Genomic DNA, 72089 nt, shown 5'->3' on the forward strand with positions numbered 1-72089 from the left:
TAGTCTTTTTGAATATGCATGGGTACATTTCATCCAGACCTGCTGTCTTATCCTCTTTCAGTTTTGCTACTTTATCAATTATTTGCTCCCTTTCTATCCCAACATTATTAATATTCTTTGTAAGCTCATCCTCTAGTGAAGAGCCTATCTTGTTATCTTCTTTAGTAGAAACTGAGACTAAGTAGCTATTCAATACTTCTGCCACTTCTCTGTCATTACCTGTGAGTTTATCTTGCTCATCCTTTCTTGGCCCTATCCCTACTTTAATTTTCCTTTTTTTATTTATGTGTTTATAGAACACTTTATTACTTCTTTTTATATTCCTTGATAATTGATTTTTCACTTCTCTTTGCCTTCCTGATGATTTTATTTAACTTCTCTCCTAAGTGCTTCATATTTTCTTTTGTGCTCCTCTCCTTTAGCATCTAAGCACTTGCTATGACTTTTTCTTTAGATTCAACTTTTCCTTTAGTTCTTTATTTGTCCATGGTACCCCATAATTAGTTTGCTTGTTTTTGGGCTTTTAGTGGAATACATTTTCCTTTAACTCTTAAAGATTTCCAACTGCTTTTCAAGATTTTCTCCCAGTTTACCTTCTTTACCTCCATCATCATTTCCTCATAATTTGCTCTTTTTCAATCTGTCACCTTATCTTTAGCTTACTTATGACTCTCTCAATCCTAACCTTGAATCTGACTATGTTGTGATTGCTACTAAGATGCTCTCCTACTCTTACTTCTCCTATCTGTTCTGGTTCATGCCCCATTACAAGATCCAGCAGTGATTCTTTCCTTGTTCGATTTCTTAAGTACCGAATGAGAAAGGAAGTCCTGTATTCTCTGTAATAACTTGATTCGCTTTTCTCCTTTCGCTACATTGCCAATAACCTATGGATATATTGAATTGTTATCTAGTTTGGGGCTTGTGAGGTCAAAGGCTTGCTATGTACAGTACGCACCTCAAAGCACTGGAGAAATACCACCAATGCTGCCTCCGCAAGATCCTGAAAATGCATTGGCGGGATAGGCGCAGCAACGTCAGTGTTCTCAGCATCAAAGCATTGACCACGCTCAATCAGTTCGAGTGAATGGGCCACATCGTCCACATGCCCAATAATAGACTGCAAAACAAGCACTCTACTCAGAGCTCCGACACAGCAAACGAGCCCAGGTGGGCAGAGAAAACGCTTCAAGGCACCCTCAAAGTCTCCCTGAAAAAGTGCAACATTCCCACCGACAACTGGGAATCTATGGCCCAAGACCACTCAAAATGGAGGAAAAGCATCCGGGAAGGCGCCAAACACCTCGAGTCTCTTCGCCGGGAGCACGCGGAAGCCAAGCGCAAAGAGCGGAAGGAACGCACGACAACCCAAGCACCCCACCCACCCGTCCCTTCAACCACCGTCTGCCCCACCTGTAACAGAGACTGTAGGTCCCGCATTGGACTCATCAGTCACCTTTTAGTGTGGAAACAAGTCATCCGCTACTCCGAGGAACTGCATAGAAAAAAAGAAAAATGTTGGTTATTGGCAATGTAGTGAAAGGGCTGGTGATTCCATTTCATTTGCGCTTTTGTAAATTTTTCATTTTTTTTAGGCTTCAAGATAAATTAAAACGCCTTATTGGAATGACTGCTAAGGATCTTAAATTCTTTTCATTAACACAGGTCACCATAAAAGATCCCATGGCACTATTTCGAAGAAGAGCAGGGTAGTCATCCCCGGTGCCCTGGCCAATATTTATCCCTCAATCAACATCACTGAAAACACAGATTATCTGGTCATTATCACATTGCTGTTTGTGGGAGCTTGCCTTGCGCAAATTGGCTGCTGCTTTTCCTACATTACAACAACAGTGATTGCACTTCAAAAAAAAGTATTAATTTGCTGTAAAGCACCTTGGGGCGTCCGGTGGCCATGAAAGGCGCTCTATAAATGCAGGTCTTTCATTCACAGGGTATAGAATATTATCTGTAGATAATTTAACACCTGTACAAGATCCCGCTCTCTTTCGTTGCTTTTAATAGTGATAATTTGAAAACAAATTACATTGCATATTATGTATGGATAATGAAAATATTAGTGCTCCAATGTTAATGTTCTATCTAACCAAGGATGTGATGTGCAGCCTTTGCTGTGTCGAATGGATCTGTTTTACCTTCGGAGATGTCAAACCAGCTAAAGTTCACACGGTGGCGCTGTTGTTCTTTCGACAAACCTGAGCATTCACTGGTTAATAAAGACAAATTGTGTGTGCTGACTGCGATGTGGGTGGCATTTCCCCTGAACGCTATATTCCAAATGTTGCATTACTTTTCTACCGCTTGACGTTAAAACAATTATCACTTCGGCGCATGGAGCATTTCATCTGTCCAATATACGGCAAATTCCTTTCGAATTGAATACATGAGCATTATAATTGCACTACAAATTACACGCGCACAAACACTATCATAATAATACTGCTGTTTTCGGAAAGAGTTTGAAACCTTTATAAATTATAATCCCCATTTTATGCCTGGGGCTCCTATTATTGGCTAATGCCGCGGTTGTTTGGGCCTGTTCATATGCACAGTGACAGATAGTGTATGCATTTTATACACACAGACTGAAACGTGAATACAGTATGTTTCAGGCTCCTATTTCTGTACAATGGGTAATGATTGAGGTGGCCTAATTCTAGACTCACAGGGACAAGTGATCTAAACAAATGCAAGCTACATGCAAAACAACTGGGGAAATTCAAAACGTGGCCTTAAATGCATGTTTGCCAAAATTCATTTCAGAGAATTGTGTCCTTGGTTCAATTATATCAGGGGTAACATTTTAAATATAAAACTGTAAAAGCCTGGATTGAAATTCTGACATTTGCCGCCGATATGGGAGAAACATCACGTCGCATTTCCTTTCTTACAACAATAACGTATTTATATAGCACCTTGAAGAACATAAGAACATAAGAATTAGGAGCAGAAGCAGGCCATTCGGCCCTTCGAGCCTGCTCCAACATTCAATAAGATCATGGCTGATCTTCTACCTCAACTCCACTTTCCTGCACTCTCCTCATATCCCTCGATTCCCTTAATATCCAAAAATCTATCAATCTCTGTCTTGACCTAGTAAAACGTCCCAAGATACTTCACTGGAATATTATAAGACAAAAAATGTGACCACACTGAGTCACACAAGGAGAAATTAGGGCAGATGACCAAAAGCTTGGTCAAAAAGGTAGGTTTTAATGAGCGCCTTAAAGGAGGAAAGAGAGGAAGAGAGATGAAGAGGTTTAGGCAGGAAATTACAGAGCTTGGGGCCCAGGCAACAGAAGGCACGGCCACCAATGCTTGAACAATTATAATCAGGGATGCTCAAGAGGGCAGAATTAGAGGAGCGCAGACATCTGGGTGGGGTGGGTGATTGTAGAGCTGGAGGAGATTGCAGAGATAGAGAGTGGCGCGAGGCCATGAAACACAATTGAACACATGTAGGAGAAAGAGCTGTTACTTAAGGAATCGAATTTCACAAACCATAGTTAGAAAGGTGCTGGCCTGTCTGCTACAAGTGATCCTATCGGAACACAACAGTTTAAACCGGCCCTAACGGGGCAGTGAGTCTGTAAATATACACTGACACATCAATGCCCAAATATTTCAGTGAACAATCGCAGTAACGACTACTGCTGTGACACTCGGAGCCATGTATATATATTAATGGCTGGATTCTGGCTACTTTCGCGTAGGCTCACAATTGCCCAGTTTCTGGGAGATAACTTGATAATGCCACTGCTAAACTAGGCAGGTCAAATTCCCCTTGTAACGGAAACACCAGTAATCCAGAAGAGCGAGAGAGAAATAAAACAGCTAGTCAGCAAATATTTCGGCTGTTCAGAGGTAGCATGGGGACACTAATACTCCCAGTGATCAGCCGTAACAGCATTAGCCAGTCTTGGTGTTAGATTTTGTTCAACATTTGTAAGGTAGGGCTGAAAGAAATGTCTGGTCTGTCAGTCCCCATTGCATCTGACCAACGCCTGGGTAAACACCAGTTTAAAATCACTGCCATTACCTGCTTACTGAGCTGCGCGCGTTCCCGGGAATCAGAAGTGAATTGCCTGGATAATCGACTGTTAACGTACTAACATTTTTTTAATCCATATTTTAAACTAATATGTTTTACTTTAAAATCCTTTAAAATTGTAAGCACCCCACCAGATTGGTTATTGCTTTTTTTTAGGCCAGCTGGCCATCATGTTGTTTCTTAAGTAACCGGTAATATTTTTTTAACTTGAATGAATGGGTTAATGGAACTAGGTAGACTCAGAACGGACTAATCCAGCCGCTGATACTGGTCTAATTCACAGTTAAAATTATGTCATTTGTTTCCATCAGAGGTTTATAGACACACCCTGACGTGCGGGCTTGGAACACTGACCGGCCAATATTACACCGCCGCAGTCACCGAGGAACAAGCCGCGGTTTCATGTGATTCGGGCGAATACTTCCAATGATGAGATAATAAGCAATGACGATCATGGGTATCCCACTTTATCGCGCACACCTGAAGGAGCCCATGCTAGCTTTAAAATTTCGACATCAGCATCTGAATCATTTTTAAATTCAACATATGTAATCTCTTCCCTGAATGATATGGCCATGGGTGAACAGGGTAACTGCCCTGGGAGTGTATCTCCGGCAACCGATCCGCAACACTTGTCGCTCGGTGTTTCCTCACAGTATTGGAATGTGTTGCTTCGTTTTTTACATGTCATTATTGTGTCCGGGATCCTCAGCCAGATTTACTGCATGCAGTCGCTCTCTCACACTTGCGTATTTTTAAAAAAACGATTAAATACACGATAAAAAAAATATTATTAAATAATCCGGAGCGGGGTCTGGACGATAGATGTTCGCTGTCTTTCGTCATCATCATAGGCAGTCCCTGGGAGTCGAGGATGGCTTGCTTCCACACTGGAAATGAGTTCTCAGATGACTGAAGAGTCCAATGTGGGACCTACAGTCTCTGTCACAGGTGGGGTTGTCTTTATCGAACAGTTGACCGCATAATCTTAAACATGATTTTCTCCATTAACCGGTGTGTTTGGCGGCGGGGGGGGGGGGGGGGGGGCGCTAATTGCACCATTACACTTAATGACAGCAGTTTGTGTTAAGTTTCTAATCTATAACCGAAGCGTGTTTGTTTATTTCACAGCGCTGGAGTTGAGTGTGTATAAGTTTCGTTGTGGAATGATTAAAGACAAATCATTGTCGAGGTACAAATACAGGCTGATGGTTATGTTGTTTTCCTGTGTAGTTATTGAAATCTCAATCTATCCATAATCTCTGATCAAGTTTAATAAATCTTGGCGAATCGATTTTTACAAATAATATTCTCGAGCTGTGGGCCTCTCTGGCAAGGCCGACATTTATTGCCCATCCCTAGTTATCTTCTTCGTTCTGCAGGTACTCTTCGCAGCGGTTTAATACCAGTAAGTGGCTTGCTAGGCCGTTTCAGAAGGCAGTTCAGGGTCTGCCACTTTGGTGTGTGACTGGCGGGTGACGAAGCAGCTTTCCTTCCCTGGAGAACATTTAGTGAACTAGCTAAGTCTTCGGATAATCGGACAGCTCGGTCACTTTTACTGATACCAGATGTTTGTTTCCAGATTTCTTTTAAGATTCGCGTTCTCTGTGTAACCAGTCCAGTAACATAGCCACTATATTACCGTACCCTTCACATTGTTGTTAGAATTCCGCCCTACTATAAAATATTATTGAATGCACTCAAAGCCATCACTTTTAAATTGCAGATAACCTGGAATGACTCATCAGATATGTCCGTACGCTAGCGAACGAACATTCGCTATATATATATACATATAGAAGTTGCTATATACGTTCATATCAGTCGATGGATTACATAAAAGGGTTGATCGCCTTTCACATTGAGCGGGGAGTAGGATTCTCCTTATGATATCGGCTGGGTCATGTGTAATATATGAGGAGATGAGGAGAAAGCGTGTAGGGAAACCAATGTAACAAGAAAATAAGCAAAGATTTTAAAAAGTCAATTGGATGACAAATCCACAGCGCAAACTGATAAGGGATAACATGAAAAATACATGAACACTCTGGAGAGTTTCAACTGTACGGAGCAGTTTTCAAATATTTCAATATTAATCATCTAGTTGGGAGAAAACTCCAGCAATTTGCTGCGTTTGGTACTAAAACGTTTCTTCGCTCGTCGCCAGATTGTAGGTGGTGCAATTACCAAACAGGCTGACCAGGGGGCGATGTGACAGAACCCAGCCGCACCAGCTCTGTGGCTGGAAGCTAACCCTGTGCGTGTAGACTGGGGACTGCTCGAGCGCTGTCCCCGTCCCGGCCAGCATACATACATCATCTAAATAAACTGCTTTACCAGTGCGGCAGAGATATGTTTTCTGAAGCGACTTAAGAATGTAAACGGAATCGTAGGACTTTGCCAAAAAAAAGAATGAAAACATTATTTGAGAAATGACCACCTCACATTTAAAGGAAAGTTAGCAAACCTGATTCTCAGCAAGTTGTCACTTTAGGATGGAGCGCGGCCGATTTCTCCATCCGCCGATGTTGGCATGGGATGGGTACTGAATTAGACTCGAGGGGTTTATAGATATCAAAGCTGGAAATTAAAATCCACGTCACGTTAATAAATATACAAAATATCTTTATTAGCTAGGGAATTTTGTATGGTAAATATTCATGCGCAATCTCAGATACAAGTTCCCAAATTAGACACTTATCATCTTGTGGAATAATTAAAATAAACTAAAAGCCGAATAATTTAACATTCTAACCTCGTTTATAAGTGTTTTTGGACTATCCATGTAACCTAAGACTCCCAGTGACTATAATTCACCCAATCGAGGTTTTTAGGGAGTTGGGTTATTTGCAGGATTCCAGTTCTGGCCTTGGAGAACATTTGATGTCAGTTAATGTGCGTCAGTGCGCACCGCAGATCCGGTACTGGGTAAATATTTAAATCCAGTCACTGCAGGCCGTAAAGATGTGTAAAAAAACAATTCTCTATCTTTCTGTACTTTAATCAATTTAATTTATTTCTCCTGATCTGCATTTATATTAGATTTTAAAATACAAAATCCCTGTAATGCTCGGTGACTTTCAGTGGCGACTGTTTCATATTTACTTTCAAGTATAAAGGAAACATGTTTAGGAGCAGCTATCTGAATATTTCGGAGTTCCCCACGTTTTGCTCCCGATCAAAGGAGATTGTATGTAGAACCACACAGGGTTTTCAGTGTAGCATCGGATCCGCAGTACACATTGCCCTGGTTTAAAACTCAAAGGCTGAATTGCACTTCGCCACACATAATGACCACGGATGTGTGTTGGATCCCTGTGTTGCTGGTTGTGAATGCTCATTGAAGTAGGGGAAGGGGTGAAAGTGGCGCGTTTAATGCTTGTTGATAACGAGTATATTATACTGGCGAGGATGGGAGTCGAAGGGAGGAGAGTCTGAAGGGCTCCCGACCTTCTATTGAAGAGGACACGTATCTGGTGCTAAATTTATCCAGACCCGTGCCCTTTCTGCTTGGGGGGTCACTGTCAAAGGGCTCGTCTCAGTCTTGGACTCTCTCCACCTGACCCTCTTCTATTTTCTAAAACAACCAACAACGTGCTTCTCAGCAACATGTTTATGGAGTTGTTGAGTTTATAGAAATTGCGAATTTGATCCTGCAAACTATAATCAGCAATGAAACAGATGCAATGTTTTCAAACGCCCAAATCCGGCGTTGTCTTTTCGCTATTTCATTGAATAACAGTCGTGCGCATTAACTCGGGGGCTGTAACACTATCTGGACTGCTAGCTGTAATTCTGTCTAAACTCTGCAGTTTATTGTCAATTGAGATGCATTCCAGGTGCCAATAATGGCAAAACATTCATCTTTAAGACAAAAATTAAATCAGATTCCCTCAAATTGTCAAGACTCGGTACTAACGATTTGGCAGTACAATTTTAAGTAACTGGACACTTTAGAAAAATCAATGCCGACCCTAACACTATCTGACACTGAGCGGCTATTTCCGCTCTGCACAAAATATTGCCTCAAAATCAGTCAACTGTGCTAGCCCATACTTGAATGAGACCATCCAGAATATATATTTTTAATTGGTGTTGCTGCTCAGTCCGTTATAGAATTTGTCTATTGCAAATGTGGCGTGTATAATGACAAGGCCTTAGAGTGTGCAAACAGATGCGGGCAATTCGAATGGTAAACAGAGTCACTATGAAAATCCCATTAAATGTAAAACAACCTTTGTTTCATTGTGATGATGTTAACTATAAGAAAAGTGTAATAAGCAGCATTCCGAATTATATTTTTATTGAAATTAGTTTTAACATCAAAATGTTTTGACAAAGAATCATAAAGTATACATTTTTCAAGTGCAATTATATTCAAATGTATTTATTTATAAAAGCATAATGTGCGTGTATACATGTGCCTTGTTATAGTTTATGGCAAAAAATCCGTATATTCCTCGCAAAAATCTTTCGAATCAGTATCAGTAATACTGTCATGGTATCAAGTCTGATGTTTCGATCTCAAAATTTATACATAAATACAGTACGCTAATGCTCATCACTAAACATCCTGCTCTTTAATACTGATATAGGAACTGAATGCTGTTAAAATAATTAGACTCTTGACATACGCACCACCTCTTCCTTCTTAACTAACAGGAAGACTCAACCGGACAGTTAAACCATTCCTTGTTTTGATCGAAAGAACTGTTGTTAATCGGCAACAGCGTTGAAGATCTAGAAATACTGGTAGGTCCCCAGCGGCTTATCTCTGTTGATGAGCATGGGTCGGTGTGAAACTTCCAACTCGACCGTGCCCAGTTCTGGCTTGGGTTTAATATTAATAAGAATAATCACAAAAAATTAAATATGCACCAGACCAGAGCTGATTTAAAGAGTGTGCGCGATTTCACATTACACAAGGCTTGATGTCCTGGCACACGCTCTGGTGATGGTGATGATAGTATGATCCACTGGCCGAGGGGTGGAAAGATGAAATCCCGTTGAAATTGAGCACAAAATCCTTTCTGTCACACACGGGCGAGGAGTGAGTCTGATAGCGAGGTAGCCCCACTGAAATGAGAAAGAGCGTGTTATCATCTATTATAATTGAATGGATAATTTACAAAGGCTCGTTATTATTTGGATTTCAATCATTGTTTCATGATAAATAAAAAGTTAAATATATAATGACTCTTTTTCCGCCATGATCATATCCCTATCTACCTCAACTCTTTACGTGTTAATTGAATATGTGTCCTGCTGTTTAGCTCAGGGTAAAAATCAAGATTCTCGGGAACAATGACTTCTTTTGTGGGACACGGTCGCCTGTGTAAGGGGTTACATCTGTAGATTACCAGATGTTAAATCCACATGTGTTTGCGGACTCGGTAAAGTCTGCCCCACTGTTAAATATACAGGCGGTGAGAGCATCCCCTTTCCAGTTTAAAAAGAAATAAAACTCGGCCTTGTCCATTAGTTGGGAGACCTTCTCTGCCAAGTGTAGAATACCAAGTTTCCTATTTGAACCTACAGTTGTTACATTCGTTAACCCCCCCCCCCCCCACCCCCCCCCCCCATTGCCATCACCAACGCTAATCTCTTCTCAATTCACAATCTGGTAAAGTCTAGCTGAGGTAAATATCTCAAAATTTTATTGATTAAATGCATCTTGCTGGATTTGATGTTTTGCTCCAATACCTTAAATCCCAATAAACGCTTTTTATTTTTGTAATTGTTTCGAGTACCAGATGCACAGGGAGTTATGATGAATATATCTTATGCTTTGTTTACAATGAGATTGCGACTAACTCGTTTTAAATGTGCAGCTGCCTTCTACATATTGTATGCTGAAGATAAACACAGGATACCAGATATTTCACCTAGTGTGGAAAAAACTGACCAACATTGTCGATTCTACCTGAAAGCATTGTGTTGTGCTAAATCATAACCTTCTCCTAGAACTGAATGAGACTTTTCTCCGAAACAAGTTATGAAATCGCACACCTCACATCAAACATCGATATTTTTCATACGAGATTTGTATATTTTCTCAGCCAGTAGGTATATAAGCAACTGGCACAGGAACGGAAACCCAGCTATTTTCTGTTTGAACCAGATATTCGGTTTCAAGATGATACCTAGTTTCCATGACATCTTAAAATAATAATTCAGGTTGTCATTAATTAATGAGTCACCGATAATGCGTATTATGTCACAGACTGTACTAGAGCAGAGTGTCTTGATGTTCCGTGTTTGAGAAAAGTTGTCAATATTAATTATAATATTTTGGCAGCCATCATTTGAAAAACGTGCTAAAATATAGTATGGTGACACACGCGGTTATAATGGATATTATATGAACTTCAGGATGTACAGTTGAACCAAAGGATTCAAAATTATCAGCACAGGCTCCCTGTGCCTTTTATTGGTGCGGTCTACCGTTTATTTTCCGGCATGCCGCTTTGCGCTTTGCCTGCTATCATTTTAATTGCGACTCTGAAATCAAAAGGTATAAACAAAAACGCTGCGCAACATTTTGCCGCGACCCGAGAATGTGTGCGGTTGTTACAGATGCCTTTTTGTTGGGCAGTCGCCGACCAGCGGTTCCCAGAACGCTGAACAGCATCAGATCTCATCTGGGTTAAGTCAAGCTAAAATCCTCTTCAGTGTGGTCCGGCCGCGACTGTCTTTGTTTAGTTAACCTCAACGACCCACATTTTCAGTGACTGTTTGGAGAGTTCTGCCTCAAGTCTCCACGGTTCCTACACATCTTGTAGACATTGGCGTTTTTTTTTTCTATTTCACGTTTCAGCAAAAAATTTAAAGGCGGGTTGGGGGGTTGGGGGATAAAATGATACGTGATAACCTTTGATAAGGGACGTTCAAATCAGTGTTACAAACTAAAAAAAAATAAAAGTAAATACAACTGATGTAACCTTGCTGATATACGGGGTTGTAGCCTGTTTTAGATTTAAGCTATAATTCTATCAACATAGACTGATTTTATGAACAGCAATAAGATGTACATTTTCTAAGAGGGACACGACATTCGCCTTCCAACGCTACATTTGTAATGAAACAATCAAATATATTTTAAATTCTTTAAAAAGAAAATTGCAGTAACGTTGTATAAAATCAGATATGTTTTAATGATAATAATATGGAGGTCTGATGAAGGATTACGCCACTACCTTAACCTATCCTCGGGTGCACTTACAACAGTTATTGGTATTATTTTAATTCTATTATAGGTAGTCGCGTTTACATATTGTCTCCTTAATGTCCTTGAATACTTCAAAATCTGCTGTGAAATAACTATTTGCACGATTGTTATGCATCTCTCCTTCAACATATGCTGTCCTGTTTCCATTCGTCCCCTCTTCGTATTTTAATAAGAACCCCCTTCTATTAATTGCACGATAGCATTTTGACCGTTTGCTGTTCAGAAATCAGACTGTAATATCTTAAAGGGCTAATAAGTTTCTGATAGAAAAAATAGAGAAATTAACATATGCGATGAAGTTCTTCGGCTGCATTATCACTCTGTTGTTCTAAGGCTAATTTCACCAGTCCAAAAATCAAGTGTATTTGTTAGCTTGTAATAGGACACAATTCTGTTGTATTTACTTTTTTTCGGTGCTCTCTGCCAGATACGCTAATATATTTTATTCTACTTCAGGAATTCAACTTTCAACAAAGTATTAAGTTTAAAAAAAGACTATCCAAGGTCTGGTGTCTGTCATGTATCTATTACGTGATACGTTGAATGCATGAAACAAAACAAGATACTCTACGCTTTTTAAACACGGGCAAAGACTCGCAAGTTACTGTACCTGTAATTTCTCCGGGGTCCCTTGTATTTTGGTGCAGGTAGGTCTGCTCCAGCGAGTAGGATGACATGCTGGAGTGAAGGCTGGAAGGAACCGAGTTGATGGGGCCCAGGCTCTGCTGCTTAATGTACGGGGATCCTCCTGAGGATGACCAAGGTGCCGCTGAGGCTGAGTAGGGAGAATGGCATTCCAATGCACTGGCCATCGCAGGAGAGGACGGTACCGGGCTGCTGCTGCTGTCGGGGCCGTACTCGCCACCTGAAGACACGGGGCAGCTGGCCATGTAAGTCGAGCCAGGGTTGGGGGACATGTGGGGGACGTGGTGGCCACTGCTGAGTCCATCGTAGCTCCCTGATATAGAGTTGCTCATCATGCTGAGGCTATTCTCCAGGTTGTACCCGTTGGCATGGCACGACAGTGAAGACGTAGGGCCCTGGAAGTCGAAGGTTTGGGGGATTATAGAGGGGCCAAATCCTAAGCCATTCATCATCCTATACATGGGTTTGAGGGTCTGGCATTTCCGACGGAACCCTCTGGGTCTGCGGCGAAACGAGCCTTCCTCAAACATGAATTCACTGGCCGGGTCTATAGTCCAGTAATGTCCCTTGCCAGGTCTGCCCAGCCCTTTGGGCAACTTGATGAAGCACTCATTGAGGGAAAGGTTGTGGCGCACCGAGTTCTTCCATCCCTGGTAAGACCCTCGGAAAAATGGGAACCTGGTCTGAAGGAACTGATAGATCTCGCTCAGAGTCAGCCTCTTGGTCGGAGAGCTCTGGATGGCCATGACAATCAGCGCGATGTAGGAATAAGGAGGTTTCTCGGGCCGCCGCAGCCCACCGTTAGTCTTCTTGGCTTTGGCCAAGGCCGAGGTCTCCATGGCCGGGGACTGTTGACTGATCAAGGCCGATTTTAGCACTCCAGGAACCGGACTGGATCTTATAGACGCCGGAGGGTCCAGATGCTGTTGCGAGGTCTCAGTCGTCATCTCTTCTAAAGGAAAATAAAACTCTGAAATCCGGAGAGAAGGGGGTGGGGGGAGAAAAAGTTTTTTTTTCCTAATAATGATCCCTGTAGACGCTACGCCCTATTTAACTTAACTGGACCGCAGGACATTTATTCCATTGGAAATACGTCAAAACACAAGAGTCCTATTCAATCGCCTTTAGACAGTCGGTTCATTTCTACAAGTCTCGCTCCTCACGCTCGGTCGGCTCCAGATATGGACGATTCAGTTTCAGATTCGCCTGATTTTCGAGGTATGCGTGCATGCTCCACACAGGCCTTTCCTTTGAGGTGGGGACTAGCTCATCTGCCGACGTTCGCTTATGTTCCCCTCTAGGAAATCCAAAAAAAAAAGTTCGCTCTGATTCCTGGCAGCAGTTCAGTGGCCCCGAGATCGCTGCTCCGTTCTCCACCTGGTGGCCATCCCAACGCAAAGCCCTTTAAGAAGAGGACGCGCAGAGAGGTCCCACTACTTCTCTCTCTCTCTCTTCCCGCAATGCTTATGCGGCCAAAGAAAACGTGGCCACCTATCACTGAGTAAATCTCGTCTCTCAGCCCCCCTCCACACGGATGAAACCAGAATTCAGGCTCCCTCCTTTTTCCATTCAGCACGCTCCAACCATCATCGGGAGCGAAGGTATTTTTTTAATGTGATGCACCAGATTCTCGCCACCAATCATTTAATCCACGCAATTAGTTCATTAATCAATCTAATTTAAACATTCCAATCACGGCCGCCACATGTTAGAGAGAAGCAGAGTGCATTCCTTTTTATTGGCTGCACGTCCGGGCTATCAAAATATATCCAAAAATGCCATTTGACGTATTCCAGACTTTCAAAAAAAAATTGCGAATTTTCCTTTAAAAATAAGCTGCAACATCTTTTGTCTTAGCCTACATTGGGATCACTAATAGAGTAGAGATATTCTGTTGTCCCCGACCCAATTATATTTATTTCCTATTATTTCACGTATTTGGTCACATTTCAGTTTTTATTTATTAATTCACCACCTCCCTGCACCAGTGTCTCTGCTGACGGCTCAAGGTTGGCGCAGTGGGTTGGAAATTCGCCTCGAGTTGCCTTGAAACTGGAAAGTCCACACTATTTACAGACTTGTTAAAACAAATCTGGTAGCGTCACTGTCATGAATGTAATGTAACTTTTAAAAGAAAGCACTTGCAAAAAAACATATGAACATCGCGAGTGTTTGGCTTTAATATTTATGTTACCCACCTTCTAACAATAATCACATTACACCATTGTGTGGGCAAATACTGAATGTAATTGCAGTTGCTCTTCGGAAGCTGGTTTGTAGAAGTACCTGTATAGTACCTGATATACTAGACACTTGTCTGAGAAAGGCGCAATAAAATAGATTTTCATTCATTCCCAAACATTTCCTCAGATACTCACATATATTGACAAAGCATAGCCACAGATGCACACACAGATGCACATGCATACATACTGCCACACTTACACAAAGCACTTACACATACTTACACATTCACAAAGCACCCTAACTGACGTACATGCATTCAAACACACCAACACTGACACAATCATATGCACACTGACATAACCTTTGCACATAAATTCACACAACTTGGAAACTATTCAAATTCACAATGCATTCTCAGGAACTAGGTACAATTTGATAGTCGAAATGTATTTCTTGATTGATTTAAATTTTAAATCTTTATTCAATGTGTTGCTTTAAACGCATAGCCGTTTTGCCATAAACCCCGTATATCAGTACCAGTTGTTTTTTTAAAGGAGAAGGACTAAAATTTAAAAACGAGGTGAAAGTATATTTACAAACATGTATGTCTGTATTCCATGCAAGTTACAACCATTCTTGTACATTTTACTATATTACTGTTTGAATGAAAAGTATGTAACGTTCTGAATCGAAGCTATTGGAAAAGTGCTACTGTTGCACCATTACTTATTGGAAAGGCTTATTTTCTAAAATGATACTATGAACATTAGATAATTAAACTAAATAAGATTAATTCACAATACTTAGTCTTAAAGAACTTGTTTTTATTTATCACCATATCACATCTCTCGCAAAAAGCCCCAAAAAGAACTTAAAATGTTGCATTAAAAACGCTTGGCTTCATTTAAACAGGAGATTAAAGGAATGGATGAAAGCAAGGAGTGATGAAATTAAAGAAAACGAATAGGTGAAAGGACGAAGAGATAAGGAGCGAGAGCGGGATTGAGAAAGGTGGTTACAGAGAGAGAGGGGGGTGGAATTGTGGTAGGTTGTATTGGATGAGTCCTGTGTGTATGAGGTATTGTTCTGAATAACTAGCTTTGACGTGAGTGGAAGCAGGCCCTTTCCATCAAACCTTGCCTGTACCACACACAGAGAGTCGGTGTCAGCTTACTGCTCCAGTCCTGCAGGCAGCTTTCTCCCTGAGCGCTACAATAATTAGACAAAGAAAAGCAAAATTAACTTAGCAGGCGTCGACAGCTTCCCCTCGAGCCCAGCCAGCATTTACAGGGATTTACACAAAATGACTCGATTGTGTCTGAGCTCAATCAACAAAACCCGCAAAAGAAGAAATAACACACCTTCCAGACTTTATATTCTGCTAAATGAGACTTGATTAATTACACAGATGAAGCGACAACAACCCGCTGTGTCTCTGCGGTCAATATTAGAATGCATCACAATAAATGTTGTCTCTGCATTTTGGGCAACGATGTACGTTATTAGTAATAGTTCGGATGTCTGTGGAAATGTAAACGCGCATTAAATTTTCCTTTCCAGTTTTTTTTTGATAGATGTCGGTATATTTGACGTATGGGGGAGTTAAAGTGGATTCGTTTTCCTTTTGTAATTCGTTACAACGTTACCCGCACTATTACCCTAAATTTCGAAACATTTCAGATTTCACGTTTTTGACAATGTGCTCATTTAAGGCCAAGCGCGTAACCCCATTGTTTACTTTCCCTTAATTCTTCCTTATTTGTTCGGATTCTGAAGACTCATTAGAAAGAAAATAATCGGCGGATTGGCCTGTAAATTGACCAGCAACTCGCGTCTGAATATCAAAAAATCTTAAACTTTGTAGCCAGCTGTCATCATTCACAGCATTAAGCGGAATAGACAGAATAGCTTTGTTTTGCTTAACTAGAGATTAATGATGCACGATTATGTGTAAACTGCGTTGGTTTGATATGAGTGTTTTATTTAACTTTTGGTGGAGGCTCAGCTCATTGTTTTACAAAGAAAGTACATTTTCCACACACCATACTTCAAATATCTCCAACAAGGTGTCAGAAAAATAACCCATCTTCCCCATTGAATTGTGTAACTTTTATTTTAATGCGCTTGAAGTTATATATTTGCATCCTATATTTAAATAGTCTTCACGTTTTAAAGTCGAGGCCTTTGTCCAAATTAAACGAAGGGTCGAGTAATTTTGTTTGTAATCGTCGAGTATGCGTTTTGTGTTTCCTTTCGTTGGTATTGTTACAATTCAGCTTGAGTGGAACCCCAAACTGTTGAGATCAGATTCCGACCAGCACAAGTTAGACAAAACATCAACACGGACGTTTGCAAGCCGTATTGTCTGGGAAGAATTGCACTGGAATTATTTTGAATGCAAACAATAACGTCAATCTTCTGGTGCTTATATAAGAAATGCTTATACTAAGAAATCACATAACTCGACAAACACTGGATTGCATTTTACCCTTAATTGTGCATCTAATTAATTTATTTGATTGAAATTGCCTGGAACAGCAGATTTGATTGTAGAGAGAGCAGGCACTGCGGCTGGTGTAATGGCAAGAAATCATTGCAAAAAATCCTGATAAGCCCCAGGGGCTGGCGAGGAAAGTGTCTGTGCCCATCTAATATCTCTTACAACTAGCTGGGCAGTAGTTCACAGATGCCAGGCTTCAAATCTCCACCCCTTCTAACACTTTCGCGATTTCCCGACACATGTGGCTTTACTGTTGTGTCTGTCACTAGTATGTTTGTGTTTAGAGATTGTAAGTAGGTCGAGTAAAGCAAAAACATCTGAAATGTCCCGCACAAAGACTCCGTGGCGTTTCTGGGTGTCACGTGGGATATTGTTTTCTTTTTTTTAATAAACAGTTGGCGATGAGTCGTGCCCCTTTTATATGAAAAGTGCACAGATTAATTACTCCACGGAGGAATTCTCTTTCTAGTTAGACGCTGATGGCTTTCTTTCTGTGACAGACAAAATCGAGGTCATATTAAGCGCAATGATATGTCTCATTTCTGAACCCATTGAGAGCTGGCGGTGAATGCTATCAATCACATTCAAAGAGCAGCGGACAGCCCCGAGTTCATGTCTGCTCCATCCATCAATGGATGGGTCCGCCGAACACTATCGCCTATCTGGCCACTCTCATCCTTTCGCCCCTCTCTTGCTCTTTCTAGTGAAATAGGAAAGGATTTGACAACATCGTTTTGTTTCAATTGTCCCGTGCTATTATCTCGATTACAACAAAAAAAAACGAGTTTGCTAGCTAACCTGTGCCGCCTCTCTAATCTGTTTTACATTCTCAAGTGCGTTCATTTCCCTGGTTGGTGATGGTGTGCTCGCGCTGACAGACTACCAGGAAATCCTTGCACTGTCTCACCACAAGGCTTTTATGCATCTCCAGTTTAAATGTAACCCTGTCACGGATCGCCGTCCAAACAAAATAGAAAAACAAAATTAAGGCGAAAAATCCTTCAGCGCACCAGAAGCTCCAATGGACACTTACCCTTAACAACTCGCATGCATTTATTCGTTGGAAGTCCCAAAGGCCATTTCTTCAGTCGTCTTTCAATGCATTTTTCACGCAGGTTAATTCGATTGGGGGAACCATTGATTTCATGTCCTCCCTGCTGGGTGCGAACTCGGTCATAAATAAAACGGCTTGCCACAACAAATATGCTACCGTATGGAAAGAGCATTTTTTTAAACGTGACTGTGATGCCATCTTTTCTCAAAGACATCAAACAGTAATCTTCCAATGCTTGAATTCTGAAATAAGTATAGAAAATACTGGACATGAACAACAAGTCATAAGGACATAAAACAGAAGGAGGCCTTCTGGCCCCTCGAGCCTGCTCCGCCATTCAATAAGATCATGGCTGATCTGCCAATCAGTGCCTGAAAGTAGAAAATGACTATTAGTTTTGAAGCAACGGCTCCCATCCAGCCAACTCTCTTTCAGACGCTGACTGACCTGTTGTGTCTTTCGATCGCGTTTTGTCTGTCTTGTAGGACACAGTTTAGGACAAAATATATTTTAAAATAGTCATCTGAAAGCGAAATCCAAGTAAACCCTCAATGGACCCAAAAGTAGCCTCAAATCAATTCAGGTCATTATTTCAACTACTTGCCCCACCCCGCCCGATGCTCACAGTCCTCTCCCAAGCATTTTCCTGACTTCGAGTTCATTTTTATGTTGCGAACTGTTTACGCGCTTTTCAGGATTCAAAGCGGACCACCGAGAAACTGCGAGGAAAAGCGAATTCGCTCCCGGGTCTCTGTACCGCTCAGCTTTCCTGTATGGAAATTGAGACTTGTGTTTTCGAGTTATACCGAAAAGGGTAGAGTCTGACTGAGCCCAGTGTTGTGTTTAAACAGCCTTTAGTATTTATTATTTTTTCTACTTCCTCCAGGATTATATATATTTTTGACAACACAAGGGGAAGAGGTCAGAGCGGAAAAGCTCAGTCGAAAATGAAGTTTAAACTCCCAGTTCGTAGATAGTGTAACACCAATCTAGATGATACACTTCGGATTAATAATTTCAAGCAGCACAGGGCACGAAAAGCTAGAAGAAGAAAGCTTGCTGTCTGTACTAACTGGTAGTTGGTGTAAATAATTTGTAAAAGAGAAGCGTAGTGGCGGTTTCAGCTTCACTGGTGCTGGAGTGCTGATGAGGGGGATTAGAACGCGAAAGGCTTTTTCAGGTATGTGCATTCCTAAATGCAGTGATTCACTGGCAAGGCTGTCTTTGTCGAGGAGCCCCTGGTCAATCCCGCTGACGCTGATTATTCTTGTCTCATATAAAGGAAGTAGGTGGAGCCCAAGTTAAACCATTTTTTCTGATATTTCATCCTTGTATAAAAACAAATAATACGCGTTTTTATTGCTAACAAAACTAAATTAAGAAATGATATTGTGTTCAGCGGTCTTAAATACATCAGTAAATACATAAATCCTAATACACCTGTGCAAGTGTGTTTTTCTTTCTCTGACAACTATTCTATTGGGTTCCAGCCGAGTGGTTCTTTAAAATAACGCTTAAATGTTACAATTACTTTGCTTCTTTTGCACCCTAGGTGTGCATAAATATAGGCAAATCTAATTGTTATGTAATGGGTAAATTAAGCCCATGTTGCATAAACACAAATGCCGTTACAGCTGCCTTCGTTGCTATATTTGTTATCTCCCAATCCACAATTTGTAACGTGTTACTAATCATAGGCCAGTTTTAATTTATTTGTGCATTTGTACGCCAACATCGGCTAGACTTTCTATAAAAAAAACGAATAACAGTGTAATAGTCCGTTCAGAACATTGTGTTTGATGTATTTTTTCATAGTAAGTACAGGTATACGGCGAATGTATCCCTTCGGTGTGTGGCTTCAGGTGATTTCAATTTGCAGATACAAAATCTAACGGCAATGAAAGTGGGACACAATAGATTTTATTCACCTTATTTATATCGATATACTATTTAACCACACCAGACTGGCTAATTTGGTCTCTAGAATCAGAATGCCATCTGTAATAAGATCTAGAATGAATAAATTAATCGAGCTTTGAAATAGCTGAAAAATAAACTGTAATTTATTTATACTAAAATCTCCAGGGATCGACATATTTGTATATGGTTTTGCTTCAGGTTCGTTTTAAAGGAATAAATATTTGAGTTTGAAGTGCCTCGCCATTTGACTGAATAATATCTGTGTTTACAACAGTAAAATATTCGGAATAACATCTTTATTGCACCGCGTTTATTCACTAAACGTGTCACTGACGGTGGAACAAAAAAGGACTATTAAAGGTTCACTGCCCCCCACCCCCCTCCTCTATCTCCAAAAGACTTCCACTCCACACACTTCTCTGATCCGTTTTCCCTCTCCTCACACTCTCTATTCTTGTGATTTTGCTGAATAAAATGGAACATCCTTCGACAATTGGATTGAAGCTGCCTCCCCAACTCGTTGACAGCGGTCGGTAACAGAGCAGCACTTCAGCTCCCTCACTCCGAGCTGGTTCCAAACCCGGGTCCCAGAGGTGAAAGGGGAGTATACTAACCACGGGGATAGACAACGGGCTGTTGCTCTCGACTACTGTTCTGATGAGTTAAATAGTTTTTTTTTCAATCTCCAATTGCCTGCAACTAATACATGTTTAATGAACTTCGCGGTTCAACGGGCGAATGTTTTTGTGAGGGGAATTACTGATGCACAGATCGGTTTTAAAATCTCCAGAATCGATCCACGGGCCAAAAGATAACTGTGCACTCCCCAGAACTATTACGGACAAGTACCTCAAAAAACCAATTCACCTACTCTGTAGGAGGCAGAGCTGCCATTTAAGTTAATTTCAAAATAACTGGTGCACTGGAGCGGATAAAATAAAATATTTATTATTTGGTTTATATTCGGCATTTCCCCTCTGATTTAACATTTTCAACTAAAATATGCTTTTAGTTTAGTACCGCGGAAATAAAATGGTTTCGAGAACAGGTTAATAGACGTTACCCGGAACAAAGATGTGGTATTCTCCCCAACCATGGCATTCCTCCTTTTTTCAGTACATTAAATATCTCTATCCTCAAAAAAGTAACATTGCACAATAAATGAAACGGCCCACTTTCTGTTATACTTGTCCCCGAATCAATGACAGTTTTCTATTTAATTTTGCGTTGGTACATGGTTTATATATAGAAAACTGCAAGACACAATATAAATTGCGTGACAGCAAGGTGACCCATTCTAAACTTCCCTAAAATGTCTGCGTTGACAGATTATTCCAAAACATTTATCACTCGAGCAGATAAATTCTTCCTAATATCTGTTTGAAAATTATTTTCCAGCAAATTTAAATGTATGTATGTTGGTCTTACATTTCTGGTTTAATTTTGAATAATAATCTGGATTTATCCTATTTAATATATAGACATCAACGCATTACCCCTCAAGCTCTCTAGATTTTTAAATATTTCCTGGTAATTCAGCTGCTTTGCATTTGGAATAAGTGGTTCCGCTTCTCTGACCCTCTCCACTGTTTTGCACATATTTGTGGTATTTTGACCAATACTTCGCGTGTTCTGCCCAGCACAATTGTGCTGCCCTCAGAAAACCCCTGGCGCCTTGCACTTTATTCATTGACGTATCGCTGTTTTGCTGGAGTCATTGCGACTTGGACCCAGATGCCATTAGAGAACAGTGTGTAGATCCAGAATCATCTCTCACGGATTAACTGTTCTCTATGAACAAAGTATTAGCAGGCACCAGTTATTTGTGCTAAAACAAATATGCTCACCTATCGCCTTTTAACTCTCACATTTATGTGGCTCATGGGTCATTCAAATACATAAAATAGGCTTCTGCTATTGATTTTAGAACATGATCGGGTGTGTGCACCCCTATTTTACCCCCCCCCCCACTTCAGTGCTTCCACTATTGTTATAACTTGTCTGCTCTTCGATTAAAAATGCTCCCACGATCTGCACGTATTCGCTACACACAGCTGCAAGGGGACGTAAGCTGCAGGCGCGAAGTCACCGCTAGGCGGCGCTCCTCTTGCTTATTGACCCTGAGCTTGCATGGGTGCATTGACTACACGGTGTTTATCCGCATGTATATAATTCTGCGTATATAATATAATTTGTTTCCGACAGTCTCCTCCAGCCTTACGATATTCCAGAGTGAAAATAGACCCATGTCCCATGAGAACCGGATTGAATGTCTGACCATCTACCTGCCCATCCATCCAACATCTGGCGCCTATATCCCTTGTTGCACGTTTCATTATTACAGTGAAAATGTCCTTTAGATCAAAATGGATATGTACTAAGATATAAAACTGTAATATTTCCATGCAATTCGTGAATCGTTACACAAGAGCCGAATTACGATCATATTGGTTCGACTCTGCTCTATTCTAGAACTGGTACTAAATTCTTTCTCTACAAATAGTAATACAAAAAGAGAACGTGGCTTTTTAAACAAGAATTCTTCGACTCAAAATTTTAGGCAAAGCCAGATTAAATTTACCAATCAATGTGCTTGTGGGGAGGCAGTGTGCACAAATTCTAGAGCACCTTGAATTCACAGTTCGCTCCTCTTACCCCAGCGATATATTTGTTAATAACACTTATACAGATCTGATACATTTCGTGCGAACCATAGCTTTGATTCTGTGTAAATTTTCTGCCACATAAGAACATAAGAATTAGGAACAGGAGTAGGCCATCTAGCCCCTCGAGCCTGCTCCGCCATGCAACAAGATCATGGCTGATCTGGCCGTGGACTCAGCTCCACGTATCCTACATCACAACAGTGACTACACTTTTCAAACAAGCACATCATTGGCTGTAAAGCTCGTTGGGAAGTCCTCAGACCGTGAAAGGCGCTATATAAATGAAAATCTTTCTTCCCCATTGTATGTTACCGTGTCCAGTAAAGGCGTAAAACAATTGAGAGATAAACACGCTGGACAAGAGTGCAAATAATCTGATTGTATCGTTCTTATTGGTTATGCCTAGTACGCCAGTAAAATATCATATTTTCAACCTGTTTAATAATTTACGGGGAATACAATTTTTTACTTATAAATACCTATAAATATTTCCCCGACATCGGAACCAATATTTGATTACAATCCAGCGTTAGGTTTTTCAGTGTGAACTGACTGGTACAACAAGGGGAAAGGTATTTGATGAGCCACAGTTTATTGTATAAATCCCTCCATGGCCTCTCCCCTCTCCATCTCTGTAACCTCCTCATAGCACCCCTCCCCCCAGATGTCTGCACTCCTCTCATCCTGCCCTCCTGAACATCCCTGATTATAATCAAAACCACTGGTGGCCGTGCCTTCTGTTGCCTAGATCCCAAGTTCTGGAACTCCCTCTCTAAACCTCTCCACCTCTCTTTCCTCCTTCAAGACGCTCTTTAAAACCTACCTCTTTGACCAAGCTTTTGGTCACCTGCGCTAATTTCTACTTATGCGGCTCGTTGTCAAATTTGTTATCTGGTAATACTCCTGTCAAGTGCCTTGGGCCGTTTCACTATGTTAAAGGCACTATATAAATACAAATTGTTATAGAAAGAAAGACTTGCATTTATATAGCACATTTCAAACTACAGGGCTTTACAGACAATGACGTTTTTTTTTGAAGTGCAGTTACTGTTGTAAAGTAGGAAGCACAGCAGCCAATTTGCGCACAGCAAGCTCCCACAAAAATGTGATAATGACCAGATAATCTATTTTTTGTGATGTTGATTGAAGGATAAATTTTGACCAGGACACCAGGGATAACTTCCCTGTTCTTCTTCGAAATAGTGCCATGGGATATTTTATATCCACCTGGAGGCCTGAGAGGTAGTTCGGGTAAGGCACTATTTAAATACAAGCCCTTCCTTTTGTGAAATCAATGCGGGCAGTGTGTGTGTTCTAATTGTTCAGTGCTGATGAGTGGTGGACTTGTTCACACTCACTGTGAATGCAATCTGCAACTAAATGCACCCCTGGATAAGAAAGTAGCCCATGATGGTTACTTGAGCAACTGATGAACTTCATGGGACACAGAGGACCTGTTAGCCGACCTGTGACTAATTCTAATATGGGTTCATCAATAGCGGGTGTGTACTTTGTGCAAGGTTCCGAGTGGTCACTTGTGCAGCCATAAGTGATGTATAACCTTGCTACTGAAATATAGCACACTCCGCCGCTCCAGTTACATGTTTCTGCCATTTACATGGTGGTGACATTCAGAAGTACAAAAAGGTCTAGGTCGATCATAACCGCTTGGTTTTCTATTATTGACAAATTATATTTCATTGACTGTAAAGCGCTTTGGGTCGTGAAAGGCGCTATACAAATACAAGTCTTTCTTTCTAAAGTGCCCATTGCAAAATCATGTGCACCTGCCCCTGTTGGGGATCATTCAAATCTGTGCAAAGGCTGCTTAATTAATTCGTCCTTCTTAGTAAATATGATTCCAACTTACCATTCTACTATAGGTAAAATTTCTACAGGAGTTGCAGTGCTACATATTTGTGTTGGGGTGAGGCTATAAATAACATGAAAGGTGGCTGACTCTCCACTTTCCGAATTGGTAGCAGCGCGGGTATGACCTTTGATTCCCAGACGTTCTCCAGCTCAACGTGGGTCTCTCGCTGACACAGCCCCAAGCCCAGCCCCGCGGGCACCCAGCCCAGCGATCAGAGCGGCTAGGGCTCGTTTCAAGTTTTGCTGTGTGTGCTTTCCGATCGCGTCTGTAATCGCGGCGCAGTGTGAGAAAGGACGCTTCGAAAATCCCAGAACAAAAACAGTTACCTTGCCCGCGCGCTGACCCGCCGCTCCCCCTTCTACAACAATGACTGCAGTAAGAATCAGGGGCTTTCTCTCTCACTGGGGCCAGAGCCAGACACACACTTCAAACGGCCGTTTTGATTGTGATATTTTTTATTTCCAAAAAAGAACCCGCACGGGAAACTAGCCTGGGAAGACCACCTCTTTGTTCTGGCCGCTGCCCTTTAGGAATCTGGTTTGAATATCTTTGCTCTGTTAAAGGATTGTTCATTTTCTTTCCTGCGCAACACGATCATGTGCAAAAAGAATCGCAACAAATTCCAGAACTACAATGTAAAAAGATGCATCATCTCCAAAAATAGCCGTGGGGATTTGTTTTTGTGGGGGTGGATTGGGGAGATTAATTTCCCCATTGCAAAAATCCCAGTGCAGATTTTATTAAATGTATGTCAGCTGTGGCTCAGTTGGTGACACCTTCCCCTCTGAGTCAGAGGTTGTGGGTTCAAATCCCACTCCAGGAATTTGAACACAAAAAATCTAGGCTGACACTTCAGTGCAGTTCTGAGAGAGCACTGCACTGTCTGAGGTGCTGTCTTTCGGATGAGATGTTAAACCGAAGCCCTATCTGCTCTCTGAAGTGCATGCAAAATATCCCACGGCACTATTTTGAAGTGCAAGGGAGTTTATCCCCGATGTCCTGGCCAATATTTATCCCGCAATCAACATAATTAAAAAAAGATTATCTGGTCATTATCACATTGCTGTTTGTGGGAGCTTGCTGTGTGCAAATTAGCTGCCGCGTTTCCCACATTACAACAGTGACTACACTTCAAAAGTACTTAATTGGCTGTAAAACGCTTTGAGACGTCCAATGTTCGTGAAAGGCGCTATATAAATATAAGTCTTTCTTTTCTTTCTATCTGAGGGAGATTGCCAATAAATGCAAAATTAGGAACTGTCTTGTCTTCGGACCCCAACTCAATTAGGAATGTAACATCAGCTGCCCAAATTCATTCCACATTCACCCCCTTACATCCAGCAGACGAGAACAGATTTCCACCCTATCAGTCTGGGCTGCATTTGAACGCAGTAGAGGTGAAAGGTCAGTGTTTAACTCACTGCGTCACCTAGTTCCTTATAATGTTTTGCAATAGCATCAAACATATCTTTTATCTTCTTTCATTGTTTTAACACTATACAAAAAGTCACATGAGAAAAGGCCACTGAGCCCTTCAAGGACCATCCCGTGAATACACGAGGGTAATTTTTATCAGATCTTTGTTTGATGCGAGCACGGAGTGAAGAATCAGGTAGGGAGGCCAGTGCATTGACTTGTGGCGCTGGCCACTTTCCAGGTGGTGATGACTGCGCCGATTCTCTGATCTGCACTTACTGCTGTGAACCTCACCTCACAAAGTTTATCCCATTAACTCTACCATCATAGCATCAATGACATTTTGAATAACCCCAGCGTTTGTGCCTCTATCACTTCGTTTGGCAGATTTTCCAAACATTCATTATCCTTTGTTGTTGTTGCCAATTTAAGTGTATCTAAGGGTTAAGTCATGGCAGGAGAGCTCGGTCGGGTGTTATGCTCCTCCTGTACCATGTGGGAACTCAGGGACACTTCCGGTGTCCCTGACGACTATGTGTGCGGGAAGTGTATCCGCCTCAAGCTCCTGACGGTCCACGTTGCGGAATTGGAGCTGAGGGTGGATTCACTCTGGACCATCCACGATGCTGAGAATGACGTGAGTATCACGTGTAGTGAGTTGGTCTTACCGCAGGAGAATGGTCCACAGCCAGATAGGGAATGGAAGACCAGCAGGAAGAGTAGTGCAAGGAAGGTAGTGCAGGGGTCCCCTGTGGTCATCCCCCTGCAAAACAGATACACCGCTTTGAATACTGTTGGGGGGGATGACTCATCAGGGGAGGACAGCAGCAGCCAAGTTCATGGCACCGTGGCTGGCTCTGCTGCACAGGAGGGCAGGAAAAAGAGTGGGAGCGTGATAGTGATAGGGGATTCAATGGTGAGGGGAATAGATAGGCGTTTCTGCGGCCGCAACCGAGACTCCAGGATGGTATGTTGCCTCCCTGGTGCAAGGGTCAAGGATGTCTCGGAGTGGGTGCAGGACATTCTGAAATGGGAGGGAGAACAGCCAGTTGTCATGGTGCACATTGATACCAACGACATAGGTAAAAAAAGGGATGAGGTCCTACGAAACGAATTTAAGGAGCTAGGAGCTAAATTAAAAAGTAGGACCTCAAAAGTAGTAATCTCGGGATTGCTACCAGTGCCACATGATAGTCAGAGTGGGAATCGCAGGATAGCGCAGATGAATACGTGGCTTGAGCAGTGGTGCAGCAGGAAGGGATTCAAATTCCTGGGGCATTGGAACCGGTTCTGGGGGAGGTGGGACCAGTACAAACCGGACGGTCTGCACCTGGGCAGGACCGGAACCAATGTCCTAGGGGGAGTGTTTGCTAGTGCTGTTGGGGAGGAGTTAAACTAATATGGCAGGGGGATGGGAACCAATGCAGGGAGACAGAGGGAGACAAAAAGGAGGCAAAAGCAAAAGACAGAAAGGAGATGAGGAAAAGTGGAGGGCAGAGAAACCCAAGGCAAAGAACAAAAAGGGCCACTGTACAGCAAAATTCTAAAAGGACAAAGGGTGTTAAAAAAAAACAAGCCTGAAGGCTTTGTGTCTTAATGCAAGTAGTATCCGCAATAAGGTGGATGAATTAACTGTGCAAATAGATGTTAACAAATATGATATGATATGCACATCTCATTGTGCGAGGCCCCTTGGGGAAGAGTGACCATAATATGGTGGAATTCTGCATTAGGATGTAGAATGAAATAGTTAATTCAGAGACCATGGTCCAGAACTTAAAGAAGGGTAACTTTGAAGGTATGAGGTGTGAATTGGCTAGGATAGATTGGCAAATGATACTTAAGGGGTTGGCTGTGGATGGGCAATGGCAGACATTTAGAGACCGCATGGATGAATTACAACAATTGTACATTCCTGTCTGGCGTAAAAATAAAAAAGGGAAGGTGGTTCAACCGTGGCTATCTAGGGAAATCAGGGATAGTATTAAAGCCAAGGAAGTGGCATACAAATTGGCCAGAAATAGCAGCGAACCCGGGGACTGAGAGAAATTTAGAACTCAGCAGAGGAGGACAAAGGGTTTGATTAGGGCAGGGAAAATGGAGTACGAGAAGAAGCTTGCAGGGAACATTAAGGCGGATTGCAAAAGTTTCGATAGGTATGTAAAGAGAAAAAGGTTAGTAAAGACAAATGTAGGTCCCCTGCAGTCAGAATCAGGGGAAGTCATAACGGGGAACAAAGAAATGGCAGACCAATTGAACAAGTACTTTGGTTCGGTATTCACTAAGGAGGACACAAACAACCTTCCGGATATAAAAGGGGTCAGAGGGTCTAGTAAGGAGGAGGAACTGAGGGAAATCTTTATTAGTCGGGAAATTGTGTTGGGGAAATTGATGGGATTGAAGGCCGATAAATCCCCAGGGCCTGATGGACTGCATCCCAGAGTACTTAAGGGGGTGGCCTTGGAGATAGCGGATGCATTGACAGTCATTTTCCAACATTTCATTGACTCTGGATCAGTTCCTATTGAGTGGAGGGTAGCCAATGTAACCCCACTTTTTAAAAAAGGAGGGAGAGAGAAAACAGGGAATTATAGACCGGTCAGCCTGACCTCAGTAGTGGGTAAAATGATGGAATCAATTATTAAGGATGTCATAGCAGCCCATTTGGAAAATGGTGACATGATAGGTCCAAGTCAGCATGGATTTGTGAAAGGAAAATCATGCTTGACAAATCTTCTGGAATTTTTTGAGGATGTTTCCAGTAAAGTGGACAAAGGAGAACCAGTTGATGTGGTATATTTGGACTTTCAGAAGGCTTTCGACAAGGTCCCACACAAGAGATTAATGTGCAAAGTTAAAGCACATGGGATTGGGGGTAGTGTGCTGATGTGGATTGAGAACTGGTTGGCAGTCAGGAAGCAAAGAGTAGGAGTAAATGGGGACTTTTCAGAATGGCAGGCAGTGACTAGTGGGGTACCGCAAGGTTCTGTGCTGGGGCCCCAGCTGTTTACATTGTACATTAATGATTTAGACGAGGGGATTAAATGTAATATCTCCAAATTTGCGGATGACACTAAGTTGGGTGGCAGTGTGAGCTGCGAGGAGGATGCTATGAGGCTGCAGAGTGACTTGGATAGGTTAGGTGAGTGGGCAAATGAATGGCAGATGAAGTATAATGTGGATAAATGTGAGGTTATCCACTTTGGTGGTAAAAACAGAGAGACAGACTATTATCTGAATGGTGACAGATTAGGAAAAGGGAAGGTGCAACGAGACCTGGGTGTCATGGTACATCAGTCATTGAAGGTTGGCATGCAGGTACAGCAGGCGGTTAAGAAAGCAAATGGCATGTTGGCCTTCATAGCGAGGGGATTTGAGTACAGGGGCAGGGAGGTGTTGCTACAGTTGTACAGGGCCTTGGTGAGGCCACACCTGGAGTATTGTGTACAGTTTTGGTCTGCTAACTTGAGGAAGGACATTCTTGCTATTGAGGGAGTACAGCGAAGATTCACCAGACTGATTCCCGGGATGGTGGGACTGACCTATCAAGAAAGACTGGATCAACTGGGCTTGTATTCACTGGAGTTCAGAAGAATGAGAGGGGACCTCATAGAAACGTTTAAAATTCTGACGGGTTTAGACAGGTTAGATGCAGGAAGAATGTTCCCAATGTTGGGGAAGTCCAGAACCAGGGGTCACAGTCTAAGGATAAGGGGTAAGCCATTTAGGACCGAGATGAGGAGAAACTTCTTCACCCAGAGAGTGGTGAACCTGTGGAATTCTCTACCACAGAAAGTTGTTGAGGCCAATTCACTAAATATATTCAAAAAGGAGTTAGATGAAGTCCTTACTACTCGGGGGATCAAGGGGTATGGCGAGAAAGCAGGAATGGGGTACTGAAGTTTCATGTTCAGCCATGAACTCATTGAATGGCAGTGCAGGCTGGAGGGGCTGAATGGCCTGCTCCTGCACCTATTTTCTATGCTTCTATGTTTCTATGTTTTAAGGGAGGTTTTTCCTGAAAAATTTTCTAGATTCACTTCTGACTCATTTCTATTTCTGTCGTCTGGTCTTACCATTGTGGTAAATTTCGAAGTGATAATCTAGGTTTACCTTTAGGATACTTTGCAGCTGACAGCAGCTGTCAGTGTAGACGCCTACTCCCTGTGTGTTCGGGGTTGTTGCTATGTAATAACACTTTGAAAGATGAATGATTGAGACACCATTCCTGAAAGGTTTATAGAGGAAATAATTTGTAGCCAATTACTGCGACCATGTGTGGCCAATGTAGAATGAAACACAATAAGCAGTGGCTGGTGAAGCAAAAGGACTCATACTGATGGTCATAAAGTTAGCCTTGACTTTATGCTCCTTTTAAAAATGCTGCTGTTGGACAACGTGAAGATTAGGATAGCATGTCTGATCACTGTGAGGAAATTTTAACATTGGACTAAGAGCTGTTGGGTATAAAAAATAGCAATGATTTCCATCTGTTCTGACTGATTCAGTTTCTCGAATGCATATCTCAATGGACAGTTCATGTGAAGGCAGCACTGTGCATTTTCCAAGGCAATGAGCAAATTATGTTCTGTTAATCAACTCTTGATTATCACTTGATTAATATGTACTGAGCACATCATAATCATAATTCTGATCCTTGCAATGCAGATATGTTCATACATCAATGACACAATAGTGTCCATTAGGGCAAGTGCTGGTGGCAAAAAACTCATCCAAATTCAAACAACACCATCCCAATGAATCCCCCTGCATATGTTCATCGTTGAATGAGTTTAAGGCTATAATTTCATCTTGGATTCAGATGCTAGTTATAAATCACCGCAGGTTTGCTTTCAAAGGTTAATGCAGTATCTGAACTGCCCCAGTGGCTACAGCTTGACTGCATTTACCAATCTGAGATTGTTAACTCCAGTATCGATTTATACCAGCAATGAATCCAACAGCCAGGAGAGAATTGAGCACACATGCACTTACAGGCTTGTGCAAATCATTGGTCTGCTGGTAAATTTAAAATGTATTGTCATAGGGGTGGGGAGAGGGACGAGTGTCTCCTTTCTGAAAGATATTTAAATTAGCTCTGGGTCAGTTTGAGTACCTAGGAGAGCCACTTGACTTGTGAGTGCTAGTCAAACTCAGTTTCACATTGGACTGGAATTATACTTCCTGTGGTGCCAAGCCTGAGAAGTGTCAGACTACCTCCCTGAGGGAGTCTCATACAACTGCATTCCAGACACTTGCTGGGACTATAATCTGGAGTTATGTTGTCACAACGGTATCGTTGCAAAGCAAAAACCACTTCACAGCAAAGCTAAAGTGGCAGAGTAACTACATCACAAGAGTGGTTGCAGGTCAGCTCTCAATCGTGAAGAAATGTATTTCCATTATATTGTATTCCTCACACAGATGAGACTGCACACAGGGAAGTTAAAGTAACAGTGACCTCAGTCTTTATTAAGACACTCCAGAGTGAGGAACAGGCCTTTGGGGCCGGCTTATATACAGTGCTCCCAAGGGATGCTGGGATCCCTTGGGACTTCAGGGGATGCATTCCCTGGTGGCGGTACATGGGAGTGCATGCTTTACAGATACACAACATCACTCCCCCCCCCCCCGCCCCCTGCCAAAGTCAAAGTGAAAACTATTTACAAGGTGAGGCGGTCGGGAGCCTTTCTTTCCCTGGTGGACTGCCTTGGTACAAATGTCTGTTTTGGTGTGTTGGCTGTGCCCTCGCTGGGCTGGCATGTTGTTGGCCCTGCAGGGCTGCTAGGTGAGCCTGGCCTTGCTGGGCTGTTGGGTGTGATGGGTTCAATTTTCTGGTCCGGGGTGGTGTCGTTGATCCTTTGGGTGTGTGTTGTGGGCTTGAAAAAGGTGGTGTCTGTTGTGGGTTGTTCAGAGCAGTCTGTGAACAGCAGCCTCGTTTGGTCCAGGTGCTTTCTGCAAATTTGTCCATTGTCGAGTTTGACTACAAACACCCTACTTCCTTCTTTAGCTATCACCGTGCCCGCGATCCACTTGGGAACATGTCCATAGTTTAGCACATACAGGGTCATTCGGATCAATTTCCCGTGACACAGTGGCGCGACCATCGTTTACATTTTGTTGCTGCTGCCTGCTCTCTACCTGATCATGCAGGTTGGGGTGAACCAACGAGAGTCTGGTTTTAAGTGTCCTTTTCATGAATAGCTCAGCTGGGGGCATCCCTGTGAGTGAGTGGGGTCTCGTGCGGTAGCTGAGCAGTACTCGGGACAGGCGGGTTTGGAGTGAGCCTTCTGTGACTCATTTAAGGCTCTGTTTGATTGTTTGTACTGCCCACTCTGCCTGCCGATTCGAGGCTGGTTTAAACGGGGCCGAGTTGACATGTTTGATCTCATTGCGGGTCATGAATTGTTGAAATTCAGCACTGGTGAAACATGGCCCGTTGTTACTGATCAGTATGTCAGGCAGACCGTGGGTGGCAAACATGGCCCTCAGGCTTTCAATGGTGGTGGTGGCAGTGCTTCCCGACATTATTTCACATTCAATCCATTTTGAAAAAGCATCCACCACCACCAGGAACATTTTACCGAGAAACGGGCCCGCATAGTCGACATGGATCCTCGACCATGGTCTGGAGGGCCAGGACCAGAAACTTAGTGGTGCCTCTCTGGGCGCGTTGCTCTAATGAGCACATACGCTGCATTGTCGTACACAGGACTCTAAGTCAGAGTCGATACCGGGCCACCACACGTGGGATCTGGCTATCGCTTTCATCATTACTATACCCGGGTGTGTGCTGTGGAGAGCCGAGATGAACGTCTCCTTGCCCTTTTTGGGTAGCACTACGCGGTTACCCCACAACAGGCATTCTGCCTGAATGGACATCTCGTCCTTTCGCTGCTGGAACGGCTTGATTAGCTCTTGCATTTCAATGGGGAAGCTGGCCCAGCTCCCATGCAGTCCACAGTTTTTCATTAGGGACAGCAGAGGATCTTGGCTGGTCCAAGTCCTAATCTGGCGGGCTATGACAGGTGATTTATCATTTTCAAATGCTTCCATGCCCATCAACAAGTCTGCGGGCTGCGCCACCATCAACAAGTTTGCAGGCTGCGCCATTTCCACTCCCGTGGTGGGCAATGGTAGCCGACTGAGAGCATCGGCACAGTTCTCGGTGCCTGGCCTGTGGCAGATGGTATAGTTATACGCTGATAGCGCGAGTGCCCACCTTTGTATACAGGCTGAGGCATGAGTGTTTATTCCCTTTTTTTCAGCGAACAGGGATATGAGGGGCTTGTGATCGGTTTCCAGCTCAAATTTGAGGCCAAACAAGTACTGATGCATTTTCTTTACCCCGAACACACGCTAATGCCTCTTTCTCAATCATGCTGTCGGCCCTCTTGGCTTCAGACAAGCTCCTGGAGGCATATGCGACAGGTTGCAACGTCCCCGCAACGTTAGCTTGTTGTAATACACACCCGACTCTGTACGACGATGCATCATATGCTAGCATAAATCTTTTACACGGGTTATACAATACAAGCAGCTTGTTGGAGCATAAAATGTTTCTGGCTTTCTCAAAAGCAATTACTTGTTTTTTTTCCCATACCCAGTTCTCACCTTTACGCAATAACACATGTAGGGGCTCGAAGAGGGTGCTTAATCCCGGTAGGAAGTTACCAAAATAGTTGAGGAGTCCCAGGAACGACCGCAGCTCCATGACGTACTGGGCCTGGGCACATTCCTGATAGCCTGCCTTGGCGTCTGTGGGCCGAATGCCATCCGCCGCGATCTTTCTCCCCAAAAACTCCACTTCTGTTGCCATGAAGACGCATTTCGACCTCTTCAGCCGCATCCCTATGTGATCCAGTCACTGGAGGCTCTCCTCCAGGTTTTGTAGGTGCTTGACGGTGTCCTGACCCGTGACCAATATGTCGTCCTGAAAAACCACCGTGCGTGGTATCGACTTGAGTAAGCTCTCCATGTTTCTCTGGAAGATCGCTGCAGCCAACCGAATTCCAAACGAGCATCTGTTGTAGATGAACAGTCCCTTGTGCGTGTTGATGCAGGTGAGGCCCTTCGAAGACTCCTCCAGCTCCTGCATCATGTAGGCCCAAGTCAGGTCGAGCTTGGTGACTGTCTTGCCTCCTGCCAGTGTCGCAAATAGGTTGTCTGCCTTAGGTAGCGGGTATTGGTCCTGTAGCGAGAAACGACTAATCGTTACTTTATACGCGCCGCAAATCCTGACCGTGCCATCACCTTTGAGTACTGGAACAATCGGGCAGGCCCACTCGCTGAATCCTACTGGGGAGATGATGCCCTCGCGTTGCAGCCTGTCCAGCTCGATTTCCACTTTCTCTCCCTCATCATGTGAGGTACTGCTCGCGCCTTGTGGTGGATGGGTCGTGCCTCTGGGACCAAGTGGATCCGCACCTTCGCTTCGGAAAAGTTTCCAATGCCTGGCTCAAAAAGGGAATGAAATTTGTTAAGAACCTGGGTACATGAGGCCTCGTTGACATGTGATAGCGCTCGGATGTCATCCCAGTTCCAATGGATTTTGCCCAGCCAGCTCCTTCCAAGCAGTGTGGGGCGATTGCCCGGGACAATCCAGAGTGGCAATTCATGCACCGTGCTCTCGTAGATGACCTTGACCATGACGCTGCCCAGGACAGTGATAAGCTCTTTGGTGTACGTTCTCAGTTTCGTGTGGATGGGACTCAGGGTTGGTCTGAGTGCCTTGTTGCACCACAGTCTCTCAAACATTTTTTTCCTCATGATGGATTGGCTAGCGCCAGTGTCCAGTTCCACGGCTACGGGTAAGCTATTCAATTTTACATTTAGCATAATAGGTGGACATTTCATCGAAAATGTGTGCACCCCGTGTACTTCAGCATCTGCCTCCTCTCTCTGAGGCTCGAAATTGCTTTGATCCACCATGGACTGATCTTCCTCAGCCACGTGTTGGTTAGTAGGTTTGTTGGAGGTGCCCCATTGTTCCACAGCTCTTGCAAACATACCCTTTGAAGCGGCATGAATAGGCTGAATGGAAGCCTCCACAACGCCAACAAGGTGTGAATTGTCTTGCATTCATCCTTTGTTGCGGATTCTGAGTCATCTGGGTCACCTGAGGCCTGCTGGCAGTTTCAGACTCGTGAGTTCTGCCCTGTACATTTCTGTTTGCAAACACCGTTCCAGTTAATTTATGAACATTACTTGCACTTGTGTGCTGAGAGATTTGTTTGGTGTTATCACTGGTGGACACAAATGCCTGTGCTTTCTCAATGGACTTACTGAGGGTCGGTGTCTCTACAGTCAAAAGTTTTCATAGGATGGTATCATGGCCAATGCCCAGTACAATAAAGTCTCTGAGCATTTGCCCCAGGTAGCCATCAAACTCACATTGTCCTGCAAGTCGCCTTAGCTCAGTGACATAGCTCGCCACTTCCTGACCTTCAGATCGCTGGCACGTGTAGAACCGATACCTCGCCATCAGCACGCTCTCCCTCGGGTTAAGATGCGCACGAACCAGTGTGCACAGCTCCTCATCCGACTTATCCATGGGTTTCACCGGAGCCAGAAGATTCTTCATGAGGCTGTAGGTCGGTGTCCCGCAGACCGTGAGGAGGACCGCTCTCCTTTTTGCAGTGCTTCCTTCTCCAGCTAGCTTGTTGGTACAAAGTAATGGTCTAGCCATTCGACATAGGCTTCCCAGTCCTCACCCTCCGAGAACTTCTCCAGGATGCCCACAGTTTGCTGCATCTTTGCATTGGATTCGTATACTCGTCGCCACTTATTGTGCTCCTAACACAGATGAGATTGCACACAGGGAGGTTAAAATAACAGTGACCTCAGTCTTTATTATGACACTCCAGAGTGAGAAACAGGCCTTAGGGGCCGGCTTATATACAGTGCTCCCAAGGGATTTGCTCCCAAGGGATGCTGGGATCCCTTGGGACTTCAGGGGATGCGCTCCCTGGTGGCGGAACATGGGAGTGTATGCTTTACAGATACACAACACATTGCTTGGCTCCTGTCTGGCTAGAAACGTAACTGCCCTGTTTAGGTGAGAACTCTGCAGGTTGGTAACAACTGCAGCTTCTCCAGAACGTAACTTCAGTTATGTTGATAGCCTGGAGAAGCTGGGGTTGTTCTCCTTGGAGCAGAGAAGATTGAGAGGAGATTTGATAGAGGTGTTCAAAATCATGAGGAGTATGGACAGGGTAGATAGAAACTGTGACAGAGAAACTGTTCCCATTGGCAGAAGGGTCACAAACCAGAGGACACAGATTTAAGGTGATTGGCAAAAGATCCAAAAGGTGACACAAGAAAAAACTTTTTTACGCAGCGAGTTGTTAAGATCTGGAATGCACTGCCGGTAAGGGTGTTACCAATGGGAAGCTGTTTAACCTACGTCGCCTCCAGGCCAGATCTCAGATCACCCCAACCTCTGTTGTTGAGCTGCAGTACACGAACGACGCCTGTGTCTGCACATATTCTGAGGCTGAACTCCAGGATATAGTGAATGTATTCACTGAGGCATATGGAAGCATGGGCCTTATGCTTAACATCCATTAGACAAAGATCTTCCACCAGCCTGTCCCCGCAGCACAGCACTGCCCTCCAATCATCAAGATTCACGGCGCAGCTCTTGACAACGTGGACCATTTCCCATATCTTGGGAGCCTCTTATCAACAAAGGCAGACATTGATGCAGAGATTCAACATCACCTCCAGTGCACCAGTGCAGCCTTCGGTCGTCTGAGGAAAAGAATGTTTGAAGACCAGGCCCTCAAATTTACCACCAAGCTCATGGTCTACAGGGCTGTAGTAATACCCGCCCTCCTGTATGGACCTGAGTCATGGACGATGTATAGAAGGCACCTCAATTCACTGGAGATATATCACCAACAATGTCTCCGCAAGATCCTGCAAATCCCCTGGGCAGACAGGTGCACTAACATCAGTGTCCTTGTCCAGACTAACATCCCCAGTATCGAAGCACTGACCATACTTGATCAGCTTTGCTGGGCAAGCCAGATAGTTTGCATGCCAGATACGAGACTCCCTAAGCAAATGCTTTATGCGGAGCTCCTTCATGGTAAACGAGCCAAAGGTGGGCAGCAGAAACGTTACAAGGACACCCTCAAAGCCTCCCTGGTAAAGTGTGACATCACCACTGACACCTGGGAGACCCTGGCCGAAGACAGCCCGAGGTGGAGAAAGTGCATCTGGGAGGGCGTTGAGCTCTTCGAGCCTCAACGCAAAGAACGTGAAGAGGTCAAGCGCAGGCAGCGGAAGGAACGCGCAGCAAACCAATCCCACCGACCCCTTCCCTTGACGAATGTCTGTCCAACCTGTAACAGGGTTTGTGACTCTCATATTGGACTGTTCAGCCATCAGAGAACTCACTTTGGGAGTGGAAGCAAGTCTTCCTCGATTCCGAGGGACTGCCTATGATGACGATGATGTTGGAGGCAGACTCAATTTTATCTTTCAAAAGGGAGTTGGATAAGTATCTGAAGGAAAAAAAATTGCAGGGCTACGGGGAAAGGGGAGGGAAGTTGGACTAGCTGAGAGCCGGCATGGGCTCACCTGGCTGAAAGGTTTTCTTCCATGCTGTAACCATTCTATGATTCTATGATTCAGGCACCTGGATACCTGCATGGGCAGAACTCTCTTCCAACAGTTAGAAATGTAAATGTTTTAGAGAGTGGGAAGGGCAGAATTCCTGCTCACAGCATTTAAATTAAGGTCAGTTAGCTTGACACAAAGTGTCTGAGCATTTCATCAACAAAGATTTATTTGTTCACTCCACTTTGCTCCAGAGGTAAGTTAGGCCCTGCCTCTGGATTTATATGGCACATTTAGAGTTGGGGTGAAGTAGCAATTGTTTCACGCCAACATTAAATTGGCAAAGTAAAAGCACCCTTAGATTACCAGCTTGTAATCACTTGCAGGTATTTGTCCATCTCAGAATTCAATCTAATTTCATACTCCATTTTAGCCATTAAGTAATCTAAGTGAACAGTATTTGCATTAATTCTATCCAGACTTTCAGAATGATAATTGGCTATTTTACAAAGCATTTGGTGTAACTGACCCACTGATGCTACTCTTCGTAAGTCGTCGGGTTTATTGAGAGGTCAACATTTAATGGCTTGAATTACTTTACAGAAATGCAGCTAAACTGCTAACTTGGGACTGGATATGATATATACTAAGTGTTGGGGGTTACACACAGAGGTATGATAGCTATGCATTGTGCTGGTAAGAAACATTCATTGCCAGCCAGGTGCATAAGGTGTGGTAATGTCATCCAAATCTCTACCTGTAGGTTGCAGTATTGCTTTACCTAAACAAAATAGGTTTCACTCTTAAAGGCACAGTACCCCTTTTGCTCGTTTTAATTATCTTTGTTCAAAGACTTACATTTAAATGATTATTTTACGCTTGTCAGGCTAAATCTCTGCTCATCAACATGAACCAATATATCTTTTTTTGGTTTGAATTAGAATTATGTGAGTCATGCCAAATGTTGTTTAATGTGCTTTGGGTTTTGTTATTGAGCAAATGAAGAATGAGTTCACAAACTATGTTAAAACTCCTTTTTCAAACCATGTGTTATTTATATTAAAGGAGATGCCGGTCAGGTTTTGCTTTATAATTTTCTAGCACAGTTCCTTTTACACACTTGAACATCAATGGGTTGGTTGAATTTCCTTGGGCCTTTTCCTGATTCTCCACCGTAACTTCGGTAGCAGATCTGCAGAAATGGCAGAGAAATGACATAAACGCTGTTTACGCCTTTTCTCTGGGGAGTCCACGGATCTTCTGCTGAAGTCAGGCCAGATGATCGGGAGAATCCCCATAGAAATTCAACTCCCGTGTTCATAACATCATTTTAGTCAATTGTTAAACTAGCTGAAAATAACAACAACATTTACTTCTTAATTTCTTTCAGTTCATTGTCGTAGACTTTTCCAAAACCTTTTGAGTGAATCTAGGACTGCACTTCTGAACAAGCTATGATCAGATGGCCCACTTCAAAATGATCTTCGTGGCGTTTCTCCTTTCTTGTCAAATAACTCTATCGTGCTGTAGTTGATGCGTATCATGCAGCCTTACGGGCCAGATAATTTGGGCTAGAAATTCGTCTTTTTGTTAATAGTGGTATATTTTTGATATTTTTTGCCAAAAATATCACTAATTGCACCGCCATTTTTTAAAGGCCTAAGTTTCATTAGAAAATGCAGCCAACTTTAGTCCGAGACCGATTACCGCCGTTTGGGAGGAGGGAAAACATAAAAAAAATTTGCAAAAAAACAGAAAATGAAAAATCTCAAAACATTCACGACACTTTTCCAGCAAATTGCTGAAAAATAATTAAAAAATAAAAACTTTAACTTACCTTTCTTGCAGGTCTTCATACTTACCGTTGTTTCTGGGGCTGCAACGCAGGCTTTTCTCGGGCGTTTTTTTCTCACCCAGAATCATCATCATCATCATAGGCAGTCCCTCGGAATCGAGGAAGACTTGCTTCCACTCTTAAAATGAGTCCTTAGGTGGCTGAACAGTCCAATATAAGAGCCACAGACCCTGCCACAGGTGGGACAGACAGTCGTTGAGGGTAAGGGAAGGTGGGACAAGTTTGCTGCGCGTTCCTTCCGCTGCCTGCGCTTGTTTTCTGCAAGCACTCGGCGATGAGACTCGAGGCGCTCAGTGCCCTCCCAGATACACTTCCTCTACCCAGGGCGGTCTTTGGCCAGGGACTCCCAGGTGTCGGTGGGGATGCCGCACTTTATCAGGGAGGCTTTGAGGGTGTCCTTGTAATGTTTGCTCTGTCCACCCTTGGCTCGTTTGCCATGAAGGAGTTCCGAGTAGAGCGCTTGCTTTGTGAATCTCGTGTCTGGCATACCAGATGCATGTGGTCTGCCCAGCAGAGCTGATCAAGTGTGGTCAGTGCTTCAATGCTGGGGACGTAGGCCTGGTCGAGGATGCTAATGTTGGTGCGTCTGTCCTCCCAAGGGATTTGTAGGATCTTGCGAAGGCATCATTGATGGTACTTCTCTACTGTACATGGTCCATGCCTCTGAGCCATACAGGAGGGTGGGTATTACTACAGCCCTGTAGACCATGAGCTTGGTGATAGATTTGAGGGCCTGGTCTTCGAACTCTCTTTCCCTCAGGCAGCCGAAGGCTGCACAGGCACACTGGAGGGAGTGTTGAATCTCCTTATCAATGTCTGCTTCTGTTGATAAGAGGCTCTCAAGGTATGGGAAATGGTCCACGTTGTCTAGGGCCACATGTGGATCTTGATGACTAGGGGGCAGTGCTGTGCGGCGAGGATAGGCTGGTGGAGGACCTTTGTCTTACGGATGTTTAGCGTAAGGCCCATGCTTTCGTATGCCTCAATAAATACGTTGACTATATCCTCGCAGGTGTCATCCGCGTATTGTAGCTCGACGACAGAGGTTGGGGTGATCGTGGACCTGGCCTGGAGGCGGCGAAGGTTAAACAGCTTCCCATTGGTTCTGTAGTTTAGTTCCACTCCAGCGGGGAGCTTGTTGACTGTGAGGTGGAGCATGGCAGCGAGGAAGATTGAGAAGAGGGTTTGAGCGATGACGCAGCCCTGCTTGACCCTGGTCCGGATGTGGATGGGGCCTGTAATGGATCCATTGGTAAGGATCATGGCCTGCATGTTGTCGTGGAGCAGGCGAAGGATGTTGACGAACTTTTGGGGGCATCCGAAACGGAGGAGGACGCTCCATAGACCCTCGCGGATGACAGTGTCAAAGGCCTTTGTAAAATCGAAGAAGGCCATGTATAAGGACTGACGCTGCTCCCTGCATTTTTCCTGTAGCTGTCGCTCTGCAAAGATCATGTCCGTTGTGCTCCGTAGGGGACGAAATCCACACTGTGACTCCGGGAGGAGCTCCTTGGCCACAGGGAGAAGCCGATTGAGGACGACTCTAGCGACAACTTTCCCAGTGGTTGATAGCAGGGAGATTCCTCTGCAGTTGCCGCAGTTGGACTTGTCCCCTTTTTTAAAGATGGTCATGATCACTGCATCTCTGAGATTTCCCGGCCTGTTCTCCTCCCTCCAGATGAGAGAGATGAGGTCATGTATCCGCGCCAACAGTGCCTCTCTGCCATACTTTAGCGCCTCACCAGGGATTCCATCCACTCCCGTAGCCTTATTGTTCTTGAGCTGTCTTATGGCTTTTCCTACTCGTGCAACATTGGGGCTTCACTGAGGTGGTGGCGGGTTACATGCTGCGGGATACAGTCGAGAACACTCGAGTCAAAGGCAGAGTCTTGATTGAGGAGATCTTCGAAATGCTCCTTCCAGCGGGCCCTGACTGCCTCGGTGTCCTTGATGACTGTTTCCCTGTTCTTGGCCAGCAGTGAGGTGGGGGCCTTGGGCGTTTGGACCGTAGGTGGCCTTGACTGTGATGAAGAATCCTTGCACATCATGGCTGTCAGCTAGTTGTTGTATCTCCTGTGCTTTCTCCATCCACCTCCAGAATATGGGTGCGCCAAAAGACCAATTTAAAGTGATAGTGTTTTTTTTTAGTCTTGCGCAATGGCGGTCTGCTTTTCAGTGGTTTTTCAAAACCACCAGCGCAACACTTTGGGGAAATTACTGGATCACCATTTTCCGCCAAAAATGGCGAAATATCGCTGAAAAAAACGGGCGCAAGGCTGGGGAATTTCCAGCCTTAAGTTTTAATCATCAACCTCATTAATTTCTGAATTTCTCAAGCTGTGGATACTAATAGATCTTAGCAATATAATTTAGAATATATTTGCCAATGAGGCAACAATGCTAGAACAGCTCTTAGACCCATAAAATTCAAATTGATCAAATCAGGTATTAAAATATATGAGTGCAAATAGAACTGATTTGCTAGAGCTTGTGGCCCATTCACAGAGCATAGCTTGGACACACCTGTCCCTAATGATTTATATAAATCCCTTCTTATATGTTGTAATTTCAAAAGGTTGGTGACTTTAAAAAAAAGTGCATATGCTTTGTATATAGTGTAATTAAAGGTAATGTGGTTGTTTATTTATAAACATACAATTTGTAGAAATGCAACATTTTAATTTTGTTCATCTTGCAATAGATTTCACCTGGCAGGACACGAGCCCTGATAATCTGTGGGTCAGCGATCTTGGCAATTATATTGGGATTTTACCCACTTGGAGTATCGACCACTGACCCTGTGCTCATCAAGATGGGGAATGTAACTATTATCCATTTTTTTCATCAAGTGTCGTTGTCAGATACAGCATGGGCCAGAGATAGAGCAAAGCAGCCTCCACTCTATGCCAAACAATGGGCTGGATTTTTGGATTTGATGATTTCGGGACGGTAATGACGCAGGGCGGTAAAGTTTACTCCCGGGAACAGTTTGCGCCTCAGTCATCAAAATTGGGCAGCTGGGTCCTGAGTCCTGGGCGCAGCGCTAAGGGAGGCGTTGTACACGTCTCTTAGGCCGTTAGCATGGAAAAATCCCGAGCTAATGAGCCGGCCCGGGAGCGCTCCGAGAGATGCCTGGGGAGAACAAAACTGAAAAAGAAAAACCACAAAAACATTCCCAATACATAGCCCATGCTACCACAACATAAATTTAAAAAACAATTAAAGAAAAAACGATCACACTTACCTTAGGACTGCATTACTTACTTCTCTGCAGCCAGTATAGGTCGGACCGCCCGTTTTCCCAGGCGTGCACTGCAGGGCGCGCTGTGAGATGTACGGGCCGGGTGGGAGGCAAAAAGCGCGCCTGTGTCGCAACCAGGGGCGTTGCACACCGGTGCAGTTCTTCTGGGCAGTGCTGCTCCGCGCCGCTGCAAAACCGGATCCGGAAACCTCCGTGGGGCACTGGAGGCTGACCACCTGGCCAGAAGACCCTCACCACCGCCATTGTCGCCGCTCTGGGGCGAAAAACAGAGTGCAAACAGAGTGCAAAAGACCAGAAAATCTGCCCCAATGTGCCTTAACCTTAGAATAGCACCCTTTACTGCACCTGGATAAATCTATTCATTTCTTATATCAGCCACCTTGAGATGTTTGAATAAAATAGCCAATGTAATGCCAATTGGTGCTAGAGTCTTATGCGGTGCTTAAACATGTTGTGTGAATGTTTATTTTAACAAGGTATGAATTGTATCATATTAGGTCAGTAGTGGTCGCTCCTATAGATGGCAATACTGGATTCCTTTGTTAGCTTATACTGCTTGTGCATACATATAATTAGGAAAATTAGAGTTAAGTGAAACAATGTTTGAAAAGTCCATGACATGATTACTATGATTAAGTAGCACTTGTCATGAGTGGAAACTGTTTGGACGATGTTGATTTGGTTCATGCCTTTATTATCGCTGTAGGGGTAGGTAAAATGGTTTAATTGTGGAGAGGGTGTGAGCAGATGACCTGTCTGACATTTTGGTTTTGATGATCTCAGACAGTGGGCATCATCTTCCTTCGTCAACAATTATTCTTTGTGTGGAATTTTATTCTATTGCAAAATGTTCATTTTTTTTGCCAACAATCAGACTGCCTTCCTAGCCAGCTATTATCTGTCCACTTGCAATATCCTGTTGATGGGCCTGGTGATCAACGAACCTCATTTCCCCTTGTGTTTCTATTTCCACCTTCGTAACATCGCCTGTCTCCGCCCTTGCCTCAGCTCATCCGCTGCTGAAGCTCTCATCCGTGCCTTTGTTACCTCTAGACTTGACTACTCCAATGCACTGCTGGCTGGCCTCCCACATTCTACTCTACGTAAACTAGAGGTGAGCCAAAACTCGGCTGCCCATGTCCTAACTCGCACCAAGTCCCGCTCAATCATCATCCCTGTGCTCGCTGACCTACATTGGCTTCCAGTTAAGCAACGCCTCAATTTCAAAATTCTCATCCTCATTTTCAAATCCCTCTATGGCATCACCCCTCCCTATCTCTGTAATCTCCTCCAGCCCCACAACCCCCCGAGATGTCTGCGCTCCTCTAATTCTGCCTTCCTGAGCATCCCTGATGGTAATCACTCAACCACTGGTGGACGGGCCTTCTGTTGCCTAGGCCCCAAGCTCTTGAACTCCCTGCCTAAACCTCTCCATCTCTCCACCTTTCTACCTCTCTTTCCTCCTTCAAGACGCTCCTTAAAACCTACCTCTTTGACCAAGCTTTTGATCACCTGTGCTAATTTTTACTTATGCGGCTTGGTGTCAAATTTTCATCGCATAATACTTCTGTGAAGTGCCCTGAGACATTTCACTATGTTAATGGCGCTATGTTAAGGATGTGCTTATTTGTACTGCAAAAATGGCCAACATGCTCCACCCTTTATTTCTGATTGGTCCCCTTGAAGATAAGCCACACCCTGAAGTTTCACAAGAATGTGTAACTGGAACCACCTATCCCAAGGTCTCACTGACTTTGCAAACTCGATCCACTTTGACTTCCTGAAGCGACAGAGGACAGAGCTCCCTAGAAGACAGCAAGGGCCAGCCAAAGTGCCTTACCCCAGTCCAAGTACATCCCTCCCCCAGCCAAAATGCGTTACCCTGGTCCAAGTACATCCCTCCTCCAGCCGAAGTGCTTTATCTCAGTGCAAGTGCATCCTTCCCCCCGCCCCCCCCGAACCCACTATAGATGGGGCAGACATTGTGTACGGATTGTAAACAGGTTTATTGGGTATGAAGTGAATAGTGACAGTGTCGTGACTTCTGGATATCATCCACTCCAACGATGCCCCTTGTAGGGGTTTGGAAGAACATGATCCGTCTTCCCCCCCCACCTGTGTCTCTCTCTCTCCCCCCCCCACCCCCCAAGCCTCTCTCTTCCCCCAGTCTCTCTACCCCCCCCCCCCCGGCCCCTCTCCCCCCACCACAGCCTCTCTCTCTCACTGCAGCCTCTCTCTCTCCCTGCAGCCTCTCTCTCCCCCAGCCTCTCTCTCTCCCCCAGCCTCTTTCTGTCTCCCCACCAGCCTCTTTCTCCCTCCCACCCCAACCTCTCTCTCCCTGCAGCCTCTCTCTCCCCCTCAGCCTGACTCTCCCCCCAGCCTCTCTCTTCCCCCATTCTCTCTCTTCCCCCCAGATTCTCTCTGTCTCCTCCCAGCCACTCTCTCCCCCCCCCACCTCCAGCCTCTCTCTCTCCCCCCCCCCCCCCCCCGGTCTCTCTCTTCCCCCCAGCCTCTCTCTCTCTCTCCCCCCCCCCACCCCAGCCTCTCCCTCTCCCCCCAACCTCTCTCTCCCCGCAGCCTCTCTCCCTCCCCCCAGCCCCTCTCTCGCCCCAGCTTCTCTCTCACTATCCGGCCCACGCCGGCCACTCTCGGCCCCATGCCCGCCGCTCTCGGGCCCAGGCCAGCCGGCCGGGGGGTGGGCGGAGAAAGTCGGAGCCGGCCGTTATAGGGGCCCACGCCGGCCGGTGGGGAGGTGGGGTGGGGAGAGAGTCGGAACCTCAAGTCCTGCTTCTCGGCACCACGCGCATGGAATGATTTGGGTCGGGAGGAGGGCGGAGGTTGACAGGGGCGCGTCTTGTCGCCTGCCAGTCAAAAAAGTGCAGTGCGGGCTGCAGCGGGGGGAATGTTGACAGATGCCTGTCTGTCAAAAAAGTGCAGTACAAATAGTTACATTGCTATATAAACACCAGTTGTTGTTGTTGTTGCATTGACCAATTTCCTGTTTGTCAGATTCTCATCCTGTCATGGCCCTAGTGGTCTGAGTATCGCATTCCCTGTGTCTACTGCTTTCTTCTTTGCCTGTTTGTCTTCCTGTTCACGGTTGCAGAAATTTGCAAAAGCCAGTTCTTCTGTACTCATCCCGAAGTTATTTCCCACCCTGTTGAAAGCCATCTCTATCTGCCTCCCCATTCTCTGCATTTCCTCCTCCTGAACCCCCTGCTGGTAAACTCTGTGCTGCTCTGTTATTTCTGCTATTGTCTGCTGACTGATCCTCATGTGTGCCTGTGGATCATGTTACTGATTTGCCTGTTTATTTAGCTACTTCGAACTCGACCCTTGTGAATTTATCTTTTACCATTGAGGTTTAGTGCTAAGGATATTTAATTACAATATTGTTGCAGTAGAAAGATTGTGATTTGTATTGTTTATATGATATATTATGTGGTTCATATTGTGCACACCATAGAAAACTAGATTTGAAGCTATATGGGATAAACAAGTCAAGGATCTTAATTAATTAAGTCTGGAAATTAGTATTGATGATATAATATAAATGCTTAATGCTTTCTATATTGAATGGGCTAACACCTCAGTTAAAGAAAGCAAAGAAAGGAATTTGATACTGTACCATAACATTGTCAGAAGTAACTTTTCAGTGCATTGAGTATAAATAGTCCTCTGATTTTACTTATTGTCAATAGTATCATTTGATGTTCCTGATGTTGGGGGAGTCCAGAACTAGGGGTCACAGTCTAAGGATAAGGGGTAAGCCATTTAGGACCGAGATGAGAAGAAACTTCTTCACTCAGAGAATTGTTAACCTGTGGAATTCTCTACCGCAGAGAGTTGTTGATGCCAGCTCATTGGATATATTCAAGAGGGAGTTAGATATGGCCCTTACGGCTAAAGGGATCAAGGGGTATGGAGAGAAAGCAGGAAAGAGGTACTGAGGTGAATAATCAGCCATGATCTTATTGAATGGTAGTGCAGGCTCGAAGGCTGAATGGCCTACTCTTGCACCTATTTTCCATGTTTCTATGTAAAATGAAATATAATTATCATGAGATTAAATATAACATAAATAGAGATGCAATTTAAATAACATTATATATATATAGCCTTGCAACCCTCTGAGATCTCTGTAACCCTCCAATTCTGACCTCTTGCACACCCCTGATTTTCATCCCCCACCATCACATAGAAACATAGAAGCATAGAAAATAGATGCAGGAGCAGGCCATTCAGCCCTTTGAGCCTGCACCACCATTCAATAAGATCATGGCTGATCATTCAACCTCGGTACTCCACCCCAGCCTTCTCTCCATAACCCCTGATCCCTTTAGCCATAACCATTCTCTGATTGTGTTGTGCCTTCAGCTGCCTAGGACCTAAACTCTGGAATTCCCTCTCTAAACCTCTCCACCTCTCTACCTTTCTCTCCTCCTTTAAGATGTTCCTTAAAACATCTCTTTGACCAAGCTTTTGGTCACCTGTCCTAATATCTCCTATGTGGCTTGGTGTCAAATTTTGTTTGATAACGCACCTGTGAAGCATTTTGGGAGGTTTTACTACGTTAAAGGCGCTATATAAATGCAAGTTGTTGCTATTGTATCATGCACACCTTAAACAAGCCTGTGAGTTAAGCATAAGTGGTGTAAATGGAATATGTAATTTGTAATATGAGTTGTATAAAAATCTTTTAATTTATATTATATGCCATTTTAATATTTTATAAAGGGAGTGTTTGTTTGATTGTATGACCTTTCAATAGTGTTGTTGCCGTTACATTTAGCAATCATGAAATCAGATGACCTATCTTTGTAGGTATGTGATTTTATTTGCATTAATAATGTTCACTCATAGTTCAAGTTTCAACTGATTTCATGTCCTAAAAATAACTCTTAAATAACTGTTAACTTAAACTTTTGGCAGCTCCAGGGAATTCCAGGCTCCCTGGGGCAGCCATATTTTCCAGCTCCTGCAGTTTTAAGGTTATTTGGATGTCAGTAACAGCTGTATTACTGCAATATTAATTCTGCATCACTAAAATAAACACTGAAAACACTTAAAAGCTGGCTGTGAAACTTCTGAGTGGACCATGTTTTCAGTTGCTAGTAGGTGAATGCTCATAGAACCAAACTGTTCATAATTAAGTACAAATCGTCACTAAATTGGCAACTTCCTGTCATAGGTCACAATGTGCAGGAAATGGGAAAGTTCATAGATGCAGTAATAAGCCCCCATTTCAATTTCCTACAGCCGCCACCTGGTACTCAGAGGGATTTGGGAGTCCTTGTACGCGAATCACAGAACGTTAACATGCAGGTACAGCAACCAATTAGGAAGGCAAATGGTATGTTAGCCTTTATTGCAAAGGGGTTGGAGTATAAGAGTAAGTAAGTCTTGCTGCAATTATATGGGGCTTTGGTAAGACCACTCCTGGATTACTGTCTATAGTTTTGGTCTCCTTACCTAAGGAAGGATAAACTTGCCTTGGCAGGGGTGTAACAAAGGTTCACTAGTTTGATTCCTGGGATGAGGGCTGTCCTATTATGAAAGGTTGAGTAGAATGGGCCTATATTCTCTGGAGTGTGGAAGAATGCAAGGTGATTTCATTGAAACGTATAAATTTCGTGGACAGGGTAGATGCTGAGAGTTTGTTTCCTCTGGCTGGAGAGTCTGGAATTCGGGGTCATAGTCTCAGGATAAGGGGTCGGCCATTTAGGACTGAGCTGAGGAGAAATATCTTCTCTCAGAGGGTTGTGAATCTTTGGAATTCTCTACCTTTGAGGGCTGTAGATGCTCAATGAGTATATTCAAGACTGAGAGCGATAGATTTTTGGGAACGAAGGGAATATTGGGGTAGGCAAGGAAAGTGGAGTTGAGTAGAAGTTCAACCATATTCTTATTGAATGGCGGAACAGACTCGAAGGGCTGTATGGCCTACTTCTGCTCCTATTTTCTGTGTTCTTATGTTCTTATGTAAGACCTTTCTAAGCCAGATTGACAATTTCATGCTAATTTGTCCCCCGTTGTGGGTTGTTTTATATTGTGGATGGACATTGAAATTAATTTATTTTACCTGTACTATTCACATCCAGCAGAGGGACAAGACTTTCATTCCATCAATCTGTGCTGAATTCCAATTTAAGAAGCACAGATAAAAAGATAGTGGCCCGGATTTTGCATTGAGAACAACGGTGAGGCTAACAACGCTCAGCTTTATTATGGAGTAAATCAGACAGCAACTTCCGGAGTATGCAGATGTGCAGTTAAACACAGAACTCCAGAAGATCCAAGTTACCCTGCTCCTCCACAGGGGGTGCTATTACAGTACCTCGCAGATAGACTTGGCATTGAAATACATGTAAGCACGTCAAATAGCGATACTTACCCATAGTTACCCACTAAACACAGAAGAAAAAGTTAGGGCTGGTGCATTCAGGTGTAAGCGAATTTATAATTACAAGCTCTCTGGCACTGAAAATGTAATTTTACAAGTGTGGAGTTTCAATCCTTTAGAATTTAATTCGTGCTGGAGATTTAACTTTTTCTGCCTGACTCTTTTATATCGCTCTCTCTTAATCCCACCTTTCTTTCCCTCTCTTTATTTCAGTATCTGTCCATGATTTAAATCTAATTTAAACTTCATGGTTTATGCTTCCTGGATTAGACTCCGCGTGCCTCAGTGAGGATTCTTCAATCTGATTGGATGAAGAGCCACGCTGCCGCTTTACATAGAAACATAGAGACATAGAAAATAGGTGCAGGAGTAGGCCATTTGGCCCTTCGAGCCTGCACCACCATTCAATATGATCATGGCTGATCTTTCCCTCACTACCCCATTCCTGCTTTCTCTCCATACCCCTTGATCCCCTTAGCCATTAGGGCCATATCTAACTCCCTCTTGAATATATCCAATGATCTGGCATCAACAACTCTCTGCGGCAGGGAATTCCACAGGTTAACAACTCTCTGAGTGAAGAAATTTCTCCTCATCTCAGTCCTTACCCCTTATCCTAAGACTGTGTCCCCTGGTTCTGGACTTCCCCAACATCGGGAATAATCTACCCGCATCTAACTTGTCCCGTCCCATCAGAATCTTGTATGTTTTTATGAGATCCCCTCTCACCCTTCTAAACTCCAATGTATAAAGGCCCAGTTGATCCAGTCTCTCCTCATATGTCAGTCTGGCCATCCCGGGAATCAGTCTGGTGAACCTTCGCTGCACTCCCTCAATAGCAAGAACGTCCTTCCTCAGATTAGGAGACCAAAATTGAACACATTATTCCAGATGAGGTCTCACCAAGGCCCTGTACAACTGCAGTAAGACCTCCCTGCTCCTATACTCAAATCCCCTAGCTATGAAGGCCAACATACCATTTGCCTTCTTTACCGCCTGCTGCACCTGTATGCCAACTTTCAATGACTGATGAACCATTGCACCTCCCCTTTCCCTAATCTGCCACCAGTCAGATAATATTCTGTCTTTGCGTTTTTGCCCCCAAAGTGGATAACCTCACATTTATCCACATTATACTGCATTTGCCATGCATTTGCCCACTCACCGAACCTGTCTAAGTCACCTTGCAGCCTCTTAGCTTCCCCCCACAGCTCACATCGTCACCCAGTTTAGTGTCATTTGCAAACTTGGAGATATTACATTCAATTCCTTCATCCAAATAATTGATGTATATTGTAAAGAGCTGGAGTCCCAGCACTGAGCCCTGCGGCACTCTACTAGTCACTGCCTGCCATTCTGAAAAGGACCCGTTTATCCTGACTCTCTGCTTCCTGTCTGCAAACCAGTTCTCTATCCACGTCATTATATTACCACCAATACCATGTGCTTTGATTTTGCACACTAATCTCTTGTTTGGGACCTTGTCAAAAGCCTTTTGAAAGTCCAAATACAGCACATCCACTGGTTCTCCCTTGTCCACTCTACTAGTTACATCCTCAAAAAATTCCAGAAGATTTGTCAAGCATGATTTCTCCTTCATAAATCCATGCTGACTTGGACCGATCCTGTTACTGCTTTCCAAATGCACTGCTATTTCATCTTTAATAATTGATTCCAACATTTTCCCCACCACTGATGTCAAGCTAACCGGTCTATAATTAGCCGCTTTCTCTCGTCCTCCCTTTTTAAAAAGTGGTGTTACATTAGCTACCCGCCAGTCCATAGGAACTGATCCTGAGTCGATAGACTGTTGGAAAATTATCACCAATGTATCCACTATTTCTAGGGCCAGTTCTGAAGTGCTCTGGGATGCAGGCTATCAGGCCCCGGGGATTTATCGGCCTTCAATCCCATCAATTTCCCTAACACAATTTCCCGCCTAATAAGGATATCCTTCAGTTCTTCCTTCTCACTAGACCCTTGGTCCCCTAGTACATCCGGAAGGTTATTTGTGTCTTCCTTCGTGAAGACAGAACCAAAGTATTTGTTCAATTGGTCTGCCATTTCTTTGTTCCCCATTATAAATTCACCTGAATCCGACTGCAAGGGACCTACGTTTGTCTTCACTAATCTTTTTCTCTTCACATATCTATAGAAGCTTTTGCAGTCAGTTTTTATGTTCATGGCAAGCTTCTTCTCGTACTCTATTTTCCCCCTCTTAATTAAAGCCTTTGTCCGCCTCTGCTGAATTCTAAATTTCTCCCAGTCCTCAGGTTTGCTTCTATCTCTGGCCAATTTATTTGCCTCTTCCTTGGATTTAACACTATCCTTAATTTCCCTTGTTAGCCAAGGTTGAGCCAACTTCCCCGTTTTATTTTTACTCCAGACAAGGATGTACAATTGCTGAAGTTCATCCATGTGATCTTTAAATGTTTGCGATTGCCTATCCACTGTCAACCCTTTAAGTATCATTTGCCAGTCTACTCTAGCCAATTCACATCTCAAACCATCGAAGTTACCTTTCATAGAAACATAGAAACATAGAAAATAGGTGCAAGAGTAGGCCATTCGGCCCTTGTAGTCTGCACCGCCATTCAATGAGTTCATGGCTGAACATGCAACTTCAGTACCCCATTCCTGCTTTCTCGCCATACCCCTTGATCCTCCTAGTAGTAAGGACTACATCTAACTCCTTTTTGAATATATTTAGTGAATTGGCCTCAACAACTTTCTGTGGTAGAGAATTCCACAGGTTCACCACCCTCTGGGTGAAGAAGTTTCTCCTCATTTCGGTCCTAAATGACTTACCCCTTATCCTTAGACTGTGACCCCTGGTTCTGGACTTCCCCAACATTGGGAACATTCTTCCTGCATCTAACCTGTCTAAACCCGTCAGAATTTTAAACGTTTCTATGAGGTCCCCTCTCATTCTTCTGAACTCCAGTGAATACAAGCCCAGTTGATCCAGTCTTTCTTGAGAGGTCAGTCCCGCCATCCCGGGAATCAGTCTGGTGAACCTTCGCTGTACTCCCTCAATAGCAAGAATGTCCTTCCTCAGGTTAGGAGACCAAAACTGTACACAATACTCCAGGTGTGGCCTCACCAAGGCCCTGTACAACTGTAGCAACACCTCCCTGCCCCTGTACTCAAATCCCCTCGCTATGAAGGCCAACATGCCATTTGCTTTCTTAACTGCCTGCTGTACCTGCATACCAACCTTCAATGACTGATGTACCATGACACCCAGGTCTCGTTGCACCTCCCCTTTTCCTAATCTGTCACCATTCAGATAATAGTCTGTCTCTCTGTTTTTACCACCAAAGTGGATAACCTCACATTTATCCACATTATACTTCATCTGCCAAGCATTTGCCCACTCACCTAACCTATCCAAGTCGCTCTGCAGCCTCATAGCATCCTCCTCGCAGCTCACACTGCCACCTAACTTAGTGTCATCCACAAATTTGGAGATACTACATTTAATCCCCTCGTCTAAATCATTAATGTACAGTGTAAACAGCTGGGGCCCCAGCACAGAACCTTGCGGTACCCCATTAGTCACCGCCTGAAAAGTACCCATTTACTCCTACTCTTTGCTTCCTATCTGACAACCAGTTTTCAATCCATGTCAGCACACTACCCCCAATCCCATGTGCTTTAACTTTGCACATTAAGTTCAGGACCCTAGTTTCTGAATTAACTGTGTCACTCTCCATCCTAATAAAAAATTCTACCATGTTATGGTCACTCTTCCCCAAGGAAGCCCGCACAACAATATTGCTAATTAGTCCTTTCTCATTACACATCACCCAGTCTAGGATGGCCAGCTCCCTGGTTGGTTCCTCGACATATTGTTCCAGAAAACCATCCCTAATACACTCCAGGAAATCCTCCTCCACCGCATTGCTACCAGTTTGGTTAGCCCAATCAATATGTAGATTAAAGTCACTCATGATAACTGCTGTACCTTTATTGCATGCATCCCTTATTTCTTGTTTGATGCTGTCCTCAACCTTACTACTACTGTTTGGTGGTCTGTGCACAACTCCCACTAGCATTTTCTGCCCCTTGGTATTCCGCAGCACCACCCATACCGATTCCACATCATCCAAGCTAATGTCCTTTCTTACTATTGCATTAATTTCCTCTTTAACCAGCAATGCCACCCCGCCTCCTTTTCCTTTCTGTCTACCCTCCTAAATGTTGAATACCTCTGGATGTTGAGTTCCCAGCCTTGGTCACCTGGAGCCATGTCTTTGTGATGCCAATTACATCATACCCGTTAACTGCTATATGCGCAGTTAATTCGTCCACCTTATTCTGAATACTCCTCGCATTGAGGCACAGAGCCTTCAGGCTTGTCTTTCTAATACACTTTGGCCCTTTAGAATTTTGCTGTAATGTGGCCCTTTTTGCTTTTTGCCTTAGGTTTCTCTGCCCTCCACTTTTACTTTTCTTCTTTCTATCTTTTTCTTCTGCCCCCATTCTATTTCCCTCTGTCTCCATGCATAGGTTCCCATCCCCCTGCTGTATTAGTTTAACTCCTCCCCAACAGCACTAGCAAACACTCCCCCCTAGGACATTGGTTCCGGTCCTGCCCAGGTGCAGACCGTCCGGTTTGTACTGGTCCCACCTCCCCCAGAACCAGTTCCAATGTCCCAGGAATTTGAATCCCTCCCTGCTGCACCACTCCTCAAGCCACATATTCATCTGAGCTATCCTGTGATTCCTACTCTGACTAGCATGTGGCTCTGGTAGCAATCCTGAGAAAATTACTTTTGAGGTCCTACTTTTTAATTTAGCTCCTAGCTCCCTAACTTCGTCTTGTAGGACCTCATCCCTTGTTTTACCTATATCGTTGGTACCTTTATGCACCACGACAACTGGCTGTTCACCCTCCCTTTTCAGAATGCCCTGCACCCGCTCCGAGACATCCTTGACTCTTGCAGCAGGGAGGCAACATACCATCCTAGAGTCTTGGTTGCGGCTGCAGAAACATCTATCTATTCCCCTTAAATTGAATCCCCTATCACTATAGCTCTCCCACTCTTTTTCCTGCCCTCCTGTGCAGCAGAGCCACCCACGGTGCCATGAACTTGGCTGCTGCTGCCCTCCCCTGGTGAGTCGTCCTCCTCAACAGTACCCAAATCGGTGTATCTGTTTTGCAGGGGGATGACCACAGGGGACCCCTGCACTGCCTTCCTTGCACTGCTCTTCCTGTTGGTCATCCATTCCCTATCTGCCTGAGTAAACTTTTCCTGCGGTAAGACCAACTCACTAAACGTGCTATTCACATCATTCTCAGCATCGTGCATGCTCCAGAGTGAATCCACCCGCAGCTCCAGTGCCGCAATGTGGTCTGTCAGGAGCTGCAGGTGGATGCACTTCCCGCAGACATAGTCGTCAGGGACACCGGAAGCGTCCCTGACTTTCCACATAGTACAGGAGGAGCATAACATGTGTCCGAGCTCTCCCCCAATGATTTAACCCCTAGATAAACTTAATTTGGCAACAACAATGCTAAAGGTTACTTACTGATATAGAAAAGAGAAAGAAAAACTACTTACCAATCTCCAGCCAATCACTTACCCCCTTGGCTGTGACGTCACCTTTCGATTTCTTTCTACGTTTTTGCCTCTCTGCTGCAGTTGCTCCCGCTGGGCCTTTATAGGCCTCACCAACGCTGCTGCTTTGTCTCTCCGACTGACGCCGATCTCCGGACTCTCGCTGGGCCTTTATAGGCCTCACCCACGCTGCTGCTCCGCCTCTTGAACTGCTGCCGATTCCCGGACTCGCTGGGTCTTTATAGGTCTCACCCACGCTGCTGCTTTGCCTCTTGAACTGCTGCCGATTCCCGGACTCCCGCTGGGTCTTTATAGGCCTCACCCACGCTGCTGCTTTGCCTCTTGAACTGCCGCCAATCCCCGGACTCCCGCTGGGTCTTTATAGGCCTCATCCATGCTGCTGCTCTTCCTCTCACCTGCTCCAGATTCCCTTGTAGATGGTGCCACGTTGGATCAGATGCTCGATGACATCAAGGGCCGAAATTTCCCTCTCCTTGGCAGCCATGCTGCAGAGTGGAATGGTCTGGACTTTTCCTGGAATGGCCGCTGATAACCCAATTGCCCTCCCGAGGTTTCCTGGCGGTGCACCAACTCACCCCCCGCACCCCCCCACCCCCGACCCCACCACCACTGCTCTGCTGCTGCCGATCCGTGGTAAGCGCGTCATCACCGTGTGCATTGCTGATCTACTACCACCCCGCCACACCCCCCCGCCCCCAATGGTGACATTTCCCTCTGAAAATCTTCGGCCTGCCCGACGGTGCCAAAACTTGTTTTTTTCCCGATGATCCAGTGTGGCTGTGGCCTTCTGCAATTGCGGTGCAGCTTCCATAAAGGGGAGGATGCCCTGCCATCATGTCGGCCGACCATTGTGCCCATGGATCCTTCCCTGGTGACCCAGTGGACCACAGTTTTAAAATCGCGGAGGATCTCCCCTTTAGGTGAAGGGGAGAGCCGTGGTGATGCGGCGCCGTAATGACGTCATCGCGGCGGTCACTCCGCACCGCCCCCAACTTCCGCCCCTCAGGTGTTGTCACCGCCTCCATTAAGAGCAACTTCCGGATCCAATTTAAAAAAAAAACAAAGAGCGGAATACCATTCAAGAGACGACCTGAACCGCAGCTGTGGTAAAAATCATTCAAATGGGGTGCGTGCGCCCCCTTTCGGGCGGGGGGGGGGGGGGGCAATTTCTACCCCCATGTCTCTGCTCAACAGCCTGCAAAAACTCTGTGGGCAGCTCTAAGCGTAGTGAACACCGAGCCCCGTTCCCTCGCCACGGACAACAAAATCTGGTCAAACTGTGACCCAGTTTCTCCACCAACCTCCCCCTATCATATCTGCATTTAATATTTTATCCTGGTTGTGTAAAGCCCCGCACCATATTTCATACCCATCTGAATATCATCCAATATATTTTGTAATGAAATGTAAGCATTACAATCACAGCTATCTATCCAAGGATATAAGTTAAAAATCACAGAATATCGTAGAAATGCACAGTTTGACCAGCATCTGAAAGAGAAAGAAAGCTTAATGATTTAGAAGCCGTTGTGATGAAGGCATCCATTCCAACTATTAACCTACTCTTTTAGATGCAGTTTTACTTACACTTTCAGTTATTATATCTATAGTTCAATACCAATCCCGGTGTATTCTTTACATGGCTTATCTTCAGCTTTAGCCCCATCTCATCAACCAGGATTTTCGTTGAAGTCTGTACTGTTTTACATTTAACTGACTTGTTGCGAGCAGACTACCTGCTGTGAAATACAAATTATCTTTATAAAACACTGGCAGTCCGAAAAGATATGATAACATGAACTGTTGTATCCGTGTTGGTGGTACAATCTGGACATCAGAGCTTATGAGTGAACACCCAACATTTTATAATTGTTGTGCTCACACTTAAAGAGGTAACTGTTCCATGATTGCTGACTTAAAAAAAACCTTCAGAATATAAAGATTCTGCTTTATTAAATACCAGACAGTAAATTAAAAGAAGGTATACAATGGCCCTACTAGTCCAGACTTTGAAACCATTCAGCAATTTGCATGTAGGCTAATATTTATTGATGAACAGATGATATTTTGATTAAAATTCATCAGTAACTTCAATTTTTTAACGGTAAGTTTATAAATGAAGTTGGGTAAAATTCTGATCAGTTTGAGGAGCATAAATAAATATCACAGTATAGAATGATAAATTCTATCCGTGTATGTACAGATAAAGTCAACAAAGCAGCTATATTCTTTTATCAATAAGTCACAAGCCCTATTTTCAGATTTTGTTGATGAGCTATTGACTAAACCTCTGTATTAGAAATAGAAAAGATTTAAAAATATTAATACAATGCAACATGCTTTGCAGCAAATTGTCTAGCCAAAAACAAGTCCATGTAAAAGTGGTTAAGCCATTAATGGGTTTGGAAAGACTCCTTGACAAGCGTAATAAACCTTGTATTCCATGATTCACCATTGTGCACTCCACTGCGGCTAGTGGTGGATGCCCTTGACAGCATCAATATTTTGATGTGACTATTGAAACTACTTAAGTACTGCAAGTGATCATAGGGTCATCTCCCACATGTACGCTGATGACATCCAGCTCTACTTCACCCCCATCTATCGCAACCCCTTAGTTACTCTTTTCAGTCAGACTGCTTGTCTAATTTCCAATCTTGAATGAGCCATAATTTCCACCAGTTAAACATTGGGAAGACCGAAGCAATCGTCTTTGACCCCGGCACAAACTCCATACCCTTACCACCAACTGCAACCCCTCCCTGGCCACTGTCTCTGTCTGAACCAGATTGTTTATAACCTCGGTGTCCTGTTCAACCTTAAACTAAGTTCAGACTGTAATATTTTCTCCATTGCCAAGAACACCTACGGCCACCTTCATAAATACACCCACCTCCATTCCTACATCAGTCCATCTGCCACAAAAATTGTCATTCATGCCTTTGGTGCCATAGTGGTTGCACTCTTGCCTCTGAGTCAAAGTTCCAGTGCGTCAAGCCCCACTCCAGAATCTTGAGCACATAATCTAGGCTAGCACTTCAGTGCTGTACTGCGGGAGTGCTGCACTGATGGAGGTGCTATCCTTTGAATGAGACGTTAAATCAAATGAATGTCTTTCTTCTCAGGTTGACTTCAAAAGAACAGGGTATTTCTTCAGCTGTCCTGGCAACATTTATCTCTCAACCAACAACACCAAAAAACAGATTAGCTTGTCTTTCATCTCATTGTTGTTTATGGAATGTTGGCTGCCATAGTTTCCCACATCAGACCACCGACTACACTTCAAAAATACTCAATTAGCTGCCAAGTGCTAGAGACAGCTTGAGGATCTGAAAGATTCTCTATTAATCACCTCCAGATTAGAATGTGTTCCTGGCTGATTTCTCATTCGCCATGCGCTGTAAACTTAAGCTCATCCAAAATTGTTCTGCACTTATTCTATCTCATACCAATTCCTGCTCGCTCAATGCCCCTAACTTACACTGGCTCTCGGTCCACCAAAGCCTCAGATTTAAAATCCACATCCTTGTGTTTAACTGCAGCATGGGCTTCATCCTATTGTGTTCCTAACACAGATGAGACAGCACACAGAGAGGTTAAAGCAACAGTGACCTCAGTCTTTAATAAGACACTCCAGAGTGAGGAACAGGCCTTGGGGGCCGGCTTATAAACAGTGAGCCCAAGGGATGCTGGGATCCCTTGGGACTTCAGGGGGTGAGCTCCCTGGTGGCAGCACATGGGAGTGCATGCTTTACAGATACACAATATCACTCCCCCCTCAAAGTCAAAGTGAAAACTATTTACAAGGTGAGGCGGTCGGGAGCCTTTCCTTCCCTGGTGGACCGCCTCGGTACAAATATAAGAACATAAGAATTTGGAACAGGAGTAGGCCATCTAACCCCTCGAGCCTGCTCCGCCATTCAATAAGATCATGGCTGATCTGGCCGTGGACTCAGCTCCACTTACCCGCCTTCTCCCCGTAACCCTTAATTCCCTTATTGGTTAAAAATCTATCTATCTGTGACTTGAATACATTCAATGAGCTAGCCTCAACTGCTTCCTTGGGCAGAGAATTCCACAGATTCACAACCCTCTAGGAGAAGAAATTCCTTCTCAACTCGGTTTTAAATTGGCTCCCCCGTATTTTGAGGCTGTGCCCCCGAGTTCCAGTCTCCCCTATCAGTGGAAACAACCTCTCTGCCTCTATCTTGTCTGTTCTGGTGTGTTGGCTGTGCCCTCGCTGGGCTGGCGTGTTGTTGGCCCTGCAGGGCTGCTAGGTGAGCCTGGCCTTGCTGGGCTGTTGGGTGTGATGGGTTTGATTTCCTGGTCCGGCGTGGTGTCGTTGATCATTTGGGTGTGTGTTGTGGGCTCGAAAAAGGTGCTGTCTGTTGTGGGTTGTTCAGGGCAGTCTGTGAACAGCAGCCTCGTTTGGTCCAGGTGCTTTCTGCAAATTTGTCCATTGTCTAGTTTGACTACAAACACCCTACTTCCTTCTTTAGCTATCACCGTGCCCGCGATCCACTTGGGACCACGTCCATAGTTTAGCACATACAGGGTCATTCAGATCAATTTCCCGTGACACAGTGGCGCGACCATCGTTTACATTTTGTTGCTGCCGCCTGCTCTCTATCTGATCATTCAGGTTGGGGTGAACCAGCGAAAGTCTGGTTTTAAGTGTCCTTTTCATGAGTAGCTCAGCCGGGGGCACCCCATGAGCGAGTGGAGTCTCGTGCGGTAGCTGAGCAGTACTCAGGACAGGCGGGTTTGGAGTGAGCCTTCTGTGACTCGTTTAAGGCTCTGTTTGATTGTTTGTACTGCCTGCTCTGCCTGCCCATTGGAGGCTGGTTTAAACGGGGCCGAGATGACATGTTTGATCCCATTGCGGCTCATGAATTCTTTAAATTCGGCACTGGTGAAACATGGCCCGTTGTCACTGACCAGTATGTCAGGCAGGCCGTGGGTGGCAAACATGGCCCTCAGGCTTTCAATGGTGGCAGTGGCAGTGCTTCCTGACATTATTTCACATTCAATGCATTTTGAAAAAGCATCGACCACCACCAGGAACATTTTACCGAGAAACGGGCCCGCATAGTCGAAACTTAGTGGTGCCTCTCTGGGCGCGTTGCTCAACTGAGCACACACGCTGCATTGTCGTACACAGGACTCTAAGTAAGAGTCGATACCGGGCCACCACACGTGGGATCTGGCTATCGCATTCATCATTACTATACCCGGGTGTGTGCTGTGGAGATCCGAGATGAACGTCTTCCTGCCATTTTTGGGTAGCACTACGTGGTTACCCCACAACAGGCAGTCTGCCTGAATGGACAGCTCATCCTTTCGTCGCTGGAACGGCTTGATTAACACTTGCATTTCAACTGGGATGTTGGCCCAGCTCCCATGCAGTACACAGTTTTTTACTAGGGACAGCAGAGAATCTTGGCTGGTCCAAGTCCTAATCTGGCGGGTCGTGACAAGTGATTTATCATTTTCATCAACCTGACCATCAACAAGTCAGCGGACTGCGCCACCATCAACAAGTTTGCAGGCTGCACCATTTCCACCCCCATGGTGGGCAATGATAGCCGACTGAGAGCATCCGCACAGTTCTCGGTGCCTGTGGCAGATGGTATAGTTATACGCTGATAGTACGAGTGCCCACCTTTGTATGTGAGCTGAGGCATTAGTATTTAAACCCTTACTTTCAGCGAACAGGGATATGAGGGGCTTGTGATCGGTTTCCAGCTCAAATTTGAGGCCAAACAGGTACTGATGCATTTTCTTTACCCTGAACACACCGCTAATGCCTCTTTCTCAATCATGCTGTAGGCCCTCTCAGCCTTGGACAAGCTCCTGGAAGCATAGGCGACAGGTTGCAACATCCCCGCAATGTTAACTTGTTGTAATACATACACGATTCCGTACGACGACGCATCACATGCTAGCACAAGTCTTTTACATGGGTTATAGAATACAAGCAGCTTGTTGGAGCATAAAATGCAATTCTCAAAAGCAATTACTAGGTTTTTTTCCCATACCCAGTTCTCACCTTTACGCAATAACACATGTAGGGGCTCTAAGAGGGTGCTTAACCCAGGTAGGAAGTTACCAAATTAGTTGAGGAGTCCCAGGAATGACCGCAGTTCCATGACATTTGGTGGCCTGGGCATCTGTGGGCTGAATGCCATCCGTTGCGATCTTTCTCCCCAAAAACTCCACTTCTGTTGCCATGAAGATGCATTTCGACCTCTTCAGCCGCAGCCCTATGCAATCCAGTCACTGGAGGACCTCCTCCAGGTTTTGCAGGTGCACGACGGTGTCCCGACCCGTGACCAATATGTTGTCCTGAAAAACCACCATGGGAGGTACCGACTTGAGTAGGCTCTCCATGTTTCTCTGGAAAATCGCTGCAGTCGACTGAATTCCAAACGGGCATCTGTTGTAGATGAACAGTCCCTTGTGCGTGTTGATGCAGGTGAGGCCCTTCGAAGACTCCTCCAGCTTCTGCGTCATGTAGGCCGAAATCAGGTCGAGCTTGGTGAACGTCTTGCCTCCTGCCAGCGTCGCAAATAGGTCGTATGCCTTAGGTAGCAGGTATTGGTCCTGTAGTGAGAAACGATTAAAAGTTATTTTATAATCGCCGCAAATCCTGACCGTGCCATCACTTTTGAGTACTGGAACAATCTGGCAGGCCCACTCGCTGAATCTGATTGGGGAGATGATGCCCTCGCGTTGCAGCCTGTCGAGCTCGATTTCCACTCTCTCCCTCATCATGTGAAGTACCGCCCGCGCCTTGTGGTGAATGGGTCGTGCCTCTGGGACCAAGTGGATCCGCACCTTCGCCCCGGAAAAGTTTCCAATGCCTGGCTCAAAAAAGGAAGGAAATTTGTTCAGAACCTGGGTACATGAGGCCTCATTGACATGTAATCGCTTGGATGTCAGCCTAGTTCCAATGGATTTTGCTCAGCCAGCTCCTTCCAAACAGTGTGTGGCCATCGCCGGGGGCAATCCAGAGTGGCAGTTCGTGCACCGTCCCCTCGTAGGTGACCTTGATCATGGCGCTGCCCAGGACAGTGATAAGCTCTTTGATGTACATTCTCAGTTTCGTGTGGATGGGGCTCAGGGCTGGTCTGAATGCCTTGTTGCACCACAGTCTCTCAAATATCTTTTTACTCATGATGGATTGGCTAGCACCAGTGTCGAGTTCCATGGCTACGGGTAAGCCATTCAATTTTATGTTTAGCATTATAGATGGACATTTTGTTGAAAATTTGTGCACCCCATGTACTTCAGCATCTGCCTCCTCTCTCAATTGCTTTGATCCACCATGGACCCATCTTCCTCTGCCACGTGGTGGTTAGCAGGTTTTGCAGAGCTTGCAGCTCATCTGCAACCTCGTTGGAGGTGCCCCATTGTTCCACAGCTCTTGCAAACATACCCTTTGAAGCGGCATGAATAGGCTGAATGGAAGCCTCCACAACGCCAACAAGGTGTGAATTGCCTTACATTCATCCTTTGTTGCGTACTCTGAGTCACCTGGGTCACCTGAGGCCTGCTGGCAGTTGCAGACTCGTGGTTTCTGCCCTGTACATTTCTGCTCGCAAACAAAGTTGCAGTTAATTTATGAACATTGCTAGCACTTGTGTGCTGAGAGATTTGTTTGGTGTTGTCACTGGTAGACATAAACGCCTGTGGTATCGCAATGGCCTTACTGAAGGTCGGTGTCTCTACAGTCAAAAGTTTTCGTAGGATGGTCTCGTGGCCAATGCCAAGTGCACAAATGTCTCTGAGCATTTGCTCCAGGTAGCCATCAAACTCACAGTGTCCTGCAAGTCGCCTTAGCTCGGCGACGTAGCTTGCCACTTCCTGACCTTCAGATCGCTGGCACATGTAGAACCGATACCTCACCATCAGCATGCTCTCCCTTGGGTTGAGATGCTCCCGAACCAGTGTACACAGCTCCTCATACGACTTATCTGTGGGTTTCACCGGAGCCAGAAGATTCTTCATGAGGCTGTACGTCGGCACCCCACAGACCGTGAGGAGGGCCGCTCTCCTTTTTGCAGCGCTTCCTTCTCCGTCCAGCTCGTTGACTACAAAGTACTGGTCTAGCCATTCGATGTAGGCTTCCCAGTCCTCACCCTCTGAGAACTTCTCCAGGATGCCCACAGTTTGCTCCATCTTTGCGTTGAATTCGTATACTCGTCGCCAGTTATTGTGTTCTTAATACAGATGAGACTGCACACAGGGAGGTTAAAGCAACAGTGACCTCAGTCTTTAATAAGACACTCCAGAGTAAGGAACAAGCCTTGGGGGCCGGCTTATATACAGTGCTCCCAAGGGATGCTGGGATCCCTTGGGACTTCAGGGGATGAGCTCCCTGATAGCGGAACATGGGAGTGTATGCTTTACAGATACACAACACATCCCACCCTATTTTGTAACCTCTTTAGGCCTACATCTCCCATACACTTTGTTCTCTGAATCTGGCCTCTTGTGCCTCCCAGCTTCCATTCACCCTACAATTTATTGGCGGTCGTGCCTTCAGCTGCTTAGGCCCCATGTTCTGGAATTCCCGTCATCATTCCTAGCGCCTCTCCACCTCCAATTGGTCCGACAACGATCAATTGTTTGCAAATCCCTCCATGGTCTCGCCCCTCCCTATCTCTGTATCCTTCTCCAGCCCTGTGACCATCTGAGACGTTTATGCTGTTCCAATTCTGGCCACTTGTACATCTGTAATTTTAATCACTCCACCATTGGTGGCCATGCCTTCAGCTGCCTAGGCCCTAAACTCTGGAACTCCCTCCCTAAATCTCTCTGCCTCTCTACCTCACTCTCCTTCTTTAAGATGCTCCTTAAAACCTACCTCTTTGACCAAGCTTTTGTTCACCTGTCCATATATCTCCTTATGTGGCTCAGTGTCAACTTTTGTTTGCTAACGCTTGTGTGAAATGCCTTGAGACGTTTTATTACATTAAAGATGCTATATAAATGCAAGTTGTTGTTGTTTAAGACACTCTGACCAAGTTTTTGGTCACTCCTCCTAATCTTTCCTTCTTTGGTTCGGCATTTGTCAAGTGCATTGAGACATTTTTCTATGTTAAAGATGCTAAATAAGTGCTAATGGTTGTTATTGTTATTATTTTAACTGATTTCCAGATCAATCAGCCTTACCTACTTTCTGCAGGTCGCCTCCATTTTTAACCTTACAGAGGGAGGAGTGCTTCCGTTTTAACATTTAAAAAATTGCATGAAATTAATACAGAAATGCGCTTATTGGACTCAATTACCATAACATATGTTAAGACTACAAATGGAGAATAATGACAATGTGTGCCACAAGGCTGAACACACCCAAGAGATTCAGATTCCACAGAATCTATAGCACAGAAAGAAGCCATTCGGCTGAACTGGTCTATGCTGGTGTTTATTCTCTGCACGAGCCTCCTCCTTCTCTAATTACCTCTTTACACCTTGCCCTCATATCCTTCTATCCCTTTCTCCCTCGTGCATGCATCAAGCCTCCCCTTCAATGCATCAATGCTATCTGCTTCAACCACTCCATGTGGCAGCGAAATTCTGCCTGAATTCTTTCATTGATCTGTTACTGGCCATCATATATTTTGCTCCCTTGTTCTGGACTCACTACAAATGGAAACAGTTTCTCCACATCCACTCTATCGAACACCTTCAGAATTTTAAAGACCTCCCTCTGGTCTCCTCTTAATCTTCTCTTTTCCAGAGAAAAGGGCCAAAACCGGCTTAACCATTCCCGATCCTTGACCTCGTCCTCACCAATCTATCTGGTGCAGATGCATCTGTAACAGTATTACCACCACATACTTCTTGTGGAGACAAAGTCCCGGCTTCACACTCAGTACACACTCCATTGTGCTGTGTGCCACTACCAGCACTCTAACTGGGGTAGATTCAGAACAGATCTAGTAGCTCAAAAATGGGCATCCATGAGGCGCTGTGGGCCATCAGCAGCAGAATTATATTACACCACAATCTGTAACCTCATGGCTCTTGCTCTACCATTATCATCAAGCCAGAGAACCAAAGCTGGTTTAATGAGGAGTGTAGAAGAGCATGCCTGGAGCAACACCGCGCATACCTAAAAATGAGGTGCCAACCTGGGGAAGCTGCAACACAGGACTGCATCCATGCTAAGCAGCAAAAGCAGCATACTATAGACAGGGCTAAGCGATCCCACAATCAACGGATCAGTTAAAAGCTCTGCAGTCCTGCCGCATCCAGTCGTGAATGGCGGTGGACAATTAAACAACTAACGAGAGGAGGAGGCTCCTTGAACATCCCTATCCTCAATGATGGCAGAACCTAGCACTTGAGTGCAAAAGACAAGGCTGAAGCGTTTGCAACAATCTTCAGCCAGAAATGCCAAGTGGATGATCCATCTGGGCCTACTCTTGCGCTTTCCGCCATCACAGAAGCCAACCTTCAGCCAATTCGATTCACTCCACGTGATATCAAGAAATGGCTGAGCGCACTGGATATAGCAAAGGCTATGGGCCCCAACAGCATCCCTGCAGATGCAGTGCTGAAGACTTGTGTTTCAGAACTAACCATGCCTCTCGCCAAGCTATTCCAGTCTGGCTACAGCACTGGCATCTACCTGACAAAGTGGAAAGTTGCCCAGTTATGTCTATCCAGAAAAAGCAGGACAAATCCAATCCGGTACTATTTCAAAGAAGAGCAGGGAAGTTAACCCTGGTGTCCTAGCCAATATTTATCTCTCAATCACATTACTAAAACAAATTACCTGGTCATTATCACATTGCTGTTTTGGGAGCTTGCTATGTGACTATGCTTCAAAAAGTACTTTATTGGCTGTAAAGTGCTTTGAGATGTCCGGGGGGTCATGAAAGGCGCAATATAAGAACGTAAGAAATAGGAGCAGGAGTAGGCCATACGGCCCCTCAAGCCTGCTCCGCCATCTAATATGATCATGGCTGATCCGATCATGGACTCAGGTCCACTTCCCTGCCCGTTCTCCATAAACCCTTATTCCCTTATCATTTAAGAAACTGTCTATTTCTGTCTTAAATTTATTCAATGTACCAACTTCCACAGCTCTCTGAAGCAGCGAATTCCACAGATCCACAACCCTCTGAGAGAAGACATTTCTCCTCATCACAGTTTTAAATGGGCAGCCCCTTATTCTAAGATTATGCCCTCTAGCTCTAGTCTCCCCTGTCAGTGGAAACATCCACCTTGTCAAGCCCCCTCATAATCTTATACGTTTTGATAAGATCACCTCTCATTCTTCTAAATTCCAATAAGTAGAGGCCCAACCTACTCAACCTTTCCTCATAAGTCAACCCCCTCATCTCTGGAATCAACCTTGTGAGCCTTCTCTGAACTGCCTCCAAAGCAAGTATATCCTTTCGTAAATATGGAAACCAAAACTGCACGCAGTATTCCAGGTATGGTCTCACCAATACCCTGTACAACTGTAGCAAGACTTCCCTGCTTTTATACTCCAACCTCTTTGCAATAAAGGCCAAGATTCCATTGGCCTTCCTGATCACTTGCTGTACCCGCATACTAACCTTTTGCATTTCATGAACAAGTACCCCCAGGTCCCGCTGTACTGCAGCACTTTGCAATCTTTCTCCATTTAAATAATAACTTGCTCTTTGATTTTTTCTGCCAAAGTGCATGACCTCACACTTCCCAACATTATACTCTATCTGCTAAAGTTTTGCCACTCACTTAGCCTGTCTATGTCCTTTTGCAGATTTTGTGTGTTCTCCTCACACTTGCTTTTCCTCCCATCTTTGTATCGTCGGGAAACTTGGCTACGTTACACTCAGTCCCTTCCTCCAAGTCGTTAATATAGATTGTAAATTGTTAGGGTCCCAGCACTGATCCCTGCTGCACCCCACTGGTTACTGATTGCCAACCCGAGAATGAACCATTTATCCCTACTCTCTGTTTTCTGTTCATTAGCCAATCCTCTATCCATGCTAATATATTAGTCCCAACCCCGTGAACTTTTATCTTGTGCAGTAACCTTTTATGTGGCACCTTGTCAAACGCCTTTTGGAAGTCCAAATATACCACATCCACTGGAACATAAATTCAAGTCTTTCACTCTAACCTGACTTGGAAATATATCGCTGTTCCTTCATCGTTGCTGGGTCAAATCCTGGAACTCCCTCCCTAACAGCACTGTGGGAGTAGCTGCAACACATGGACTGCAGCGGTTGAAGAAGGCGACTCACCACACTTTCTCAAGGGTAATTAGGGATGGGCAAGAAATGATGGCCTTGCCAGTGATGCCCACATCTCGTGAATGAATAATAAAAATAAATTGCATACTCTCAATTCTGGTAACATCCTTGTAAGGCTTTTCTGTAGCAGACCACAAGCATGTGATTTATCAAGTAATCTGAAGCTTACACTTGTATTATAGACTTGCTGTTTTGTAACGACTCCCTCAGGATTTCTAGACTTCTAAGGATGGATTTTCGGTTCTGCTGATTTCGGGGCGGTAATGGTGGCGGGACAGTAAGGTTTGTGCCCAGGAACAGTTTGCACCTCAGTCAGCAAAATTCATCAGCTGGTCCCTGAGTGTGGGGCGGAGCACTAAGGGAGACATCACACACCTCTATTAGGGCGCATGGCCAGCTGAGCAACTGAAAATCAATTGCTAAAGAGCCGGCCTCGGAACGCCCTAAGAAAGGATTCTGTGGCAAAAAATAAATCGCACCTAAAAACACAATAAACATTCCCAATACCTTAAACACCCCACAATAAGCATCATCACAAAAATAAAACTAAACAAAACAATCAAACTTACCTCATTCACCAATTCCATCACTGACCGCCGCCGGGACAGCTCTGGCCACCAGGTTTTCCATGCGGTCCCACCACGACAAGTCATAGGGTGCTGTAGGCTGAGCGCACAACAAATTTCACCACGCAGTTGAAACCGCGATGTTGCACACCGGCTCGACACTCCCAAGCGGTGCTGCTCTGCGCTCCCGCAAAGCCAGCAACTAATTTCCTGGCGGGGCACTGGGAGTTGGCCGCCCGCCTGGAAACCATTGCCACCTCCATTACTGCCTCTCCGAGGCGCGGGCAGAGGTGGCAACATCGTGAAAATCCAGCCCCTAGGTTATAGCACACAGAGCAGTATCTCGTGGATGGAATGAGGATTCATAGAGCTACTGAAATTTTTTTTTCCCTTTTCATATGTCCGGATGATATATAAAAGCCTAATGAGTTGTAATTCTGAATTTTAACCATTCCCATTATTGTTCTCGTTTGGTTTTGTCTGCTTTTAAACGTTGTGATTTTTTTTTTGTTTTGATTGAAACTTAGGAACAAATACTGAAAGTAAAATATTAATTTTCACCCTTTAATCCACAGATAATTTTAAAAATATAAATTACAGCTTTTTCTCCTGATCCCACTAAATAAACCCCTTATACTGGACCCCATTGATTTACAAACTGAGGCGAAATCTGTGAGGCAACCTGAAAGATCACAGAATTCCTGTTCATCGATCATCAATTTTCTCTATTTGCTTAGGCATTATTTCTGATGCTGTATACAAATAAAAAGTGGATGGTCAAGAGAGTGGCCTTCACCCCTGAAGAAACCTGTAAGCTTTTTTTTTTACAATCTTCAATTGCTCAGGGGGCCATGGGAAACCTGGCTGGGGTTTGGCAATGGGGAGTACCTGGGCAATATTCTCTCTCCAAATAGCAGGCGAGTGCCAGAGTTTCCGGTTGTATGGGACAGGCAAGGCCAGAAATACTACCATAGCTTGCATGGCCCTCACTAAATAGGTGCCCGCCACTGATCTTGCAAACTCCTGTGAAGTCAACCAGCTGGAGGGCACCAGTGGGCAAGATCCCGGCGTGACTGCTGGGATCGCATCCTGAGGAATTTCGCCCGCTTCATTTCAATCTTCCAGGAGTCATTCGGACCATTTTTTTATTTACAGTTGGGAAAACAGTAATGAGTCTTGACACTTTACATCAGAACAACCATTGTGCCAGATTAACCATTCCAGCAAGAAAAAACCAATGAACTTTTGCTCACTCTGCCAATGCCTGAAAACACTGTCAGTTCTGTTTGAATATATTTTACATGACATCAGCGCTGAATTCTGCTGAAAACTCATTTTCACACAATGCTATGGATGATTTTCTCTAAAATCTATGATATTCCCATTTATTAGCCAATTAAAATAATTCTCAATCTCATGTCTGACAAACTGTTGCGTCAGCCATGAGGTTCCAACAGCACCTCCACAACAAAAGTAAAATAGAAAGAGCTGGGAATGTTTCATTTCTTTCAATAATATCATAAATAACACAATTGCTCTAGGGTAATAATCTCAGACTTTGGATGATGTGAACAAACCATTTAATCTTTGCATATTGTATGCTCAAGGCTGTTGAATGGGAGAGGGAACTGGGTGTTACAGTACATGAATGTCAGAAGGACCACAGCCTGTGCCATGGGGCTATTGCAAAAACAAATACAGTGTTGGGATGGAGTGCCAGAATATTAAATACAAAACAAAAGTAATATGCTGTCTTTGTTTGAGTTGTGGCTCAGTGGGTAGCACTCTTGCTCTCTGGGTCAGAAGATTGCAAGTTCAAATCCCACTCCAGGGACTTAAGCATTAAAATCTAGAGGAGTGCTGCACTGTTGGAGGTGCTGTCTTTCAGATGAGACATTAAACTGAGGCCCCCTCTGCTCTCTCAGGTGGATATAAAAGGTCTCATGTCACTATTTTGAAGAAGAGCAGGTGAGTTTTGCCTGATGTCCTGGCTAATATTTATCCCTCAATCAACATAACAAAAACAGAATATCTGGTCATTATCACATTGCTGTTTGTGAGAGCTTGCTGTGCACAAATTTGCTACGTTTCCCACATACAACTGTGACTACACTTCGAAAAGTGCTTCATTGGCGCTTTGAGATGTCCGTTGGTCATTGAAGGCGCTATATAAATGTAAATCTTTCTTTATTGGTTAGATCTCATTTAAAATACTGTGCCCGGTTTTGGTCCCTCACATGGTGGACAATAGAGAGACCCTGGGAAAATTTCAGAGAGGGCCACTAGAATGATACCAAGTTTGAAGGTCCTTAGTTACTATTTGATAGAATTAGAGAGCTTGGGCATATTACTCTAGAAAGGAATAGACTTTGAGGAAATTTGATTGATGGATTGAAAATATTGAAAAGATCAGTGGTCAATGTGGTTCGGCTACTTGAGTTAAATAGGTTATGGAGGACCAGGGATGATAATTCTAAGTTACCTAAACATAGAACTCAGTTAGATGTCCAGAGGTGTTTCTTTTCATGGAGAATCAATGACTTATGGATCAGGTTGCCAGCTCGTGCGGTGAGTGCAGATTCAGTGCTAGCATTCAAAAGGGAGCTGAATGAGTTCCTGAATGCAGTCAACATAACTACATGTAGCTGTGGTGAAAAACCCAACAACAATGTATGGGGGATGTGTCTCCCAGTCACGGTGGTTTCCAGGAACTTGTTAGATTGCCTTAGAGGGGTAGGAGATGAATTTTCCAGAATTTGTTCCTAAATTGGCCACAGTTTTTTCTGTGTTCTTTGCCTCAACCAAAATGTTGTGAGGCTGTGGATGATGGCGTTGGGAGGGATGAGGGTGGGGGTTTGGGCAGGTGGGGGGAGGGGCCGTGGGGGGGGGGGGGGATGCTGAGAGCAGGCAGATGGGTATCATGGTGTGCATTTGCACCATGCCAGTATGGGAAGGTTCAATGGTTCAGCTGGTCTATTTCTGTTCTTCAGTTTCGTATGTTTGTATGATGTCATCTCAGCTCTCAATATGCTACATTGCAGTGCTACCCAAGATCTCAAAGGCAGAATGGGAAATTGAGCTTTGAATGGAATTTTCCTGTTGTGTGAGGGCAATTTGATTTTTTAACAGATCAATTTTGTCCAGAGGCATGGCAGAAATTTATTATGTCACTCCCCCCATTATTTACTGGCTAAATAAAAAGAAAGACTTGCATTTATATAGTGGTTTTCATGACCTCAGGATGTCCCAAGGCGCTTTACAGCCAATGAAGTACTTTTGAAGGAACTGTTTAATGTTGGAAATGTGGCAAGCTCACACAAATGTGTGTACAACAAGCTCTCACAAACAGAAACGTGATAATGATCAGAAATCTGCTTTTGTTATGTTTATTGAGGAATAAATATTGGCTAGGATATCAGGGATAACTCCCCTGGTCTTTTTGAAAATAGTGCCATGGGATCTTTTAGATCCAGCTAAGAGAGCAGACATCTTGGTTTAACATCTTATCTGAAAGACAGCACCTCAGATAGTGCAGTGCTCCCTCAGCACTGCACTGGGGTGTCAGCCTGGCTATTTGTTCTCAAGTCCCTGGAGTGGGACTTGAACCCACAACCTTCTGACTCAAAGGTAAGAGTGCTACCAACTGAGCCATAGCTGACACTAATAAATGTCCATTTATTATAAATCATCAGCCAGCACTAATGCTGTTACTGTACTTGAATACCTTGCGAGGACAGGATTGGGTTTGGCAGTGATGCTCTCCACTGTCAAACTGCTTGGCAGCACTCACTGATCCAGCTCACACTGATTCAGTAGCATCAATGGGTTGCTGATGCATATATAACTCCACACCGGAAAGAATCAAGGGAGGAGGAGAGAAAATTTGTTGGGAAAGTGTAGAACACAATAAAATAAATAATGACTAGAAAAAGATGAAGGACATAGCAACAGGAGTAAGCCATTCAGCCCCTCGAGTCATTTCCACCATTCAATTAGATCCTGGCTGATCTCTAACTTAACTCAATCTACCCGCCTTGGTTCAGTAACCCTTGATACTCTTGCTAACAAAACTAACAATATAAATCAAAATAAGAATACTAGAGAGATGTGCGGAGGAAGAAATGAAGGACAGCCAAAAGTCATGACGAACACAAAAATAGGAATAAGAAAGTGGAAAAGAAAGATGAGAAACAGAGTGGGATATACAAGTGAATAAAAGAGACAATTCTTTGTGTCAGGTCTACTTTTAGCTAGGAATTCAACCACTGTGATTAATGGAATAATCTTATTTATAGAGTTACTGTTTTAAAGGTTAGGATAGCTGTTTCTGGGGAATATAAATGGATGTAAAGCAGTGTGACATCAGCAGTTTTGCCAATCTCTATTGTGATGTGCAATGGCTCGATGATTTAGCCTCACAGCATGGCCATATAAGCAGAAAATAAATGCATGTGGGAAATTTACCCATACAGCTGTGTTGGACACCCAATGTAAAATCTTAAACATTGCTCTTTTGATAAATACAGAACTTTACAACATATACAGTACTCAGTCATCTTACTAGTGGAAAGGAGCATATGTTGGCGAAGGTTATACCTAACAAGCTTTTTGGTCCAACCATTCTTTGTTGGTGTTTATACATCAAATTACCTGTGGTCCCATGTGTCCGCTCTGTTTCCTTATTTTTTTTTATTCCCTTTTCCGTCAAACAGCTATCTCACCTATTCTTAAATATTGGCACGGTCTCTACTTTTACTCCACTAACACCATTCGTGCATTCCATAGCCTCACAATCTTCTGGGCCAAAACGTTTCTCCAGCTCTCTGTTCTAAATTGCTAACATTTAATCTGATATCTAAGTCTCCTTGTTCTGGACCCCTCAATCGCTGGAATCACATCATCTACATTGTTCCATCCCTTTATCATTTTAAACACCTCTATCAAATCATCCTGTAATCTCCATTCTAACTGTGCCATCTGCTCGTGAAATTGATAACATTAAATTAAAGCTCAATAATATTACTATTCATAT

The 72089-nt window shown here is 44.3% G+C and overlaps 1 protein-coding gene across 2 annotated transcripts; it reads right to left on the minus strand.

The window, feature by feature from the left end:
- Window positions 1–8984: 8984 nt before the first annotated feature.
- On the minus strand, window positions 8985–15322 carry foxf2b (forkhead box F2b). 2 transcript variants are annotated; one of them, XM_070879824.1, is made up of 4 exons: window positions 15279–15322; window positions 13466–13497; window positions 11911–12894; window positions 8985–9148 (listed from the first exon to the last, which is right to left on the minus strand). In XM_070879824.1, exons 3-4 carry the CDS (start codon window positions 12890–12892, stop codon window positions 8985–8987), a joined length of 1146 nt encoding a protein of 381 aa, XP_070735925.1. In that variant the 5' UTR covers window positions 12893–12894; window positions 13466–13497; window positions 15279–15322. The 2 variants fall into 2 exon arrangements, with proteins under 2 accessions (XP_070735925.1, XP_070735924.1); XM_070879823.1 differs by lacking the exons at window positions 13466–13497; window positions 15279–15322 and having other exon boundaries at window positions 11911–12892.
- Window positions 15323–72089: the final 56767 nt, after the last annotated feature.

This window comes from Pristiophorus japonicus, chromosome 5, assembly GCF_044704955.1.
Source record: "Pristiophorus japonicus isolate sPriJap1 chromosome 5, sPriJap1.hap1, whole genome shotgun sequence".
Taxonomy (NCBI): Eukaryota; Metazoa; Chordata; class Chondrichthyes; family Pristiophoridae; genus Pristiophorus; species Pristiophorus japonicus.

Excerpts from the sequence above, each read along its gene's own strand:
- foxf2b (XM_070879824.1), bottom strand. The coding sequence starts at position 12,892 with ATGACGACTGAGACCTCGCAACAGCATCTGGACCCTCCGGCGTCTATA. Across the intron at positions 9,149-11,910 it reads GGACCCCGGAGAAATTACAG|TGGGGCTACCTCGCTATCAG; the intron begins GTACAGTAACTT and ends TTCTCATTTCAG.